Source organism: Ictalurus punctatus, chromosome 5 (assembly GCF_001660625.3).
Source record: "Ictalurus punctatus breed USDA103 chromosome 5, Coco_2.0, whole genome shotgun sequence".
Classification (NCBI taxonomy): domain Eukaryota; kingdom Metazoa; phylum Chordata; class Actinopteri; order Siluriformes; family Ictaluridae; genus Ictalurus; species Ictalurus punctatus.
In genome coordinates, this window is record NC_030420.2 from 24227423 (window position 1) to 24279956 (window position 52534).

The window sequence follows — 52534 nt, forward strand, 5'->3', positions numbered from 1 at the left end:
AGAAGCACCTTAATTTCCAGATTGGTAGCCTTCATGTTATGGGGAAGAACCTGTGTTGCCAATTCTTTTCAGCGGAAAGAAGCAGTGCATGCTCAGAAAGCCAGCAGATGACATCACAGACTAATTTGTATATTCATCAATTCATTGTGTGCATTTGCATATCAAATTACAGATTAGGTTTCAGTATCTGAAGAAGGATGATTTTCTGAAGAGGTTTTTTGTCACGGCACCACAAACTAACCTTTTATTCATTTACAAAAAACTATATCAAGAATGCAGACAAAAAGAAGCAGTGGTAGTGATCAGTTAGTAAGTACACATGAATAGAACCTTATCACCATGCAGCTCTTGCCTGGTTTCCCACTGAAGCTAAGCAGGGTTGAGCCTGGCCAGTACCTGGATGGGAGACCTCCTGGGGAAAACAAAGGGTTGCTTCAGGACGTGGTATTAGGGAGGCCAGCAGGGGGTATTCACCATGTGGTCTGTGTGGGTCCTAATGCACCGTCTTTCAGATGAGGTGTTAAACTGAGGTCCTGACTCTCTGTGGTCATTAAAAATCCCAGGACACTTCTCATAAAGAGTATTACCCCCTGTCTCCTGGAAAAATTCCCCCCACTGGACTGTATCTATCATGGCCCCCTAATAGTCTCCGTTCCTGAATTGGCTACATCACTCTCCTCTCCACCAATAGCTGGTGTGTGGTGGGAGTTCTGTCGCATCATCCGGGAGGATGATGCGGGTTTGGGGCGGGTTTGGGACACTGGGGGTTGTTGAGGAGCCTACCCCCCATAGTAAATCTATTATTATTATTATTGGGGAGTAAAGGAATACATATTACGTGTTACGTAATAAGGAAATCTGGAAATCAGGATACAAGAAAATAGTAACTGTAATCCATTACAGTTACATCAAAAAACAAAGTAATCCGATTACAGGTATGTTTTTTTTAAAAAATGGAAATACTATCAGGATTACATTTTTTTTTTTATTTACAACCAAAGAAATTAATCTTTTGACATAACACTATATAGACAGCTGTTTGATTATAGTTCTGGCTCTGGTTGCCAGTCGTGACTCACATGAGCAACCTCCTGGTGCATGCGCAAATACATTTTGCACAAAGTTAATTTGATAGTAATTAACACAAATTGTTCTCTGAAATGCTTTTGTGATGTAGTGTGATGTACACACATCAGGGACGGTGATCTTTCTTTTTTTTTTTTTTATTAAAACAAATACAAACATTGAACATTTTAAGCTCCAAAATAAGCTCTAAATAAAAGTATTATAGATCATATTGCATTTCTTTTGACTTTATTTGCATATGTGTCCTTGAAGTCATCCAAAAATTATCAGATTATGTTACTTTCATATTGTGATACCTGAATGATGTTACTGATGACATTTTTATGAAGTAATTTGTAACTGTAACGGAATATATTTTTAAAGTAACCTTCCCAACCCTGGACATGAAGTAAATAATTACAGGTGGAATAACTCACTTTTATTACCTGTGAATAAAGTCAAGACAACAGTTAAACAAAGAAGTGTGTGGGTGGGACAAACAGTAATGATCAGTGATTGGATTGGAACAATGGTGATTAGCGATTAGTCATTGGGAACAATAGTAATCAGCTATTAGTTGTTGGGAACAATGGTGATCAATGATTGGTTAATGGAAACAACGCTGAACAGTGATTGGTTGTTGGGAACAGTGGTGATCAATGATTGGTTTTGGGGGGGCAATAGTGATCATGGTCTAGTCATTGGGAATTGTTGCTAGGCTTTTTTTTTATTTAAAATAACGTCACTAAAGTATTTTATAATTTGCCAAGTCTAGTGACAAAGTCCCTAAGTTGGCATCATTGTTGAGAACTAGCTAGATTTTAAATTCTAAAGTTTAGACTAAATCTTAAATTTTACTCAAAACTTACTTACTTAAGTCAGAATGTATTAATTAGTATTAATTATTATTATATAGCTAGTGTAATAATAGAGTCTTTAAAGTGTTCTTCAGAGTAAATTCAAAACTAAGTATTTGCCATAATGCGCATTTTATCACACTTTAGTACTTAAGTATTGAGCTAGTACATGAATAGTATATAAAGTAGTAAACTTCAGTATACTATGATTTATTGTAAGTACTCATTGTACTATTTATACAGCATGTTAAAATGTACTCAAGTATACTATATTTTCATAAAGGTGATATGTGTGTGAGACCGCGGGCAGTTCAGTATCTGGCCTCTTGCCATGCCTCTTTGCCTATTCAGCACCCAGGTCAGGCCGCATGTTGATGAAGCTGTGCCTCTAGGAGGGCCATGTCTCTGCCGTAGCTAGCCACTAGCTAACTTCCCCACTGACACCAGATCAGTCACCTCCACTGCCCTCAGCAAACGCTTACCAGCCATTCGAAATGAGCCAAGGAAAGCCGCAGAAAGTCCTGCTATGTGCAGACTAAGCACATAATAAAACTTGCTAGCAGAGAAAAGCTGCATGACCCCCACTCAAGGATTCCTATCATGGAAAAAGTAGCATTAATTATTAAAGCATACTAATGCACACACGCCATAGTTATGCTCTTAGTCCAAACTACTTTAGTACTTTAGCTATGGAGAAAATGAGCCAATCTATTCCTATTTGTAATGTACCATTACCAAATATCATTTCTTCCATGACCACATATTGTGCTTCTTGTACTTCATATCTGTGTACATACATACAGTATGTTGACAGCTTTATTACCTTGAATTCACAGTTGATAAAGGTTTTACTGCATCTAGAATGTGTGATTGTGTGGTTTCAGTGAATTTCTATAGAGTTCATACTTCACAAGGGTAGTGCAGAATACAAGCGCGAGGTTTTTTTTAGGCTCTAACTGTACAGTACATGCCCACTGACTGCCAAGTCAACATTAGACATTTTGTGCCTATGCATTTTCAATTAGTAGTCACGAAAACGTGCACAAGGGATTAAGGAATGGCAAGGTGCTAGTCGCTGACTCACGCAGCAAAAAAGTTCAACTGGATACAAGTGTAAGGAAATTAGAAGCAGGCTCCCGTCGTGACTCAGGAGCCTAGGTGCAAATAATGACTGCAAATGATGGTTCATGTAGATATTCCATCTGGTATACATTCCTCCCAAAAAAAAAAATCATGCACAGAATTGATTTTTATGGGCATCTAGGTTCTCTGTAATGTATAGCCCCAATCTGCAGGATTGTAAAGCTAAAATGTCTTCTGGCAGAAGGTTTCCAAACTGTTGTTGCTTTTGTTGAGTTAAAAGCAATGAGTAGTTGAACTGCATTGAAAGATTAAAAACATGAAAGTGCATTTTCGTAATGAAAAGGTTAATCTCTCTACACTATACCTCAGTGTAGAGAGACACACCTCTTATGCGGCAAGTGCCACAGCCAGCGTGCATGTTGAGTGGCAAGTTGAAGGTGCAGGGGTATATTTGCAGTGAATTAATTAATGTTTGGTAAAGCCTCCCTTGAATGTCTTACAAGGTTAGAGAAACTTGTAGCAGGATCTTGGGCTACTCCTTCATGCAGAATATTTCATGCTGTTATTAAGTCTGTGCATGTGGATGTCTCTCTTCAGTGGGCATCAAAAATATTGCTTTTTGGGTTTTTTTTTTTTACAAACACAATCATTTCCGTGTTGATTTGGATGTATGTTTGGGGTCATTGTTTTGCTAAAGATATACCTACATTTGAGTCCTATCCTCCTGACCAGGTTTTGGGTTATAATCTAGCTACAATAAAATTCCAGTTGTATTTATTTTTAAATAAACTTTTGCTGTGTTCATAATGTTGCCACATCATTGTTTTTAGAAGAAAGGTAAATATTTGAATGCTGTGTAATGATTTGTTGAAGAGTGCCAATAATTCTGCCTGTGTGTTTTCACTGCAGTCTAGTACATCATTTAACCGTGACGTGGTTAAAGCAGGGACAGGACGGCGCTTCCTTGGAGGTCTCCTAGATGACACGTCCTACTGCTACACTCTGGAGGTGTCCTTCTACAGCTTTCTGACTGCAGGCAGCACCACACCTATCCCATACACAGAGGACAGCTGTATCCTTCCATGTGTGTCTGTCTTACTGTCTGTTTCTATTCTCTCTCTAATCCTCCTCAGGTAAAACCTGTTGGTTGATGCACGGATGGAAAAATCGACTAAGACAGAGATGTAGTGCAGGCTTATCTTTTTACCAGCATTTGAGGCTTGACAGAGAGGACAATTTGAGTAGCATCATCCCCGATCAAGTTTTAGGTTTCTATAGATGCGCATAACCTCTTTATAGTTTCATGGAGATGCAGGTATTATTAGGCTCGGTGGCTCAGTCTGTCCTGCGTGGCTCAATTTAAGAGTTTGGGTTGGGAGGCAGATTATTTCCCTTGGAATTTAGTGCTTGCTTTTCTGTTTTGTGGGCTGAATTGGTGCAGTCAAGCCAATAATCAAAGCACCTACACTATATCCCGCTGTATCCGCTGACTGCTGCAAACAGAATCCGATCTCTACCCGAGAGCTCTGCTGCAAATGTAGCCATTGAGTCCTTTAGGCACAATACATTCCGGCCCACCTGAGGATCACATGTGTGACAAAAGGACCTGATTACCCGGAATTGATGCTGGACGAAGCTTTGTAGACAAAAGCCAATGACCGTGCCATTGTCTCCCTTTCTGAAATTATCTCTCTGTCATCTGTGTACAAGGCAACATAACATATGGCTTCAGAGTTCAATAATAAAGGCCCAGGTGATAATATCAGTCTACTGAAATTTCTTTCCTGGCCTGTGCATTTAGCAGGAAAAACACTCATTGATTTCTTACTTATTCTTAAGGTCATTAAGATGGAACAAGGCTTGGTATGAATTGTGGATGAATTGGCACACTGGATCATATTGATGCTCCTTCCATGGGTTAGCTTAATGTGACAGGGACTGATAGTGACGTGTGTATTAGAATATAAACATGAATACACTTGTTGCTCTAAAACAAAATACTTGTCAAACGCGGACTATGTACAGTCCCTGGAAATACGCTTAATACTGTTCTTTTGTTCCTGACCCTGGAGGAAAGTGGTAAACTTTCCTCCTCACAGTATCAAGGTTACTGGTTCAATCCTGTGCTCTGGTTTCATGTCTGTGTAGAGTTTTGTGTGGTTTCCCCTGTATCCATGTGGGTTCCTGTAGGTTCTGGTTTCCTCCAAAATAGTAGGAGGATTGGTGACTTTGAGGATGGAATAGGTGTGTGGGATACCCTGTAATGGACTTGTGGCATCCCATCTAGGGTGTATCCCTGTCTTGAAGTGTTCTCAGGAGAGGCTCCAGCTTCACCATGACCCTGACCAGGATAAAGCAGTTACTGAATATGAACAATTGACCTTTCATGACCTTTTTGTGCACATGCGAATGGAATCTATGTACAAGATTATATAATTTCCTGAACCTTTTGGCATGATGGTGTTGTTACGGAATTTTGTGCAGACTTATTGTATAGCTGAAGTACAAGCTGAAACCTATTGTATAAGGAGGACTTGTGTTCAGAGACTAAAAAGCTTTTTATTGTAAAATCAGGAAAGATGTGTGTAACCTAAGTGCCCTCTAGTGCTGGGAGAAGGCGACACTGTATATATATTTATTGGTGTGTATGGCTGTGTGTCTGTTCCTCTCCATCTCTAAAAATGTCTCTCGCCTGTATCACTCTGTCACGCACCCATCTGCCAGCAGTCTCCCATTTGCTGGCCGCTCTTGCAATTCTTTCTTTATTTATCTGCTGCTCATATCAGAAGGGGCCGTAAAGCCTCTGACTGATGCTGTAACTTTTCCCCTTTCTCACCATTTTCCCCCTGCTGCCTGTCCACTGCTCCACTGAACTGTCAACTCCAAGGCCTAGTTGGCTAGCATTCAGTAATAAGAAACCCATCCATGTAGAATTACTCAACAGCATTGTAGATTATTTTGCCCGTGACAGTGAGAAGATGCCTGGGAAAAAAGAGGCAATTTACAGAGAGATGGAAAGAGTCATTACTTTCTCTGTGATGCTGTTCTCCTTGAAAGTGATCCTGACTTTGCTTCCCACTAGAAAGAGCATGGGGAGACTGAAAGGGGTGCTAATGTTAGTGTTAGCAGATTAATGCTGTGTCCACAAACACACACAGGACAATAGCCACCTAATGGTGCATCTATTTAACAGTGATTATACCATAGGGATGGTGTGGCATGGAGCATGAATAAGGGGTGCCCCCTGCTGAAGGTTACATACAAGCCGAACCAATGACACAAGGAACCCAGAGAGAGAGAGAGAGAGAGAGAGAGAGAGAGAGTGTGTGTGTGTGTGTGTGTGTGTGTGTGTGTGTGTGTGTGTGTGTGTGTGTGCAGGCGTGTGTGTGTGTGTGTGTGTGTGCAGGCGTGTGTGTGTGTGTGGGTAGATGGGTTGTAGTGCAGGCCCAATTAGACAGAGGGCAGTTGGCATGGTATGTAGTGCAAAGATTGGGGTCATTGAGGTCAACGGAATCTGATGTGTCGTTTCGTATGGGCCGGTGAGCAGGTCTGTGGAGCGTGCAAATCATCAACAAAAACCTTTTACAAGCGGGACTCCAGAGTGGAAAAACGAGGGAGGGGGCGACAGTGACAGTGTAATTACCTGTACCAGAATGAACTTACACCTCGTAGCTTCCCAGAGACTTATCACATGCACATATACATACTGTTTTGTCTCATGGTACAGATGGAACCTTTTAAGAACATAGAGAAGCAATGTGAAGTATTTCACCACCTTTAGTGATTCATACTGTGAAACTAATGTTGCATTTTTCACATTAGCACTCGAATTTCTATGCTCGTCAAATGTCCCTTATGCTTCACAGGCTTACTAATGTCCCTGCTGGCAAGGAAGCATCTCCAAGAGTTGATACAGGTGCTTATGGGTCCTCTCGGGCTCTGAACGATGATAAAGAACAGAGACCGTATGATTGGAATGACCTTTTGGAGTGATGAGGCCTGATTAATGAAATCTTTGGAGCAACCATGGCTGTAATTATAAAGATCAATTTAATGGCACATTTTTTCTATGAGACCTGTCTATTGTAGGAAAAGCTCTTGCTGTCTGGAATGGGCACAATTTCCTGTCATTTTCCACATGCCACCAACCAAACAACAGCTTAATTGGTCACAGATAATACCTTGGAAGCTTCAAAGCATCGTGTTTTTTCAGCGTTGGGCTGTTGTGAAACTTATTTTGAAAAGGTGGGTGGCAAACTGTGATGCCAGACCATCATTAGTGCTTCAGAGACAGGTGATAGCTGAGAGAATCTGGGAGCTCATTCAAGACTCAGCTGGGCACTTTATGGAGAGAGTTTCCTTTGCAACTTTTTTTTAATACCTTGCCTTGTTTTGTTGCAAAGTTAACTCCTATAGAAACAACTCTCTGTATCGTGTCTTAGAGTTTTGTAAAGGATTGCACTGTTTCATCGCCAGAGGCAGGTTGAATTGAAGGTTGGCCTTAAAATCAGAGTTAGCATTTTGTTTAGGGTAGAACTGCATTTATGGCTGTTATGCACACGTTACTGTGATCATTTTCCAGAAAAGCCTATTTAAAAGTTAGCCATTCAGAATGGGCTCTGTTGCCCTTTATGGTCTGACAAGTTAATAGGTTCTCGCCTTCGTCCTGTCAGCGTGGAGGGAGAGAAGGTCCACTGCTTTACCAATCGTGCCATTTTCTACTGTCTTGTAGGTTGCAGACGGCTACTGAGAGAACTGGTATCTTTAGCCTTCGGAAATAAGTGTCCCGCTCAAGCAAGCACCGATCAGCCACATCAAACAGCCAGCTCCAGAGATACCTTGTTTAAATGTTGCGCTGCTGTCCTGAGGACAGGTCATACTTAGAAATTGATAAAGGCTGAACAGAGTGTGGAAGCAGACAGCTTGGTGGTTCCTGCTGGTTTCCACATCAATCACAGCTTTTGGAGAAGACAGTCTGGCTGCTCCATGTGCTGACAGCTGTCTGCAAGCAAGGATCAGTCTGACAACGACACCTGACTGGCACGTTCTAAAGAGCACTCACACCCGGCAAACACAGAGTTTTAATACAAGATGCAAGACATGCATGTTCATGACAATGCCTTAGCATGGTTAATAAATCAGAGGCCCATCTCACATATAAATATATAAACGCAAATATGCTGGATTTCATGCAGTTGTGCACAGTCCACGTTTTAAGGTGAAATCTTCTATTTGTTGTCGTCAAAGTCAGTTAGTTTAAAGTACATTGTCCTACAGGAGTTAACTTCTGAAAACTTCTAATGGCCTTTATGGTCCATAAAGGGCTGATGGGTTTCTCTCTCCTTCTCATTTCTCTCTCTGTCTCTCTTCCCTCACTCTCTTTCCCTCTGGCTTTCAAGCGGATTTTTTTGTAAAAGGGTCATCAGATACGCCAGTGTTCTGCCCTTTGAGAACTTTATGGCATGAAATTGACATGATTGTGTGGGGTCTGTGTGTTGTGGTCTGCAGCCAATCATGCCGCGGCAGCTTCACTTTCAAATCGGATGCTATACACCGGAGTGCTCATCTCAGCCACTTAGTGCAACCTCTGCAGCCCTGTGGCCATCTCATTTCTATTAACACTACAACAGGCCACTCTCTGTAGCTCAAATAGTACTGCCTGTGTTTGTATGAACAGATGTGTGCTTATGATTCAGTCAATATGTAGGTGAACAGACAAACTCACATGTAGCCAATGAAATTACTTGTGAAATGTAAATACACACATCCAAATGAATTCCTCCGCTGCTGGAGAGCACTCATTTGTCCTGCATTAGAGAGGCACATCAGGCTGTGAATAGGAGCTGCAGGGGGACAATGCCAGCTCCCTTTGTGTCCTCCTGTTTGCTGTTTTAATTAGCATTGTTAATTGGCTGTTTGTGACACCCTGGTGACAAGCCTGTCACTCTGCTGTATTGATGGTGCTGATTGCCTTAATTTGTCTGCTTGTTAGCCAACGGTCGGTTAAAGACCATGGTGTCTTGTTCCTTGTCATTGGGGCATCATTGTCCGTCTGTCTGTGTGGTGGATCGGTGTGAATAAACAACCTGGTAAACAAATTTTTTTGCCAACCAAGTCTCCCACATGTCTCATCAGCCCCATTGGAGGTGCGTCCTTGAGTTTCAACAAAGATACCAAATCGATTCAGGAAGAGTGTGTACATAATATTAAGAACAGCAAATGCATCACTGACATCAGGGGTTTTATTGCTATTTTGCAAACTTCTGTCCTTCATCATAGAACAGCCGTCCAGTCAAAAGAACTGCCAGCTAAGGTTTAAATTATATGACAATATATTACAAAGCACATTGTGCTGTTTGTGTCGTTTTAATTTGTATTCATGTGACATTCATGAGAAAAAACCTACGTATTTTAACTGCATAAATGAATGACTAAAGACATGTTCCCCTTGGTGTATCTCTCCAGATAACTACTATGAATAGAGGCCCATGCTCACAATGCAGATCTTTATCCTTTTGTTATAAACACATGCTACCTTTTGTCATCCATCATATCTTTTCCTCCCTGTCACAAACAAGATCTTTGCCCTTCTCTGTCCTGTTTGTGAAAGGTGATTCCCAGGGCTACTCGATGACGCACAAGCCTCCTCTCTGCTGTGTGCTTTTTTAGACCTATGCCAAGAAGCCTAACCGTCCTGTTCTGTGATTATGCAACACCTCTCACCTCATGTCCTGCCGGGACAGTGAATATTTTGGAAACTTCCGTAGCTTCGTGACTTCTCAACCGCTATTGCCCCATTGGCGTGGCCCAGGTTGCCATTGGCCCACTTCCAGCAGCCAATCCGAGCTCAGGAGGGTCTTGCTTGCAGCTGTGATGCTGATGAAGTTTTCTCATCTTCCTCATTGGGCCGTCCATCACCCAAGTCCTGGTACGGATGTGCATGATGTGACATCACAAGCTGAGAGGCCATCTGCACGCGGCAGGCTCCTGGGCTATTTCTGTCGCCGCTGAGAGCAGGCATACACACACAAACACAGATTGCTGGAGTTTCTGTTGATCAAGGGGAAGCACAAAACTTTTTCTGAGGTCACAGCAAAAAAAAATGCCAAGGATAATGGAGGTTTTGGGGAGGCTTTGGCGTAGTTTTTTGATACTGTTGCCAGGCAGCATAACGATAAAGCCAAAGCCTTCAGACCAAGAAATTATACAAATTTGAGTCTCTCTTTTATCCAGGGTTCATTTATATGTATAAATCCATTAGGCAGAATTCCAAACCATATGATGTCATGGCCTCCTTTTTTCCTGGCACCCAAAAATAGCACTTGTTGTTTTTGGAGGGCTGCAGAGGTTGCGTTCCTGGACAGATGGGCTATGAAGACAGGCATTGGAGTCCTGGAGAGAGTTCCCATCAGCCCACTGGATGAAGGATGGAGCCCAGGATGATGCCACACACTGCAGTGGCTGCCTGGGCTAAAACGAGCAAGAGGAAGATGAAGAAACTGCCACCTCTTGGAGCCAAAATGGTGTAGATCAAAGACAGATGCCAAGCCCTCTATGGTAATCAAGGGGATGAGCAAACTTGTTTTCCACCATTTTTTGTTTAGCTGATAAATTGTCATATTATGTTTGGAAATTGAGGTGATCATGAATAATACAGTGGTGGCATAGTAAATCAAGAAGGAACGTAATATAATTTTAATCTTCACTGTCCTATTTTGGAGACGAGGTTGTGCAAGATTGTGTGTGCATATTCCATATGACGTGTTGTGTCCAGATTTTTAAACATGGGGTGGGAAACAGTGGGCAATGGCACCACATGATTATGTATAGAATAAGGCTGAATTTGCAAAATATTTGTTATTTGGTCTAAAATGAAATGCCACATAATGGACTCTGTGCGAAGCAAGGACTATTTTCACATTTATTGTTGGGATAAAGGGATAATAAAATTTACCAAATACATTGGCCAGGACATGGTTTTGACTGCTTGCAGAAATAAGGGAAATCAGTTAAAAGGCCCTTCTTTTATCCTTCTTGCAGAAGTTTTTTTATCAATCAGATAACTTTGGCAGTCTGACATGTCATATCTGGAAATCAACAACCATCTGACATCCATCTGCCAAGGTGAAACATTACATGTCTGTCCTAATTTATCATCTTAGTCCTTTCTCAGAGTAGTGTAACATTAAACACAACACACGGGATTATTATACATTTTTAATAAACGATCTATTATTTTTTCCTGTCTACTTTTCATCCTAATTATTTCTTGATTGGCAAGTATCATTCTGTTACACACTGTATCACGGTAGTCATTTGAAACCCAACTGCTTGATTTTTGATAATAATAATAATAATAATAATAATAATAATAATAATAATAATAATAATAAAATAATAGGTACCAATGGTCTTTCCACCATGTGAACCTCTTAGATACGACACACAATAGAGAATACACATTATTCTATTCTCATCTACTCTAAATTGTAAAGTGCTTTACCTCTTTGCCATGATGTTACATCATTGACCATGAGAGAAGGAGAGAAAGATAAAGAGATTTTCTGTTGTTTTATCCTATAATGGTTCTCGGCTTGCCTCTTAGCATCAATAGATTGGCATCCGTGCAGCCGCATCGTAAAAGGCCTCCCAACATTATGGTTTAGTGCTTTGGGTAATAGATGTGTTCTGTAATGTGGTCATGGTGGAGGCGGAATATAGGAAGTCGTGCAGAGTAGTAGCAGTTGTATGAATTTAAATAAAGCCCTAGCTGTGAATAACTGCATTTTTTTCCCTCATGGCTAACGGAAACATGGTTGATTTACGCTCGCTAGCAGCCAAGCGCTGCCTGAGCTGTTCTGGCACTTTACTCTGTGCATTGCTCTGCTGGGTATTAGCCAGCTATTTATTTGTGTTCTGAAATGATGAAAATTGGGCTTTTGTTTATATATTTATTTTATATTTCAATTAATGGCAGCACGTCAGAGCAGAGATTTATAGACGCAGAGGAAGTCTGCGCTGTAAGATTGGCAGGGCCTTGGAGGCAAAGCGATAGATTTGTGTAGTCTTTCAACATACAAAGAATTGAGCCTAAGGAGATTTCACTTTTAAATGTCAGCGCTAAACAGATTTTCTCCACGGCCTGACAGTGGCAACATTTAAGATTGCAGCCAATATCTGAGCATGGTAAATGAATTTAAGCTTTTTTGTCCTCAGAAAAATATGGTAATTATATGATACATGCTGCTATTCTCAGTGTTATTCTGCCTGTGATGACATTAATGTAACCACTTGCAGAAGTACCTTAACAGGCATACACAGATATGAAGCTGGGTAAGAATGTGGCCCGGACTTTTCTGGATTATTATAAACTAAACAGTCCGATTGCTGAGAGTAAATTAACAAGTCAATTTAGCAGGTTTGTACTTCCTATGATGTTCGTTTCTAATATGCCACTGTGTTTTACTGGTTGTTTGTTTCAGATGGAGATTATTTTCATGCCACCTGGAACACATAGTGATTCTTTGGGAATAGTTTTTATATATATATACATATATATATATATATATATATATATATATATATATATATATATTCGTTTTCATGTAGTGCTTTGTAGTAATGGTGAGAATAGTTCTTTCTTCTTTTAAATGAAAAAGATGAATTAGCAGAGTGCATACACGGTGATTGAGATAATCGTGATTCTTCCTTGTAGGATCCTACCTAGTACTGTCAAAAGATAAGCTGTATTTTGAGTTAAGTAATCCATTAATTCATTAATCCAAGTTAATCTGATCTTGCTGAGCTTTACCGGAAAAAATCACGACTCAAAATGGTTAATATACCACTTACAGCTGTCTGATATTAGGCAGTTAAATGAGATGACACTAAAGCTCATTTTAGTGTACATTATTAAACCAGATGTGATATGCATGCTGCTTCTGCTCATTGCAGCACCGTGCTCTGCTGATCAGTGTAATGTTTTGAACTACATTTACATTTGGGCTGACATTTTTATCCAAAGCAATTTACAATTGTGACAGGATATAACTGAACAACTAAGGGTTAAAGCCCTAGCTCAAGGACCCAACAGTCACAACGTGATGAAAGTGGGATTTGAACTCACAACCTTCCAATCAGTAACCTGAATGTATATATATATATATATATATATATATATATATATATATATATATATATATATATATATATATATATAATTTAATTTCAGCATTTGAAATCATGTTTAAATTAGGCATGCATCCCTTCCATTAGCTTATTTAAGAGAACAATGACAAGAGAGGTACAATTCTCTGTTAAAATGATTAAGAATCTTGGGGAATTTTAAGGAACAATTCTGGATTTTCTTTCCATATTTTGCATGTGGATTGTTGCATTCATAATTTATCAACTTTTAACATTAATTATGAATGATACTCGTAAAAGTCCATCTGGCCCTCAGTAAAATGAATAAACAAAATACTCCCAGACTAGTATTTTTAGACAAAAATGCAGTTTAAAGACTCTCAAATGGAAGTTACCTTTAATGGTATCACTTTACAAAAACAGTACATTAATAATCATGTACTAATACCTGAATAAATACTTACTTAAATATGAAGTACTGATGAGTTAAGGCATGCATTAATCAGGAACTACTGAAGATCTATCCTTAACTACAATGTGAGTCATGTGTGAATATTGACTACCTTAAATACATGTTAGTACATGTTTCTTAATTAATGTATTAATTAACACATAGGGGTAAACTAAATCAAACACACTCTATAAGAAAGAATATTTGTTAATATAATTTCTCATATGCGGCTGCGTAAACAAACAACATCGTATGGTGCTGAGATAAAATTATTGGTGTTTATTAATAGTGCATCTTTCTACATTTGATAAGGAGGCTCAATGTAAATTATGAAAGTAATCCAGCACCATCCAATGATATTTGTGTACGCAGCTGCATATGGCAAATTATAAACATGTACTAACATGTATTTAAGGTGGTCGTTATTTTCACATCATAATTAATGTTAGCTCTTCATTATTTTGTGATTAGTACATACCTTAACCCATCATTAGTTCATATTTAAGTAAGTATTAATTCAGGTATTAGTGCATGATTATTCATGTACTGTTATTGTAAAGTATTAAACATTTAATAATAACTAAAAACAAACTTTATGTTGCAAATTGTTCTTTGAAAACTCATCATTTTGTTTCTGTTGTCAGTGTGGACGCTGCGGATGCTGGTCACCAGGGGAGTAACGCTCGAAAAGGAAAGAATCAAAATTGGGACAAAAATGAGAAAAGATTCCAAGGAGTCAGAGACTATTGAAAATGTCATACAAGTTCCCAATCATGATTACTCAGTGCTTCCTGACTCTGAAGAAAGGGGATTTAATTTACAATCAGATTCTGAGCTACACAATAACTTGCCTGTTATCGCCAATGTTCTGACATCTCCACACAATGCTATGCTATTGACTGTTGTAACTTTAACTATTTGTTTTCATTGGTTTCTCCTTGCCTTTTTGAAATACCAACAGCATGTTTCCTGTGGTTTTGGATATTTTCTTTTCAATGAAACTCAATTGTACTTGATCGCATGTATTATATTAGGATTTGTGTTTGAGTGTACTTTCTGGCTTGTGTCTGAATGCATAAAGATTGTTGTTAAAAGAGGAATGTGATTACTGTATATGAGAAATGTATTCAGTCCACACAGGTTTTTTTTTTTTTTTTTTTTTAATCGCAGTTCATTACTGTGTTTTGATTCTGTTTTAAATTTCAATTACAAAAACGTTTCATTTCAAAATTGAAACACGTTGCCTAGTATCTTCCACAGTATTATTACATAGTACTGGCACTGGAACAGACAAGGCCACAGATCTGGAGAAAGCTGTCCATAATTTCTGCTTCAATGGTCACAAAAGAATCCAATAATTTGCAAAATAGTGGAAAAATAGGCAATGCCAACCTCTGTGTTCTGTCGTGCAGCATTCTCTCCACTGTTATGTGTGAAAAACCATTAAAATGATTCACGACTGAGTTCACCTAAACAAAGATTATTCCCCTGCGTGAGGTTTGACATTTAATGAGAACATTTTGTTAAGAATTAAAAAAATAAAATACTATTTGAAATGTTTCAGAGAGCAGTCACTGAATTTATGCTTAATTTATTTAAATAAAGAGTTTCAACATTATAACAGAATGCGATTTATTTCTCTTGTAGCCTTATGGGTAGTATATCTGAGTAAAAGGTTACATTATTAATTGCTAGAATTTGTTTTAGTCTTAAATACGATGTAAATATTATCTCCTGTAGTCTCTCTTTCTCACTCAGATTCTCTCAGACACAGGCGGAGGTAGGATGGCTCACGTTAGTGCCATGAAGAGCAGCATGTATTTTTCAGACCAGTCATTTGGAATAAGTGAGACAATCAGTCAGAACTAGCATAAACAAATGACTTGCATTTTACATGGTAGACGAGAAGATGGAGAGAGCTAATGCAAATGAGAAAACACATCCATCTACAGATTCTTGAACACACACACACACACACACACACACACACACACACACACACACACACACACACACACACACACACTTTACACAGAGCATCTCACCTCCCCACTGTGCTGTCATTTTTTACCTGTGTCTCAAACCATTACTCCCTTTTCCTTGCATCAGTAAACCAGGCACATCATGGCCTAATTGTCCTTATGCAGCTGTGAAATGATAATATTTTCCCCTTTCTACATTGCCATGTTCTATTTTTAAACACAAGATCCCTGGCCTTGTGAACTCACCATCAGATTTCTGGAGCCGAAGTCTCACCTCAGTCTAGAGACAACACAAAAAAAACCACAAAGTCCATCTGGTTTTACACATTAAAGTTCATAGTAACAATTATACACATAGTGCAGAATAAAATGGCCAAACTGACCCATGACACACATGGCTTATGTAAAACAACTTCTCTACCATGCCAGAGTCTTGTTCTACAGAGTAGTGTACTACTGAGCAATTTCACATCATAGTAGATATATACAGTTGATGTAAAATTATAAAAAAGACAGAATTTATGTTTCTCATTATTGTTTTGGAATGAAACATATTTGGAATTCGGGATGAGCCCCAGATAGTTCCATTTTGGACACAGTTTGGACACTGTAAGGGGTAGAAAGACCATTTGGTGCACACTCAAATACTTGGAATCTAAGAGGAATATTCCAAATTGAAAGAAATTGTCTGAAAGTAAAGTCATGTCAATTAAAACATAAAATGTTCATACAGAATGTGGTTTATTTATTTAGATTGCAAATCAAAATGAGCCTTAAAAAATCTATCCATAAAAATTGGGTAACAATTGGGTTAGCTGTTGATGTAATAGTAAAAATATAAAATGTTCATACAGAATGTGGTTTATTTATTTAGATTGCAAATCAAAATGAGCTATACTTTATGAATTTGTGAATCCCAATTAAAATAAACTTAAGGCCATTGAAATCGTGTGACACATGAAACCTTAACAATATTATGGCTTTGTAAGACTGGAAAGTCACAAAACTAGAAATAAAACCCCCAAAACCTTTCCCCCCTTTTTTCCATTCTTTCATTCTTTCTTCCTTTCTTTTTTTTATTAGTATTTTTTTAACAAGTAGGCAGTACGGTTACTCTTGCTATAATGTAATCTAATCAAATCTTATCTCATACTAAATAATTTTAGGTCTTCAAACTAAATGCAACATAAAACAAAGGCAACTTGAGTAAACACACAATACAGTTTTTATTATTTTATTTTTTTATTGAAGCAAAAAAAAAAAAAAGTTATCCAACACCCATCACCCATGTGAAAAACTAACTGCTCCCTTAAACTTAAAATATGGTTGTGCCATCATTAGCAGCAATAATTGCAACCAAACACTTCTGATAACTTGAGATCAGTCTTTCACAGTAGTGTGGTGGAATTTCATCCCAGTCTTCTTTGCAGAACTGCTTTAGTTCAGCCACACTGGAGGGTTTTCAAGCATGAGCTGCCCATTTAAGGTCCTGCCACAGCATCTCAATTGATTCAAGTCAGGATTTTGACCAGGCCTCTCCAAAACATTCAGAGGTGGACTTACTCCTATGCTTTGGATCATTGTCTTGCTGCATAATCCAGTTGTGCTTGAGTTTCAATTTACCGACTGAAGACTGGACATTCTCCTTTAGGATTATCTGGTAGAGAGCAGAAATCATGTTTCCCTAAATAATTGCAGGTTGCCCAGGCCCTGAAGCAGCAAAGCATCCCCACACCATCACACTTTTTGTGGAATCCGGTGTTTGGTTTACGCCAGATGTAACGGGACCCCTGTCTTCCAAACAATTGTTCACTGATAGAGACTTGATTGCAAAACTGTTTGCATCGATTGCAGTCCAAAGCCATCTTCATGGTTTTCAAGTGGTACCATCCACAGTAATATACAATTGTATCTTTAGGCTGTGTGTGGGGCCATCCTCAGGAGCAGCAAGTGATTTCCCAAGTGAACTCCAACCAGAAGTATGGGGTGCAGGATGGATCAGGCAGGTCAGGCGAGTGGAAAGGGTCACACCTGACATCACTGCCTGACCTCACTGTGGCTCAATGAGCACAAATCCCCACAGCCACACCCCACAATCTAGTGGAAAGCCTTCCCAGAAGAGTGGAGACTTTTGTAACAGCAAAGAAGGACCTCATATGCCAGAATTCTCCTTTAACTCCTTATTGTGTATGGTTTGTAATGGGCACCTATGGTTGTGATAGTCAGCTGTCCACAAACTTTAACCATACATGAGTCACATAATCTGACTCACTGGAAAGAGACGGAAGTCCCAGCACTACTGACGTCACGTGACCGACTTCCCATTTCAAACTAGCAACTTTGAAACCGCGTCCGCTGCAGCTATGACAACAGTGTGTTAAAGATGGGAGGACTAACACCGCCCGGGAAACCTTCACGATCAAGACCACGACGAAAAGCTTTGAAATGTACTGTAGAACTAAAACTCCATGCTGTAAGTCCACAAATGTGCACGAATTGCGCATTAATTGAGCTCTTTTGGTCAGTTTCCGGTGTTCTTTTGCTGATAGTATAACAAATGCTAGTTGGCTAACGTAGCGTTAGCTGTGTTGCTAAGTAGTCAGTTTAGTATATCAGTTTAGTATATCGCGTTCATTTTTCGGGGGTCATTTACAAAAAAAATCACTTCTCTGATCAATGGAGAACTGATCATTTGTAAAAGAGTTAGCTATTAACCCATTTCCCCTGCATCTTCTGGTGATGGTTTCAGTATCTGTAGCTGCTAGATGGCCATGTTACATCTAATCAGAGCTACCATCCCTGATCTATAGCACAGGCTCCCACCACTGGTCCTGCACTGCACATCTGAGTGTTTCCCTGCTCTAACACATCCACTTCAACTCAGGAACGACTGTTAATTATCTGATTGGTTGGATCAGATGTGTTGGGAGCCGGGAAAACATTAGAACTGGGGAACTCCAGCTTATTGCTTGAATTTCTCTCTCTCTCTCTCTCTCTCTCTCTCTCTCTCTCTCTCTCTCTCTCTCTCTCTCTTTTTCTATTCAGGTCACTTGTCCAGGGGTCCTTTTACCATCCCATGAGGACATCTACTTGAGCGTCCGGATGATGGGACAATACCACAAAACAAAGTGTGTCTCCTCTGCCTTCCCTCTTCTGCTGCATGAAAGCATGGTGTTTACTAAGGTGAGTTGGATAAAATAAACCATATTGGCTACTGAACACTGACAATACCTGAAGATTAATGTTTGCAGTTTGGGTGTTGTATGTTAAACTGAGATATACTGTATATAGTGTCATACATTCATGTGAAATATTATGTATGAACTATTTGTTTCCTAGTCAATTGATTCACATAAAAGGAATAGTCTACCTGCTGTGTGCCGCTCTGACTTCACACGGGGACGTTGACAGTGTAGTGACGGTGCTGTGAAAAGTGATTTCTTCAGTTTTTGTGTATATCTTGTACTAAATTGTTTCAGAAATTACAACAAAATCTAAGATTAAACAAAGTAACTCTGAGATAAAACAAAAAAGATATCCAATACTAACTGGACCTGTCTGAAAATGTATTTGCCCCTGTAGTTACTAATTCCCCAAATCTATGAAACGGCATTCATAATGGGGTTCAGCTGGACTAGACACAACCAGGCCTGATTACTGCAAACCCTGTTCAATCAAATCAACACTTAAATAGAACTTTTTCAACAGCATGAATTTGGTTATCCAGTAACAGACTATGCCTAAGTTGAAAGAAATTCCAGGAATGATGAAGTGGCCGACCGTCCAAAAAAAAGCACAAGATCCTTTTATCACTCACTATTTTTCAGAGATGTTCAATGTCCTATTAATGAGGAATGCAACTGAGAATTAGTAGTAGCACTATTGCACTGAGTTATGGTAGAAAATCTGCTCAGCTAGTTATTGATCTACAAGTATGATGGCACTGGTGGTGATGTTAGCAGGAAAGTTGAAGCTTTGGAACCTGATCTATTTGAGCAGAGTATACAGGTGAGAGTGAAGCGCTGCTGCACAGCTTTCTTTACGTAGAGATGAAGCAATGGCTAAATCCCACTGGTGCTATTATCAGCAGGTAGTCATATGGCATTATGGGTAAGGCAGGAAACTGATACCCAAAGTGAAAATGGACCAACATGTCAACAAAAGAATTTTAAAACTACAAAAGTGAACTCAGAATTTAATCTTAAAACAAAAAATAGATAGATAGATGAGGCAGGCCACTGAATTCTAACTAAATGATTTCTTTGTCTCTCCGTCTCTCTCTTCATCAGACCTTCTCAGGAGCATTTGACCCTGGAGATATAGCTGATCATCTGGAGAGTAAGAGCTATGTAGGGCCTTGATCTGTCCCCCCACTTCTTTCTCTTGTACACACCAGATCAATAACTAATAAACACTCATACACGCTTTTGTTTCCTCTTTAGATGATACAACCTGTTTGGAGCTCATCCAGCTTGTTCCCCCAGGTAAAGATTATCTGTTTGCAGATTGACGGCTGCACATCAGAACTGTATCTTAATCCTGACTTTAGATTTACTGCTTAATCTGAGGCATCCAGACCTTTGTTGATGTGATACAGTGTGTTGTTTTTTCCTTCTTTTTTCATCCAGTACATTTGATTAAGAAAGCAATCCTGCATGTGCAACATCAGTCTTGATGTTACCTATAAACTGGTAACTGCCTTGAATACAGGGTTTACTGTATATCTTCTTCAATGGAATTTGTGTCTTGTTAGCATTTACAGATTTGATGATCGTGATGCTTGTAACTGAGCTTATGACATTATGGTGCATTCCCCTGCACTGAAAACAGTCTTAAAGGTGTCAGACCTTTTAAATTAGGTAAAATTCCACCTTTGTGAAGCTATGTTGACAGTAACCTTATCTATAATAAGTTAAAAAAAAAAATTTTTTAAGTTGCCAAGGATGGGTTGTTTTCACTGCTCTAGTTTCAGTAAAAAGCTATCATGAAAGCACTTCTACTAAGGTGGGAACTGTGTATCTCTCTCTTGACCGATGATACAGAGGGTGAAATTCTGGCCACATTTGCGGAGAACACCAGAGACTTCCTTTATCCAGGCCTTAACCTGATTCCACATACCCCGGGTTCAGAGAGAGAAGTTCTCATGAAGAAATCTGCCTCGTTCCCGGTGTGTATCTCATCCGCTCACTGTGCTGTGTGTGTGCTGTGAATATATCTGACGCATCGTAAAAGCTGGTGCCATTTTCCTGCTATTTGCTTCAGGACATAGATTGTTTGGGCAAATTGATCTGCCAAGAGTGTCATTATCTTCCTCTGCCGACTGTCTTTTCATGATTTTTAAACTTTGTGATTTTCTTTCTTTCTGTCTTTTCTTCTTCTTCTTCTTTTTTTTTTTTTTATCTCATTCCCCCAGGGGATTTCACCCAAAGTGGAATTTTCAACCATGTCTGTTATTGATGAGTGTGATATGAAAAGTATCCGGCCAGCTGTCTCAGTGAGTTGTGTTTCATTCTTCATTTTTTTTATTCCTCTAATAAAATGGACACTATGACAGCTAATGGAATTTACACGGAAATGCTTACTTATGCTAATGCACAAGTTCAGTTTATGTGCCAAATCCTAATCACATTCTATATAATGCTGATGTTGTGGCACAGGGATTAGAAATGAATTGTGGTGATAAACCAGTTTTATTCAATGCTGATTACCTACAATCCTTACAGCCTTAAAATAGAAGAAACATTCAAATAGCCTGCACATACAGTTGCCTATTAATGTTTTGTAATTTTAACCACAGCGTTAAGCATTTTTGGTATTGTAGTCCATATAGCAAGCCTATGGGTTATAACACCTGAATACACCAGGCAGTTAGAATGAACATATTGTTGAAGCATAGGCAGGGCTAGACGAATATCAACTAAACCAGCTCCTCAGTTTGGGGATTTTCAGCTGTGAATGAACGTAGTCTTGTAAAATCACAGATTAGATCTTCATAAATGCAATTTGAAGTTTCTTGAATCAATTTTGAAGTGTTATGTTATGTATTAAATATTACATTATCACACTATAACATAGCCCAACTATTCTAGTTGCTAAGCAGCCCCTCCAGGATTTTGCATTTGTGGAAATGAACACAAAATCAAGCATTATTTGGAGGAGCTTGCAATTTTTCAAAATTACCTCAGATTTTCCGCAGATTTGGGCCAAGATGCATAATGTGACGTTATCAGTACATGCATTCGGCTAAAGCCATCTTTGATTCACGTGCTTTGCTCATGAGTATAGCTAAATGGTCTCGATTACTAACAAACATCACTGCGAAAGACAAAACAATTTGGTAAACAAACTTTGTACAATTGCGATTTCACCAATTCAAGTAAGTTTCTGCTAAAAAACACAAAAAAACCCTCAGCGAAATGTGGTATGGACTAGCTAAAGAAGTAGAAGCCAAAAAGCAAATAAATAAGGGATAAAATGCGACAGGACGTGCAAAAAAGCTGATCTGTCACCGCTATTTAAGAAAGTTGGAACCAGATTGATGGAGAATATTGTTTTTCATTCCTAAATCCATGCTTCAAATAATTCCAGCCATCATAAAAGCCAGAGGAGGAGCAACAAAGTACTAATTGTGAGATTTTTTTTTATTTATTTATTTATTTATTTATTTTATGATGATGATGATGATTCCATTATTTTTTCCTCAGCATTGAGTGATTCCATATTTTTTTCCTCTGCTTGATCTGGAAAAAAATATGGCATTAATTAAACTAGTTTAATTTAACTTGTTTGAGGTATGTTTCATGAAACCAGAATACTCAGCTATTAAACAAAAATTGTTCTGCATCATATCTGTTATTTTGTTTATTTGCTACAAAGTAAAAAAAAAAAAGCTGGGTGAGCATCCTCTAAGTGTGGTGATTCCATCATTTTTGCCAGGAGATATGACCAACTATGTGGTGGTGATGACCTGAAGTCCCGAAGTGTTTCATTCCCCTTACAATGACAATTTGTCAATAATTACAATCTGTTCTTTATTAAAGAACATCATATATCACCCAGCTACAGCAGGGGTGTCCAGTCTTATCCGGAAATGACCGGTGTGGGTGCAGGCTTTCATTCCAACCAAGCAGGAGCCACACCCGATTCTATTAAAAGCCAAGATCAGCTGATCAACAGGTGTGGCTCCTACTTGATTAGAATGAAAACCAGCACCCACACTGGCCCTTTCATGATAAGATTGGACACCCCTGATCTACAGTTATAGTTTTAATCTTACAGTTTTAGTCTTCAGTTTCACATGTGAATACTGCATTTGTTGTTAAAAAGGATAAGCCAAAATGAAAATCAGAGAGCTGTCTATGGGAGAAAAGCAAGCCATTTTGAAGCTCAGAAAGGAGGGAAAATCAATCAGAGGCATTGCACAAGCATTGGGTATAGCCAATACAACAATTTGAAATGTCCTAAAAAAGAAAGAATCCACTGGTGTACTGAACAACAGACACCAACAGGTCAGCCAAGGAATATAACAGCAGCTGATGACAGAAACATTGTGAGAGCTTTAAAGAAAAATCCCAAAACAACAATCAGTGACATCAGCAACAACGTCCACAGGGCAGCGGTGAAGGTATCACAATTCACCAAACAAAGAAGACTTCGAGAGCAGAAATGTAGAGGCCATAGCACAAGATGCAAACCACTCATCAGCAGTAAGAATTGGAAAGCCAGATTGGAATTCATAAAGAAATACAGAGATGAGCCACAAAAGTTCTGGAACCAAGATTAAGCTCTATCAAAGTGATTGAAAGGCCAAACTGCAGAGACAAAAAGTATCGGTCATGGCTTGGGCTTGCATGGTTGCTGGAACAGGCTCACAGGTAGCAGCAGAATGAATTCAGATGTTTACGGGAACATTTTGTCTGCAAATTTACAGAGAAATGCATCCAAATGAATCGGGAGGAACTTCAGCTAATTGCAGCAAGACAATGATCCAAATAATTTGGGTTTGGTTATGTTTTATGTTGTTGACCACATCTAGATGTAAATACCAAGAAATAAAAGCGGAAGTCCTAAACTCTCGTCTCATAGCCATCTTTTCATCTCAAGCCCAAATGTCTTTGGTGATGTATAGCACAAAAAATGTCATTGATCTTGCTGTTCCAATAGTTTCGGAGGGGACTGTATATCATTTTCTGGTGATATTTATAGTCATTATTGTAAACCTTTTCAATTTAAAAGGCAATGGTAAAAGAGAGAAACGAGAAAAGTGGCTTTTACAGAATTATATGGTGACACATAGAATAGCCCTGTCAATCAACTAATTATCTGCCCCTATATATGTTTCATCTCTTTGACTCCTGACGTCCCAGTGGTTTTAAAAGCACTTCTAAGGATGGGCTTTTTCTGTGAAGATAATTACAGAGAGCTGCATTGATGAGACTGATGATTGGCTCCTTAAACGCTCCCATTTTATTTGTTATTTTTTTAAAATAAAAAAATGCAATCAAAATGATCCTTTACATTTTTAGTGGCAGTTTCCACCGAAAGGCATCTTGAACACAGTATAGAATTTACCTTATAATGTCTCAAATGGGAAAAAATATGGTATATCTTTCAGATTTCTGTTGTGTTTATGATGCTATTAGTATCTCTCATTGTAGTGGGTTGTAATATGTGTATCCTTAAGCAGTGCTCATCCATTTATGTGCTCCACTAGAAAAACTGTCTGGTTTCATTTTTTGAATACTGTGGACTAGAGAGAGGAATTGCAATGCATGTATAATAGATATGAATGGACTGCCTGGCAGGAATTTCATTCTGCTATAAATAGGGACTGATGTATTATTTTATTTTTTTTCCTTCAACTAGCTTTTTAAGTTTTTTTCTACACTGACACCTCATGCTGCCGATACTCTAGACTGTGACTATAACAGGCACCTATTCGCTTTTCCTGTCCATTAAATTTCTTGTCTATTCCAGTTGTACTGTTGTCATGTTCTCTAGATCTATTTATGTGCAAGTGTTCCTTTTGTGGACGCTTCTGGTTTGGACTTGAAATGGCACGCTCTTAAATGGGCTTTTTCTGCGATTTGCATGCAGTTCATTTGAGCAGAGCTTGTTTCTGCTTTAATAAGCTACTCTTGGTGCTGGCTTTGTTGTTTCAAGGACATCCGGCTTTATCTTCTGTTACCAACACCAGCAAAGCCACTAATCACATCAGACAAGCACTACTCGCGCTTTAAAACGAGCTCTTTGTGCCTCCATCGACAGAAGAGAAACGAAACAAGAAAGAACGAAAGGAAAACACAGCTCCTATTCCTATGTGGGGGAGGTGGGGGTGGACAATGACTTTAATTCCATTAGATCTGTTCTCTTCAAATAGCAATCTCTGTCAGGATTTATTTTTCCCTCTGCTTTTTAAAAATTACTTAATATGCCAGGATGTTCCAATTAGCATTTAAATTATCTTTGTTTTTGTTTTTTTCTTTTTTTTGCATCCATGTAATGCCATTATCATATTAGTCTGAAACCGACCATCAAATGCAATTAACATTTTTAAAAATGTATTTATGTAAGCAGCGCCCACAGGAACCCAGTTATTGGAGCTCAGAATTATGTTAGCTGAGATTAGTTATTGAAGTCATTTTCCTGCGAAGGTGAGATTGGAACCAAGAGAAGGTTTACATTAGGCTATGTGTGTTTGGAATTTGCTGGAAGTTGTGTTTTGATGTGTTATCAACATGTAATTTGAAGAAGGGTCAGACAGCTCTCTCGGAATAATGCAAAACAAGAAAATGTATTTCTCTTTGGCATTTTAATGACAAATTTCAGTGTTCAATTTACACAGGCAGTGTAATGGAGTGTTTCTTCTCTATGTAAGCAATGAAGCACAGTGGGATATGCTATTAAAATAGAAAATAATCAATGCCAGGATGGTGTGATGCCATTACCATGTTGAAGTTGATTATTTTCCTCTAATTCCACAGCAATTTGCCAAAGATGACAGTTTTTAATTGGATCCCAATTAAAAACTGTAAAAACATTTGTGTACATTGTGAAACCAGTAAATTACTGTTATCTTTTACATTATAGCAGCTATAATAGTTGTTCCCTTACCAGGCTCATTTGTTTCTTAAAAAAAAAAAAAATTGTCATGTTACAGAGAATCTGGAAAACACAAAGTCCCCTGTCCTGATGACTTGCCCTTACTTGCATTGACACTGGAGACTCTTTCCATAAACATTAAATAAACATCTACTTACAGCAAGCTTCACCATTTCAATGATTATGCATTTTTCTTTGTTAAATCACAACATTTTTATTGTGTTTATTAGTAAACCATAAGTCGCCATATAAGAGAATTTTTACTCTAGAAGCGACAAGGTATTAGAACGAGTGCACTGATATAAACCAATGATTTAAATTACAGCCAGGACTACTGTCAGAGCTGCTGTTATAGAAAAGTCATCAAAGATTCTGCCCAATCAGATTTGAGAATTTAACACTGCAGTGGTATAAAACTGATCAACCTCAGACCAAAAGCACAACTAAGAGAAATGTTGCGAAATGAATATTTTTCTTTTCTTTTTTAGCCACGTGGAGCTTCAACCTGTCATGTAAGACGTAGAAACTCAATGCCAAGTGTAGCAGAACAATGTGGCTACCAGAGGCCTACTGTAGCATCACAGAGCCGCTGCCTATCACCATACACTCACCGTAGGATGTGCCAACTCTCTGACGATGCCACACAGCGCCTCCGCCACCTCCAGCTCGGACCCTACACCTTTAAGAAAGACACGGCCCCTCAGCCGCCTTTTGTGGTGAGGCATAGAGGCTATTCTTCCACAGCACTTTAGTTTTGGAAAGTTAATGTCAGCATGTTTATCTTTTTTCTAACCTTTATCCGGTGTTTAATGCACTTTTGTACTTATGCAGACTTATTTATTTATTATTGCCTCTTGTAACCTTAATTATGTGTTGGACTCAAATAATTTTTTGGAATGTAACTTATGATTAATCTGTCAAAGGTCTAAAGAGAAGTACTGCTGAGTAATTTAAATTGCGGTCTCGACCACAGTTTCGGCTCAGTCTGCCAGCCTCTTTCATGAGTAAAGTGCAGGAAAAGCTCCCCTCCTGTTTGCTTCAGAGTGTTTTCACTACACAAACAAGTCCTGAGGTGTAAATATCAAAGCTGTCATGCTATGAAAGGCGAGATTCAGATCTAAGACATGTCATATCAACATGGCATTTTCCATTCTTGAACTTTGGAAAATAATGTGCCTAGCATTTTCTGAGCAAGTCCTGGGGCAACAATTAACCTAAGTAACTTAAGAGTCAAACTGTGATGAATGGAAAAAGGAATATTTAACAATTGTGTGTTTTTCGGTCAGAATACTTGTTTATATGAAAGTCTGAATCGTCCGATGCCTGTTTAATTGTAGTATCACTGCCAGGTAAAATGGCACAGAGGCACCTGGAATAAGTCAGTTGGATGAAATGAACTCACTGTTTCTCAGAGTTTTTCTCCTTGCATTAACCTTTCCAAAAAAGTCAATCATTCTTAAATGAAAGGCAAATTCAACTGAATAAATAATTCCACTGTCAGTTTTTTGTGCTCTCGGGCTGCACGTCTAGAGATTGCTTCTCTTGTTAAGAAGTGAAGGGAAAGCTGATTACATTCTGTGTTTGCAGGTTCCTTGTAGTCCCAACTCTTCATTAATTGAATCTCCAACACCATCGTCAGCTCTACAGTCTTCACCTAAAACAAACTCCTCCCACCAGACATCTGTGAGTTTCACACACAGCATTAAATTGTACAAATGGCATGTTTGTAAAGTACCTTATGTGTGTGTGTGTGTGTGTGTGTGTATGTATGTATATATATATATATATATTTTTTTATTTTTTATTTTATTTTTTTTTTTTTTGAAATGGTAGTTTTTGTAAAAAATTTTCTTTGAAAAACAAGACAAAATAGTAAAATTAGTAAAACATTTTGACCACTATTTTTGCAATGGTGAAAAAAAGGCAAAATAAATGGAAAAAAACATGAAAAAACGTATTCGGCCTTCGGCTTTCGGCCAAGTTTTTCTTTATCTTCGGCTTCGGCCATGTATGTATGTATGTATGTATGTGTGTGTATATACCTTATATATATGTGTGTGTGTGTGTGTGTGTGTGTGTGTGTGTAAGGTATTTTTTTTCTAGGCTTTTAAGCAGTAATATTGCCACTGCTGATCATAAAGTGTTTGATTTTGTTTTTTATCTGCTGCTCTTTATGGAAGCTTCAGAGCAAAACTTCCTTGAGTAAGTTACAAATAAGCAATTAACCAATTAAAGCACTTAGTATCTCCATATAGGTTAACTCTTCATCCTTTCAGGTTAGAGGTCATTCTCTGCATGTGTGTCCTGTATCTCCTGGGGGGAAGTCCACAATGTTCCTCAGCAGTCCCTCTCATTCAAGAAACCTTGCTTATCAGTCCACCCCTGTGTCCAGCAGGCGCAGGGACCAGAGTCCACTGCTCAGTCGCTCCACACTCAGAGAAAGGTGAGAGGAAAGTCAGCTTCACACACAAACTGAACTACAGGTTTTCTAAACTCTCCTCAGGATGAATCAGGGATTTACTTTTTTGCTCCACAGCACAATATTATTCTTTAGTCTCCGTAATAGTCTGTTGTAGTTCAACTGACTTGGTGGTTACTGATGGTAGGGCTGGGTGATATGACAAAAATATCATATCACAATACTTGAAGACATTTCTACTATACATGATGCGTATTATGGTATATAATTTAGCTTACAATCTGTTTGCAAAACAGTAGTAAAATAAACAAAAAAAACATTAAACTGAGTTTGACAATACTTTTCTTCGATGCCTACAAAGACAAAGAAGATTAAGGAAAAAAACAATTACATCAAATCAACATCATCCATTCAGTACCATTTCATTTGTAATTATTAAAAACATTTTTAAAAAAATACACTTTTCTGAGATATCGTTGGCATGGTGATCATTTATCACAATATGGATATCATATTGATATATCGCCCGGCCCTACATTGATGACAGATTTACAAACTGCACAGAAGATTTGATGATTAGCTTACTCATTAGTTTATTTATTATCACAATCTCAGTGATTTGTTTTATCATAAAACAAATTTTATGCTTTTATTTTATTTTATCCTTTACTTTGTTTTTTCTATCTTTAGGCCACGTACAGATAAGAGGTACTGAATGGTCGACCCTACAGTGTCTCCCCCTTAGCATTTCAAATGATGTGCTATTGACTAAATGTGAAGCTTCAAAAACACAAAAAGACCGATCTATATTGTAATCTTGGCCCATATGCGAGATGAATCTACTACTCCACCTTCAAAGGATGAAATGTGATGTCCGCTTGTGTTTGTTCATTACTTAAAAGAAAATGACAAATATTCGTGTGAAAACAAGAGAGAAAGGCTATTGATTGTATTTCAGCGAGATCTAATGCTTCTGACCCGACGCACAGTTTAATAAATTCTGAGAGACCCTTGTCATTGATCTGAACAACCGCCTGCTAAACCGGCAAATGTTTGTTTGCTTGCCTGTCTCTACCGCTTTTTTTTATCCTGCAGAGACAGGAGCAAACATTTTAAATCAATAGAGCATTTTAAATCGGAGAGTAAATTGTCGAGTAAATATTAGGAAATGTATGATACTTTTGTCTAGATTGAAAGCATGACCAGAGTCGGAAGGCTGCAGATTAAGGCCGGTTCGACAGATTCAGACAATAAGAGAGCGGGCACGTCTTTTGGACGTCTTTGATGGGAAATGAAATGATGCTTTGTGAAGTTCAGTCTGTCCTCACTGCAGCAGTTGGCTTCTCGTGTGCTAATCATTTCACCGAGCTAACCGTCTGAAGCACAGCCCGTATTAGGTTCATTAACCACAACCTCTCATCTGTGCCACCTCTCCGACTTTCTTTCTTTTTCTTTCTTTGTGACAATTTCTTTCTATTTTCTTCTCTTTTTCTTTCTATATGTCTTTTATATATTTCTATCTGTCTAATCATTTTTGTTTCCTTCTTTCTTTAATCTCTTTCTTCCATTTCTAACACTATTCATTCTGTCTTTTTAAATTTCTGTCTTTCTTTCTTACTTTCTTCAATTCAATTTGTCTTTATTAAACAAAGAAAGACAGACAGACAGAGAGTGAGAGAGAAAGAATTCTCTCTCACTCTCTGTCTGTCTGTCTTTCTTTGTTTTTCTTTCTGACTTTCTGTTAATCTTTCTTTCTTCCTCACTCTCTGTCTGTCTGCCTGTTTCTTTGTTTTTCTTTCAGTATCTTTCTGTTTCATTCTTTTTATCTTTGTTTGTCTAGTGAGCTTCCTTGCTTTCGATCTATCTATCTATCTATCTGTCTGTCTGTCTGTCTATCTATCCATCTAAATAAAAAAATACATAAATAAATAAATAAACAGTGAAGGATACAGTCAGTATTCTAGGCCTACACACTCCAGACCCAGAAATCGGATCATTTGGTTGTTCCCGTTTCTCCATCAGAAACGGTTCTCAGTAGAAACCACTTTTGGGAGCTCAGAACCCTTAATTATCCAGTGACCCCTTAAAACATCATTAAAAATCCCTTTTCTAACAGTGTAGCTCCTGCATTAAAATCAGCACAACATTTTTAGATGTTTGTTAGTAGCTACAAATGAAGTCTGTTTTATTCATTTATCCTTTAATACAGTCTCAGAGGTGAGGCATTATACATTTTATACTATTATATCTATTATTTCATGTTGTAATATGTGTGTTTGTGTGTGTACTTTCTTCATAGGTCCTTACTGTGTTAGGTGTAGTGTTGCAGATGTGCTTGAGCTGTGTGTTTTTAACAGTTTTGCCCCACTCTAAGGGACACAGCACAGACTAGTGTTCTAACGTGGTATTGCATTATAGCCACAAAAGAGTGCACACGCTGTGAGGAATACTTGCACTGATCTCTTTCAAATTAATCTTGTATTCATTGCTCTTCACAACCAAATTTGCCATTGCCCTTAACAGAAAGTAAAATCTGAATAAAGTAATTTCCAGTACTCAATATTGCTAGGAAAGTAATCCATGTAAATCCCCATTTTGTGCTAAATCACTGACTCATTTTGCTTTTCTGTGCAGGTTTCAGAGCCCATCCAGTCCCTCACCATCACAAGAGATCCACAGACGCGTTCAGAAGATTTTACATAGTCATGCCACTCCCCGCAAGCTCTCCTTTGTAAGTATCACATAAGATCACTTGCTTACAATGACATTTTCCTCAAAAATGAATGTCTGCTGCAGTCATTGATGTATTTGTGTATTTATACCCAGAATCTCCTGTATGGCTTGAAAAGTGCTGTTAAAACACCTCCCACACATTCCCGTCACTGCAAAATCAGAGACCCCTCCAAATCCTCCATTATTTTAAGAAACATTATGTGTGTATGTGTTCCATGGGGAAGGACTCTGCAGCTGGAATGTTGTCCTTATAGGCTAATCTTTTCAGATACTAAAAGTTGGAGTGAGCCACCGCAGTTGCCAAGCTGAGAAAGTAAATACAGTATATGTAATGCACTCCAAACTAAAAAGAGGAAATGAGGAGGATCTATTTTAAAAAAAGATCTACTTTGTCAGGCATGCATGCTGTGATTGTGAAAAGTGAAACAGTGTCTTCTTTTTTAAATTTAATTTAACTTAATTACCACACTTTTGCAGATTGTAATCCTGTTTACCAGGAAAAGAAAGTAACACAGACACTGTGGATGGGAATTTATATTATATTCTGTGTGTGTTTGTGCGTGTTTGCAGGAGGAGCAGAGTGAAAAAGGAGAATATTACCAGAATAAACCTGGTCCCTCCTGCCATGACTCACTGCGTCACAGCCAGCGACAAGCTGACAGGTGCACACAGCCGTCGCTCAAAATACTTAATCAAGATTAACATTCAGTAGATTCAACACACTGCCAAATAGTTCATCTTCACTAGTTATATAAGAAACATAAAGAGATTTCTATTAAATTTATAAATATATATATACACACACAGATCAGCCATAACATTAAAACCACTGAAGTGAATAACATTGATTATCTTGTTACAATGGCACCTGTCAAGGGGTGGGATATAAGATGTAGCAAGTGAACAGTCAGCTCTCAAACTTGATGTGTTGGAAACAGGAAAAATGGGCAAGCGTAAGGATCTGAGTGACTTTCCCAACGGCCAAATTGTGATCAGTAGACGAGTGAGTCAGAGCGTTTCCAAAACAGCAGGTCTTGTGGCATGTTCCCGGTATGCAGTGGTTAGTACCTACCAAAAATGGTCCAAGGAAGGACACCTGGTGAACCGGCAACAGGTTCTGGGTACCCAAGACTCACTGATATACATGGGGAGCGAAGACGAGACTGTCCCGTCCGATACCACAGAAAAGCTACTGTAGCACAAATGGTGAAAATGTTAATCCTGGCTATGATAGAAAGGTGTCAGAACACACCGCGTAACAGCAGACTGGTCAGAGTACCCAAGCTGACCTCTGTCCACCACCAGAAGCGCCTACAATGTGCACGTGAATATCAGAACTGGACCATGGAGCAATGGAAGAAGGTGGCCTGGTCTGATGAATCATGTTTTCTTTTACATCATGTGGATGGCAGGGTGCGTGTGCGTCGCTTACCTGGGGAAGAGATGCACCAGGATGCACTATGGGAAGAAGGCGAGTCGTCGGAGGCAGTGTGATGCTCTGGGCATTATTATGCTGTGAAACCTTGGGTCCTAGCATTCATGTTACTTTCACACGTACCACCTACCTAAACACTGTTGCAGACCCAGTTCACTCCTTCATGGTAGCGGTATTCCCTAATTGCAGTGGCCTCTTACAGCAGGATAATGCACCCTGCCACACTGCAAAAATTGTTCAGGAATGGTTTGAGGAACATGACACAGTTCAAGGTGTTGACCTGGTCTCCAACTTCCCCAGATCTCGATCCGATCGAGCATCTGTGGGATGTGTTTTATGAACAAGTCTAATCCATGGAGGCCCCACCTCACGACTTACAGGATTCTTATATTATTATGTCTACTTTATTATTTTGATTGTAATAGTAGTGTAATAGCTGTAGTGCAGCTTAGTGTAGATTGTAGTGATTCCATTTGTTTTAAAAAATGAAAGCTTAATAGTTTTAAAGAAAAATATCCAATGCGCATCAAGATCTGCTAATTATCATGGTTTCAGTATCAGAAAAAAAACAAAGTGGTATCATCATCTCTAATATTTCATCATGCCTAAAGAATATACTGAAAACAGAATCACCCATGAAACAGAAACAAACGTAAATATAAATGATACTATTATGTTTGTGTGGTTTAACTTAAATTTATAGTATAATTTGCAATGAAATTAAATGGTTTCATAAAATATTTAACTGCTACTTGTCCTGCTTAGAAAAGGTTGCACCTCCAGACTGAGTCGCCAAGACATGGTGCCTCAGGAATCACAAGCGTCAGGGAGTTATGATTGACATTGATCTCAGTGAGGAATTGTTCATGTTCACGTTTAAATGGAGCTAATATACAATATTCCTTATTGGCCTTAACTTTTCAGTGCCTTCATACGGTATGTATCCCGATTAATGTTTAAGTATAGCAAAATACTGAGGGAAATAGCAAATAGAATATATAGCAAAATACTAAGGACAAATGAATTGTTTGGTCTTAGTTATTAGTGTGATTAATGCTTCTGCTGTAGGATCCCTGAAGACATACCATGAAAAATATATAAGCAATAAGAGAGATTTACCAGATTTCAGTATCACAGCGATCAGGAACAAAAAAGCTGACTCTTAGATAGTTTAATCCAGAAGAACATTTGGTGTCTAATCTAAAGGTTTGTGCAGAACAATAGCCAAAGAATCTGGCAAAACCTGACTAAGAGAATTCTTCTGATGTTTGTTTGTTTTTTTGCTCATGCTTGCTATTATATGACATGAATGAGAAGAAATCCCATTGATGAAGATGTGGGAGGAAAGTTGAAGGGTGTGAATACTTTATAAGCACTGTGAACTTTTGGTGCAGCTCGACACATTTATAGATTATATGATATTCACACTTATGGGTGAGATATTTATCACCAGTAATGTATTACAGGCACATGATAAAACTTCTACAGTGGCGTTGTCGCTGCATAATTTTGTCAGCGCATAACTTTCTGAAGTGAGAAGCCAGGTAGAGTTGCACAGACTGAGTTATATTTAATCGTATTCTCTCTCTCTCTCTGCATTACGAACAGTTGTGGAACACGAATCTAAGTTTCCTAGATAAAGATATAAAACTAAGATGACTTCAGTCATTAAAATAATTAAATGAATAAATTTGAGCTTCCCTTACCTTCTCACATTGGCTGACCTTACAAAAGAGGAATGAGGAGAAAATGCCCTTATGCAGCATTAATGTGCACTTATTATAAAGCACTTATAATGCACTTCGAACAGTAAATATTTGAAATAAATAAATAAATAAAACGTGGTCATGCTTTAAAGGAAACACCGGTATATACATATGACCCAGGAATGAGCAGAAGTTATGATGCACTAGCAAACAGGCTGATCATAGAAATCTGTGCGGCATCACAAAAAAAACAGCATCTGTTTATGAATAAAAATATGCACTTGCTACAATCTCCTCTAATGTTTATACAGGGGAGCCTGGGAAATATAGTTTACATACTTATTCTTTTGGAGTGCATAGTAGGCCTGTTAAATTCCATAATGTGGACAATCATCTATCACCTGATACAATATGTAACTGCTGGTCTAAGGTTACATCTCCATCATTGCAGTAAAACACCAATTACTTTGTTAAATGCAGAATGTAACTTGTGTGCTTCCATGTTGCAGGGTTATTCCTGGTGAGCCATCTGTTCATTTAGATAACGGAACATTCTGGACCAACAAAGCTGCCAAATACACCGGGAAGTCCCACAGAGCAGTGTTTGAGGACAGCCTTGGCAAAATCTACAAGAACCTGTACAGAAAGGCATCAAGTCCCCCACACACAGTGACTCACAATGCACCTGGACATAGTTACCTTTTCCAAGATGGCTAGTTTTCCTTTAAGCCAGTTATTTTTATTTATTTCCTTATAATCCAAAATTTCTGTGCTGATTTTCTTAAGCCATGCATAATCATAATCATAATAATGTGTCCTGGTTACATGTGCTGATTATTTAAGTAAGGAATAACACAAGGCAGACATGCTATTATATAGCAAGACAATTAACAACAGGGAGGTGTGGCTCGGTTTTAGTCCTATTATAGCACAGCCATTTGCAAATGATTATTATTTTTGCTAATTATATAATGACGCACTTCTCTTTTGTTCTCTCTTGATGCTAACACAGCTCACGATGTTACTGAGAAACTACAAACCCCTCTGTCCTGCTGTGACTAATGTCAGAAAAGCATTACAAAAGTTACACTTTACCCCTAACTGTGAAAAAGCTCTGACACTAGGACACTGCTGTTAAGTAAGGAACAACACACGACCAAGCGTACAATTATACAAAAATAATCCAGGCCGGGGTGATGTGAAGCAGAAGATTCTTTTTGTACCACACTACAGTATAGGTACCAACGATTTGCGATTTGTCAATGATTACAATGTGTAATTTATTAATGAACATGTCACATTTTAACGGTTTATAGTTAGATTGAATGCTATGGAATGTCTGCAAGTCAGTGGTCATTATTATTCACATAGTGAGCTCTCCTTTTCTCTCTCTCTCAAAAATTGCAGCTTGTCATTTTGTTGCCACAAATTTGGAAGCAGACAATTGCATAGAGTGTGTTTGTATGCTGTGGCATTAGCGTTTCCCTTTACTCGAACTAAGAGGCCCAAAACTGTTCCAGCATGACAACGTCCCTTAGCTTAAAGTGACCTCCATGGAGACATGGTGCCCCAAAGATTGTGGTGGAAGAACTCCGAGTGTCCTGCACAGAGCCCTGACCTCAACCCCACTTAACACATTTGTGATCAATTTGACCAACATCAGGGCCTGACCTCAGTAATGATCTTGAGCCACGCTCCAAAATCTAGTGGAAAGCCTTCCCAGAAAAGTGGAGGTTATTCTAGCAGTAAAAGGAGAATACATTTGAAATGACATGTTCAAAAAACACGAGTGATGGTTAGGTGCCCGCATACTTTTGGCCATATAGCATATATAATGTATATAAAAAGTGACAATTCATGTTATAGCTGGTACTACTGCAACGAAAATGCACACTTTCTGACCAATCAGATTTAAGAACTCAGCCACACTGTGGTATAAAAATAATTAGCCAACATCTTCAACAGTGCTGTGGTATAATCATGAACTTGTAGGTCCTCTTCCTCTGTGACAATGATGTAAGTGCTCTTTCCAAACAGACAAAAAAACTGAGCTACACAGGCGGCTGGTTTACATGATTTATTGTTGATCAGTCTGCGAGAGGTCTTAAATGAGAACTGTCATGTTGTCGAATCCTCCAAACTGGTGGCAAAAGTCAAGCTTCTTCAGTCAGGAAAAAAATGAAAAAAAAAGACAAAGCTACTAATGTGTTTAACCTTGCTTAGTTCTGTTTTTACAGTTTTCTTTACACTTTACTAAAAAAGTATGTAATACATAAATTGTGTAAAGTATTAAAATGATAAAACACTCTCAAATAAAATTTATTACATTTAAAAAACTGTCCTACACAATAAAGACTGTACCTAAGCTCACATGAGCTGCGACAATCTTCCTGGTATTTACATAAACACCACACGTGTAAAAGGTAAAAGGACTGTAGCTCACATTATTTATTTTTATTCAATTTATACTTCTTTTTGTTCATCTTTCCAGCTGCTGCTGCTGCTTTTTCTGCCATGATCTCTCTGTACTTCCTTTTGTTAAAACTGAAAACGGAGAAAGGTGGTGTTATAACAAAACAAATAAAAATCTAAAATACATGAATGCATAGTAAAAACAATCTTATGCTTTATTACGTGTACAACATGTATCAAGAGCTCTAAATTAATTTACCAGAGCAGTACGACAAGAAAAACAAAAATCTATACTGCAACCGATTTCTAGTTTACCTTCTGAACTCTGCATCAGCAAGCAATTCTTCCACAATAGTCCTCTTCCTCTCTTTCTTAGGAATTCGGGAATGGTAGAAGTCTATGGGGTTATCAACCACTGTTCCAACCTGCCGAAGAGCACATTTTAAATAAATTCATATCAAAATTCCCCAAGTACATGCCAAGTCTGATAAAGATACAAGACTTTGTACACTATTACAGGAAAAAATAAAAATGCACAAAGAACAAAAAAAACTGCACTTTTCCTCACACATTTATTACTTTAATAGATCAGCAAATCAAAAGTGCTGAATGAATCCTCACTTGAAAGTATTTGGGAAATCCTTCTCTGTCATTCTTCTTGTAAAAGCGCTTTGGGTCCATGGCTGAACGCATCTTTAGAGCCTTGAGATCATTTTTCAGGTCCTCTGTTAATTCAGGAGCTCTCATGTTGAACCAGCCATCCCCTGTGGTCTTAGCTCTCTCCTCCTGTGCATTGCATTAAAAAAAAACAAACACAAAATTCATTACAAAAATCCTTTCTCTTACATACAAATACCACAAAACTGGCTGAGGAACATGTTTACTTACCCTGCGCTTTAATTTAGCAGCATGTCTGGATTCTTTGTATGGTGGCACAGTGTCTTTCTTTTCAAAGTCTGCAACAATCACACTCTTCTTCAGCAACTGCAAAAGCAAAATGAGCAATTAGAAGCACCAGGCATCTCAAATTGAATGAAGTATTTGAAAATCTACCATTTGATGCATTTGAAGGACTACCAAGCCTGTGTGTTTTCTGATCTTATATCTTCCATTCACGATAAAATACTATTCGCGATTTCTGAGTAAGCAGAAAGGCAGTTTCTGTAAATACCTGTAACTTTTATTATTATTAATAATATCCATAATGTGCATTACTACAAAGGTGCATTTGATGAATGAAGGACTTTATTAATCAGTCAAAAATGTAACATGCTACTGGTTTAAAAAAATTTGTTGACAGAACACGGGCCCATAGAAATGCACAGAAATTATTGTTTAGTTTCACAAGAGCTGAATGGACTTTTTACATAATGTGCTCTAATGTGCCATGCTTCTGCAAATAGATAGATAGATGGATGCATGAGGCTTCACCCATGCATGTCAGTGCTGAAGAAAGGAAGCAAGAAGAGTACAAATCAATCACAGTTGTTAGCTTCCATCAACAGCGCAATCCAGCACAAAAAATATAAAAGGATGCTTGGCTTGGCACAATTCACTATGTGCAAAGGTCTACTAACTGAGCACAGAATACAGACAGACATTTTACCCAAAACTGATGTCCGCCCACAAACTCTGCTTGATTTTTAACTGCTTTTTCATAGCTGAGTTTTCTGATAGATGCTGAAAAGCCCTTAAACATATCCTTAGTTTTGCTTTTAGTATATTTTTAGTTTAAAATTTTTTTTTTTTTTTTTTTAAATTGCCTCCCATAGCAATTTCACCCTTTATACCAAAGCTGTGGGGTATGTTTAAAAAACTAAAACTAAAATAAAATATAAATACTTTTCTTCAAAACACTATTAGTGCTTCATTCATTCTGCTATAAACATGCGACCAACGATGTCTGAAGCTTTGTTTTGGCAGACATCCATGTGACAGCTTTTGGAAAATCAATGCAATCTTTGAAACAGATATTTTTTGGTTATGGAACCAGAAAAGATGGAAAACTCATAGCGACAAATAAGGCTGTCTATGTATAGGAAACTTGTATGCATCTCACTGGCACTATAAGATGTAACCTATTCTAGAAGTACCCTATGAGGGCATTGCTATTTCATGCAACATTATTTAGTGTTGCCATTTGCCTTTAAAAATACCATCCACCTCGCCATTTTGAGCCACTAGCATGCGCTGTGTTGAAGACCTTTGTGTGACGAACTGTTTTCATTTTGCCATCAATAGCCACCCAATATTCTTAGAAAATAAGGTCCCATCTAGCACCTTAATGGTTTGTCCCTCTGAGGAGCCCTTAAAAATTCAATAGAGAACCTTAAAAACCAAGGGGTCTCATTTTTGGTAAATCTTCCAAGCAGAACCTCTAGAGAAATCTAAAAGAGATTCACCTACAAGAGTTCACCTACATATACAATGGTGAAATTTTGACCTTGGAAATTTGCATTAGGTGCATAACTGTTTGCATTAGCTGGGGCAAAAATCATTCATAATCCAATGCAAGTCTATGGAGAGATGCCTTACTACTGTGAAGTATTAATGGCCAATGGGCCTAAATGTTTTATAATATAAATGTTTATTTATATACCCACCAGGAATGGCACTATAACAGGGTACCTAACCTAATACGATAAAGAGAATCAGTTTAAGTTAAATACCTCATCCTGATTCTTCTGATCTTTCAGCTTTTTCAGGTTGTCAGAGACAGATTTGGATTTGCTGCCATCAAAGTTGATATATAATCCACCAAGAGCCTTTACTTTCAACCCTGGGTCAATAGAACTGGATAATTCATTCCTGAAAGAAAGAAGAGAAAAAGATTAAGTACACTGTGAGGAAAAAAAAAAAAGTGATAACTAATTATTTTGAGGAAAAAAGAAAAGTTCAATGCATACAGTGCTGGATTCCTAGTAGCGAAGAGTACTTTTGAGTCTTCATCCTCCTCCTCATCATCATCTGCCTCCTCGTCAATAAAATCTTCATCCTCAGCTGCTTTGGAGTCCTCGACATTGTCATCATCTTCATTCTCTGTAGTATTAATGTAGTACTTCTGACGGGGCGGCCACCCAGGACGCGCGTCGATAACAAATAGCCCGTTACCCGTGAGTGAGTCTGGTGCAGCAGAAGGACCTGGCTGATCCTCAGAAGAGCACATTTTATCCTCACTTTCCAAGTCCACAGCCTCGTCGTTATCTACATCCACTGAGAATCCATCATCATCTTCATCATCATCGCTCTCCTCATCCTCACTGCTGTCCAGCAAGCTGACACATCCCTTCACAGGCTTGGTCTTCTCGATACTCACCTTAGATGCTTCTGAGCTTGATGAAGATCCTTCCTGATTAGACGTGTTTTCCATCACACCTTCCTCTGAAGGTCTGTGGTCAACTGTAATGGCGCCTTCACCAGCCGCCATGTCTGCCATCTCCTTGGTTGCTTCCACTTTTTCCTCAGGTTCACCAAGTATTTTTAAATTCTTGTCATGTTCGGCTGAATCAGAACTTTGCTGGACTTCAGTATCAGGTCCTGTTGTGAGGTTTGCCTGATCCTCTTCAGACCCCGTGACACTCTTTTGGGGCGTCATTGACATGGAACTTGATTCATCTTCCATGACTTGGACTTCCTGCACAGAGCCAGCCTCATGTGTTTCCATGGTCTCATCTGCAATCTTCTGACATTCCTCAACATTCTTCTCAGTCTCAGAAGAAATGTCTTGCCTGCTCTCAGGTTTAACCACTTCATCCTCATCAATGGTTAGAATAAGATCCCAATTATTCACCTCAGCAATGGAACATTGTTGATCTCCAGCAATAATTGTTTTATTATTTGCATCCTCCTCCATCTCCTCTACATCCTCCATGTCAGACTTTGATGCATTTAGAGATGGGCAAGGAATATCCTCTGTAGTATCAGCCTGATCCATCTCAGGTTCATTTTCTTCACTGTCCTTTGTGACACTTCTGGAGGCCAATGAAGGCATATTAATCACATCTAACGTCACCCTAACACTTCTCGATCTAGAAACTCGAACAGCCCGGTTGCTGCTAGCTGAGCCAGTTCGGCTACTACAAGGGGTTCCCCTGTCCCGTGTAGAACAAGGACTATCAAGAGATGTGTACGCAGTCGATATTGATTCTGCATCAGTATCAGCTACCTGACTACGAGTGGATCTTCTAGGACTCAAGCTAGGACCAGACTGGCATCCCTCAGAATCATATGCCTGGTCTTTCTCAACAGACTTTGCTTTGCCTCTGCGCCCCCTTGGCTCAAGAGCAGCAGAAGCCTCTGCAGTTTCGCTTTGCTCCAAGTGGATGGGGATCGGCTCGGTGACCTTCACTCTGATGCGTGTGGACCTACGGACAGTGGATCCCTGTGGGCCAGAAACTACAGACGAGCAAGAATCAGCCTCGGAGTGAGCTGCGCCTTCAGGAACAGCAGGCTTCCTGCAGCTCCTCGTGACCCTTGTGGAAAGAGATGCCGCAGAGCTGCAGGACTCAGCCTCCGAGTGCTCATCTTCCTGTGAAATGACGGACTCTAAAACAGGAACAGGTTTCTTCTGACCTCTTGTGGATCTGCGTGGCGTTTTACCCAATGATGAAGAACTAGATTCAGCTTTAGATGCATCCTGTTCATAACCAGTTGTAGGTTTCACTCGGACTGTTGCTTTCCTTCTGCTTCGAGTGGTCAACTGGATATCTGAGGCCACAGAACAGCAAGATTCGGATTCAGATACATCTGCTTCATGTGTGGATTCCGGCAGTTTGGCTGTGGGACGACATTTAGAACCTCTAGTTTCCCTTTTTGGTGAACTTGCTGGTTCAGCTGGGGCTATGTTCTGCTCTTCTGCTTCATCCTGCTGGGAGTCACTGGTCTGTTCGGATTGGGACTGCGTTGTCACCAACACTATTCTATGTCTCGTTCTTCTGGTGATAGATACCTGTTAAAGGGAACAAAAAACAAGCAATTTCTTACTAATGCTGTGTCATAATGACAAGTTACACTTAAAACAACACTTTGCTTGACCAAATCTCTCTTTTAAAAAACTTTATAAATAATTATGACGATATAGTGCTACAAGCTGATGTGAAGACCTGTACAGAGCCTTTCCTGTGAATCTCATGCGATCACATATGGTGTCCTCTGTACCAGTAACAAAACAATATATGCCAAGATACCAAACCAGCACACAACTGCACGGATGGTCTTCTCTGCTTCTGACCATCATCCTCATGCAGCTACTTTTACCATTAATAAAGATCAAAAGAATAATTGGCTTCCAAAGTCAGAAAGGCTGATTTATTAATTACTTAGTTAAGGATCAGCATTACAAAAAACACCTAAGACATAACCCTACTGGGGTTGTCGAAAGTACCGGTACTTCAGTACCAAGTCGGTACTAAAAAGAAAAAAGTTGACGGTACCAGATTTTCATAACTACCGTTAGTACAGTGTCAACCCAGTACCGACGTGCTGCCCAACAGGTGGTCAATCGGGAACTTTTCATGGGTGCACCGTGTAACAAGAAGCGCCAAAGCAGCAGCAGCCCCGCTGGTTACCATGGCTCCATCCGAAACCGCATACTTACCTACTTTATAGTAAACGAAATACATCTATTTCTCTCGGACGTTCGTTTTCCACTTACGGTCCTATTACTGCCATGTGTGTAAAAGCCACACCCCTAAAATTTATGTGCGGATAGATTAACCGTGCTTTCAGGAAGAGCAGCTGCTTTCCCGCAGTATTTATTCAAGCAGTTCAAACAGGTGAATTTAAAATTATGGGAGCGGCTGCATTAAGAATGCTGTAGCATAGTTTAATTGGTGTGTTTAATTGCAAGATAACATCCTCGTTTTTGCTTACTTGATGGTTAACATATGCACATTTAACACTAATGCGGTTAGGAATCCTTATTAACCATTTAATGCTTTAACTTTTATTGGAGTAAAATAAATGGGAGGACATGATGGGGTTTACTAATTTTACACACCAGACGCTTTTCGATGACCGAATTATCTGGAATTTATGTGTTAGAAAACAACAGATGTGTGGCTAGCACTGTTTGTCTTTAATATCAGTCAGTCAGAAAAACATTTCTACTCTTGGCTGGATAACTCCTGGTAGCTTTAATAATGATATACTTCGAAGTATACAGAATGGCATTTTTAAAAATACATTATACGTTGATATTTAACTTTGTTAATAAACTAGTGTGTTGCTTAATTAACATGTTTTTTGTGTTTTGATTTGGACCTAGTAACATGGAATTTTACTGGTATTGGTACTGCCTACTGACATTTTGGTACAGTGACAACCCTAAACCCTAGCATTCATAACAACCAAGTAAGTGTATGCCAACCATCTAATGCTTACACGTCATTAGGTTCCCCAGTAAAACTGGATTGCATCAAGTCTACCATTGCTATGCTAAGACTGAAAACAAAAAACAAAAACACAGCAGTGGTTCTATTGTCCTTTTTGCCTAGTAGATGGGACAAATGAGGGCTGATCAATTGTGCATAGCGACAGATGGGCTACAGTCAGTAACTTTAAACACAATTTACAGTTAATTTAGTAAAGAGTGAATATCCACGTGAAGCAAATGTTTGCGTGGCTACTTCTAGTTCCTGCAGTCATGCTTATTATCGAAGGCTGATTTATCTCCGTACACCTATAATTACAGTGGATTGAACTGTTTATTAGGTAGCAAACAGTTAGCTAGTCATGAAAAGTTTGTTAGCTAGCAAGCAGAGAGGTGGCCAATTACCACTTACACCGCCTACAGTTCATTTTACCCGCCTGTGAGCAAAGATACTCAATGCAATATCTACTATAACTTAGTTATTATATATATAAATAAAAGCACACCGGTGTCGCTGGGGCTTCATCGTTTGTGTTTTTCGCTGGTAAGCTCACGCGTGTTCCTCTCCTGGTGGCCACCATCTTGCCGATGAACGTGCGCGCGCGCACTTCCGGTTAGACCACACGAGCCCCAGGCACTGAGACTGAGACTGTACTCTGTACCAATCAGACTGTCTAATCAACTTAATCCGGTTCCATCGTCCCGAAGTTATTGGGGTTTTTAATGGGTTTAAAATGCCTGAAATAAGATCTGTGTTTAACACAAGCTTAAGATATTTTCACGTCTTATTGTATAACATAAAATACATCGGTAATATCGCACTCATGATTTTTTTTTTAGCTTTTATGTGTCTTGAAAAATACGACTGTCTGCGTCCGAAACCGCATACTTACCTACTATATAGTAGGCGAAAAGAAGTACGCCAGAGAGGTAGTATGTCCGAATTCACAGTAACCGAGCAATACCCCGGATGGCGTACTACTTCCGGTGAGATTTTACAGTATTTTTTTAAATTACTACTTTTATTTAATAAAAACAACAGGAACACGTAGATACTTTTGGAGGAAATTCTGTTTGCTTGTAAGTGCTTCTTTCTTAGACAACGTGCCTTTGTTGTTTAAGGATGCCTCATTTGGCTTTTATAACTTTAACGAGAATTTAAAAGACAAGCATTTTTCTATTAAATCTATTCATTTTTCTAGTCAAGTTTTTTTTATGCATAAGTGCACATTTTTGTCTGTTAAACCCCTCTTTATTATTTTTATTTTTTTGCAAAGACTTGAAATGTTACTTATGCTATCTCCACCTCAAACAAAGTCAGAGCCTTACAATACTTTACATTGTGTACAGTGTATAATATTTATGCTTTTTTAAAATAAATAAATAAGTAAATAAATGTATAATTGATTGTGTGTTGCATATAAAAGGCAAGGAGGGCTCAAGGAATTTTTTCGTTTTCTTTTCTCAAATTTAATTTATTGTAAATTAGATATTACCCCTGGCCCAATGTTTTGTTTGTTTGGCTTTTTTTTTCTGGTTATTTGTTATACTCATTATATTTTTAATACTCATTATATTTTTGTTGTTGTTAATATATTTTGTGCGTTGTAAACATGTGTAAGTGTATTTACTTTTGTATATGCTCAATATAACATAAATAAATAAATAAAGTTATTAAATTATCATTACTTATGTATATCCAAAGGCATATAACATTATTTAAAGGAAAACGCCACCCTGAAACACATTAAATGTGTTTATATTGAAATATTTGTGATGTGCTTCGCTCTTCTGGAGCTAATTTGATGGTTGGTTCCGTATTTCCTTTATTTCCATGAGAAATAAGCAGTTGTGCCGCTCTGACGTCACCGGGGGACACTGCTAGCAAAGTTTTACTGCCTTTTGTGGTGCCTTGTAAAGTCAATTACCAAAATAATGTGCTAAGTGTAATAACCTTCCAACAAACTGTGCCTCAGTGGTGGAATGAACTTCCAACCTCAATCCGGACCGCAGAATCTGTCACTATTTCCAAAAAAAAGCTAAAGACCCACCTCTTCTGTGAGCACTTAACTAACCCCTAAAATACCAACTCCACATTATTTATATTATATAAAAAAAAAAAAAAAAAAAAATTAAAAAAAAAAAAAAACACTTACTCTGGCTCTTATACCTCTACTCTGCGCACTTTGCTTCTCTAGAACTCAATTAAAGATCTTGCATGGTAGCACTACTTGTATTGTTCTCTGCTTGATATATCGCTTTGCTTGTATTTCCTCATTTGTACATTGTTTTGGATAAAAGCATCTGCTTAATGAATAAATGTAAATGTCATAACGTCATTTACTGCCTCAACACATTCAACTTGCAAAGTGGGGAAAAAACATGGAGCAAGTAAAGCTTTTTTAACTGCACCTTTAAGCCCTGTTCAACTCTCATTAACGCCCCAGTGGCTGTCAATGAGAGTTGTATGTCGATTATTTGCAGGCCTGAGTGGCTGTTGTTACTGTTTGACTAGTGAACTTCAAACATTCATGCAACATTTTGGACTGAAATTGCAGTACGGCAACAACAGCGAACAATAGCAAGTAGCGATAGCAGCAAGCTAGCCAGTGGACAATAGAGATTAGTGTTAACGACAAGCTAGCCAATTGTTACCACTTTGTTAGCCGGTTGTTATATGTACCACTAACAAGTTAGTGATACATATAACATTGAAGATTACCTTCTCAAACCAGTGATTAATATGGTCAGTGTTATAGATTTAACTGAGTACTGTGCCTGTATGTTAATTGATCTAAAGCAAATACTGCGCTAAACTAATTTAAAAGTAGTAAAGGGAACTTTATACTGTTTACAGTGTGTGCAACTACACTGACTTAATGTCACTGCTAATCAGGGAAGGAACTGGTAGTTAAAAGACTACCCCAAGTTGACAAGTTAAAACTTGCAGTTCAGGGGGCATTTTTGTGGCTTTTACTGGTTAGAGGCTGGGAATGAGAAGTTGGAACCTCACATCGAGCACAACATTACAATGGCATTTAATAGGAGAAACATTTTAATCAAACAAGGGATTGCTTTGTTACTTCCCAGAAAGAAAAAAAGCAAGAGCTTGTTTTTGCACTGACAATTTTCCAGCAACATTCAATGTCATATTAACGAGAAATCCATAACAGAAGTAGTATACACTACAAACATCAAACTCCAAGTTCCAGAATGCAAAGCGGCGATACACACTCTAAAAACTCAACAACAAAAAACTTAACGCAACAGTTTGTGTCTATCTTTTTGAGTTATGACAACTTCTAATGAAATTAAGTTCAATCAACAAACTATACTGAGTTAGAGAAATTACCTTTTCCTCTACAATCAAATTGTATTTTCAATTAACACTTAATTAATAATTTGTATAATAAACACATTTTTTAAAAGTTGATTACTCATAAAAATTAAGTTGTTCCAACTAGTTTTTTGGTTTTTTTTACGCATTATTTAAAAGGAATTTAAGTGTTATTTGCTTAATTACCATAACTATGAACACAAGTTTTTAAGTTGACAGTAATTTTAAAAATTAAGTTGCTCCAATTAGATTTTCTCCAGTAGAATGCAGACTTTTAAACCCGGAAAAATTGCTAACTTTAAGTTGTGTAACAATAGCAACGAAAATCTAGTGTCATTTACAATACAAATATCATACCTAACATCCCTGCAGGATTTATAGACATAAAAGCACTGAATGGAATGAGCAATATAGACAAAAAAAGAAACACTCTGCGTCTACTACTGTGATCCCTCTCATAGAAAGATCCACAGTCCAAAGGCTGCTAATTTTGGTCAAAGAGCACATTGACTACAATAGAGCTAGAAGGCTATCTATGTGAATGACAAAAGATTTTTTATTTTTTTGTAACAACTTCATTGGAACAACTTCACTCTTCCGGCCCCACGGACCGGAATTTGGGAAAGGAAAGCGCGACCAAACATAGACACATTGCATACTGATGCCCCCTCTATGGATGTGGAATATTCAGAGGACGATTCATGCTCAACTGCTGAGCCTGCTGCCCTGGATTTGTCGCTGGACCACACTGAAGATCTACGTGCGGAAATAGCCAGGCTCTGAAAACAAATTGAGGCGATAACCCTCAGCAGCAAGTTTTGTTTGGACAGGTTTGCTGCCTCTGATTAGGACATTACTTTTTACACAAGGTAAGCTAACAACGTCAACAGTGTTTGTCAGATTAATATAAAATTACTAGGGCTGTCAACAGCAACTAGCAGCGCTCTGTGCTTTCAAGAATAGCTGGAAATGAAAGTAAATAAACTTCAAAATGTCTGACTGTGTAGTTGTGAGTTGTGAATGTATGTGTGGTCCAGTTTCTGTTCTTGTTAAATTACTTATTCTGTAAAAGTTTTTTTTATTCTGTTTTTGTATTATTATTTTTTTTTATCTATCTATTTATTTATTTATTTTATTCAGACAATTCTTTGCACATTGTTGATTGCAACTTTGGGCATATCCAGCAAACAACGAGTAAACTTCAACGACTTTGCCATGATCCCGTTTCCTTCCACTTTAAATCTCCCCTACCGGAAACCGAAGCACGGCCTTGTGCCAGTCAGTGTTGGGGGTGCGAGTATACTACGGGGCGTGTTTGTATTTGGAAGTGACGTCACTCACAGTCGACCGCATTTTAGACTGGCTCGCGGTCGCCGGAGAGTCACTGCACATTCGAGATTCTCTCTTCTGTTTCTCAAACAATAAACACACAGAAAGTGTGGAATGAGAACCAAGTTCTCCCGTTAAATCCCCCTGAAGCTAATCTCTCAGAAACACAGTTCAGCAGCACTTTATAGTAATGGAGTCAGTAAATGTACTGTCTAAAAATTGCATGACCTGGGCAACTGTGAAAGGACATTTAAGTTAAAAAAAATTGGTCACTAGGTATTATTGAAATAATAAAAGTATACAATTTTATTAGTTTAAACCAAAAACCATGCGATGTCCATACCAATGGGTTAGAACAATAAACCTGTACTTAATCTGGAGTACAGTAAAAACTAAATATTACATGTCGCAAATATTAAAATATATGTAATGGATTATTGTTATTATTCTACGGTGTAAATCACAGTTAGTGCAGCAGACGTTTAGGAGGTTAGCATTCCCACAAGGAAGCCCACTTAAAAAAAAAAAAATCTGGTGAAAATCTAGTTTAGAGAATAATGTTTTAGTCATTTAGCTGTCCTCTTTTCTGCTAATTTTGGAGTTTTGAGTTTATTTATGACTCTTCTCTTAGGATAGAGTAAAACTGGCTCATAGTGTGTGTGTGTGTGTGTGTGTGTGTGTGTGATTGCATTGCTGTTGCTTACCCGGAAGCATGAAAATGGTTTAGCAAATTAGTACCGTTGCCTAAATTCAGCACTCACATGGGCTCTGTATCATTAGTGCATCATCAATGCATCATCACTGAGATTTCCCATTTTAAAACTACATGTAAGTTTCTTCTAATTATTTAAGTTATTCAAGTTAATATTAGTCTCTTGCTAGGGCTGGTTCTGTTTAATCATTTTTGGGATTATCACCATATCCATAGTATTTCGAAATCCATGTTGTGGCACTGCATCATACACATTCACATTCACTATACCTCTCAGTCCTATTATAAACCTTGAAAGATTTGCATAGCCATCATCATCATCATCATCATCATCATCATCATGAACTTTATTAGCAAGGTTAGTGTTGGTGCAATCACTAAAGCTCCCACACTGCACCAACGTTACATCAAACATGAATAAACAGAATGAATCGTCTCTGTTAGTGAGGCATGTGTACTGTACTCACCTGGAGTGTCTGTCCATCTTATAATTAAAAAGCAGAGGATAGTAACACAAACGTCACTTAAGACAACAAAACACTTGAAACACAAGCATAGTATAAAAGGAGTGAGTCACACAAAGTTCATTTGGGTGATCAGAACACTTACTGCAAGTATATGTCGATTATGTAAGAGTCTTAGCTGTAACCAGTAAGCTATAAGTCAGCTTTAACCAGTAAGAAGGAACAGAGGCAGAGTACTACTCCTAAGGAACATTTGTCATTCCACTTTATGTATGGACTTTAATGTTGTGAATTCTTTATATTTCCAGATTTCTTGAGTTAATACTGATGTCTGGTGAAAATTTCATGTGAATAGCCTCATTGAAAATATATTTCTTGAAGAAAATGTTGACGCATCCAATACTTATTTCCCCCACTGTACCAGGGTCTTCATTGGATTAGTCAGGTCATAGTTCTCTGCCTCCGCCTCGGAAACCAACTCCACAGCCTCGTGGTGTTGCTCCTCAGTCTCTGCCAGGGAGTCTGAAAGTAAAAAAAATGAAGGTTTATATCTGTAAAAGGACAAAATGTCCTCAAAAAATTAGTAAGCACACACACACACACACACACACACACACACACAGAGAGAGAGAGAGTTCACAATAGCAGTCATGGTTTCATGAAAAGGTAGTTTACCATCAGTAATTCCTCTTTTTCCATCAGAGTCTGCTTCATCTCATTGTTCTTCATCTCAAGCTCCTAAAATACAGACAAAAAAATGAAAAAACGTCCCAAAAATGTAAGTAAACAAGCACACACGCATACGCACAGAGTTCATAATAGCAGTCATGGCTTCATGAAAAGGAAGTTTACCTTCAGAGTCTTCATCATCTCATCGTTCACCGCCTCGAGGATGCTGTTAGCCTCCTGCTTTTGCTCATACTTCTAAAACACACACATGGGGCAAAAGAGGATTAAATTCGAGTGCTTAATGTTGAAGAATAAATAAAATCCTCATGTTATTACTATAGGAGCTGCTTAATGCAAGGACTTTTCTCACTTACATTTGTTAGCGCTTCACACTCCCTGTGAGTCTCAGTGAGCATGTTCCCTATTTTCTGCACTGTTCTTCGCAGTGTCTCTACCTGGTCTTTTAGGTCAGACTTCTCCACCTCCAGCTGAGCAATAGTCTCCACAGCTTTCTGGTGTTTCTTCTCAGCTTTCACCATGGAGCTCTGAAAGTACAACAATTAAGGCCTATTGGATTTATTTACTTCTACACACACATTCAAACACTTTTAGAAACTGATTCATTATTCAATGGGAAAAATGCAAAATGTCACCAAAATATAAGTGAACAAGCACACACACAGTTCACAATAGCAGTCATGCTTTCATGAAAAGGAAAGTTTACCTTTAGTAACTCCTCCTGGTGCATCAGAGTCTCCATCATCTCATCGTCCTCCTTCTGGAGGATGCTGTGAGCCTCCCGTTCACGCTCATACTCCTAAAACACACACACATGGGGCAAAAGATGATTAAATTCCAGTGCTTAATGCTTAAACATGAATAAAATCCTCATGTTATTACTATAGGAGCTGCTTAATGCAAGATTTTTCTTGCTTATGTCTGTTAGCTCATCACACTTCCTGTGAATCTCAGTGAGCATGTTCCCCATGTTCTGCACGTTTTCTTGCAGTTTCTCCACCTGGTTGGTCAGGTTTGCCTTCTCCACCTCCAGCTGAGCAATGGAATCCTCAGCCTTCTGGTGTTTCTCCTCAGCTTCAGGCAATGAGACCTAAAAAAGTACAACGATTAAGGCTTATTAGCTTTATTTACTTCTTACAAAGTTTACAATAGCAGTCATGCTTTCATGAAAAGGAAAGTTTACCTTTAGCAACTCCTCCTTGTGCATCAGAGTCTCCTTCATCTCATCGTTCTCCTTCTGGAGGATGCTGTGAGCCTCCTGTTCATGCTCATACTCCTAAAACACACACACATGGGGCAAAAGACGATTCAATTCGAGCGCATAATGCTTAAACATAAATAAAATCCTCATGTTATTACTATAGGAGCTGCTTAATGCAAGGTTTTTCTTGCTTACGTCTGTTAGCTTATCACACTCCCTGTGAGTCTCAGAGAGCATGGTCCCCATGTTCGCCACTGTTCTTCGCAGTTTCTCCACCTGGTTGGTCAGGTTCGCCTTCTCCACCTCCAGCTGAGCAATGGAATCCTCAGCCTTCTGGTGTTTCTCCTCAAGTTTTGTCATGGAACGCTAACATTACAACAATTAAGGCTTATTTACTTCTACACACATTCAGACACTTCTATGGTTTGGAGGCAAAAAATTATTTTCCCAAAATGTGACTGTACAAGATTACACACACACACACGCACACACACACAATTAGCAATTTTTACAATTAATGAACATCAGGTCTGGATTGCTGTCCTTAGGTTAGTGCTGGAGTACAAACGTCATTTCCTCATCCGTAAGTGGCAAACATTTCAATCCAGGTATTTAAAATGTTCATATAATGGAAAACTGGATTTTTGTTAACGTTAGGAGCAGAAGAAACTTAACGTGACCTGGTCCTGAGGAACCTCTGTGGGTTGGACCAGAGCCGGTTCTGTGGCCCAGACATACACTAAATAAAAAAATTAAAATAAAAAACCATCAGACATAATCATCATCTATTATTTATGTTTTGAATTCCAGACCAGCAGATTTTCCACGGCTGATCCTGGTGAAACACTACAGCACAAGTATTCCCACTTTCTCACTGGCCTCCCTAATAAATACACTTTATGGATGTTCAGTATGTACATGTCTAATGTGTGCTAAGGCCAAGAACGCACCGGCATATATTTTTTTTTTACACATTCCTGAAGATACACTCCTCTATGATACAGTATATCTTTCAGCAGCCAAATTATGACTAAAGCCTCTTAGCTTATGAAGGACTGAACAGATCTGCTCAGTTCATTTCTTTTAAAGGACAGAAGTAAACTTAGCACTGTGTGGTTACAGCAGCACGACTGAGAAATAGTTGTACCTTCAGGTGTGTCCTTGGGGTCCGTTGTCGTTTCCTCTCCAGCTTTAAGTGCATTCAGAAACGTATTCATTTTTCTCTCTTGATCAGAGCAACTTCAATAATAACTTTACTCTAACAAAGGTCAGTGAATATCCGAAAGCTCTGTGTTCTTTTTCCACTCTTGAAAACCAGCTCTCTTATGATGTCACAGAATAAAGCTATGTCATAGAATGGAATATTCTCATGACGCCTAGCAACAAATATCATTTAAGATAATAAAACAAAATGCATTTTTTTAAAGTGGTGAATGAATGGTAGCTGTTATAGTCTGTTATCGTGTTTGTGTGACAGTTGATTCATTTAATATTATTTTATGCTATTTAAAAAAAAAAATCTATTTAAATTCTCGTATTTTGACAAAACTTACAATACGTTTGTGTATTTATCCATTCATTTGCACATTTATAATCGGAAGAGTAAACATTTGTTTGACGTGATCTTGATTAACTAAATTTATTAATCGATTAATATATAACGTATATATACGTTATAATATATAACATATCATTGATTTGCACAACTCTTAAGGCAAGACACTACAAGTGAATAGGGAATAGTTTTGGGTTATTTTTAAACAATCCTAATTAACCTTGTACAGTTGATTACTGATATAAGGAATGATGTAGTGTGTAGGGAAACGGGGTGTTACGAAACGGACTCGATGCGGAAGCAATTGCAGATGAATGTCTTTATTTACACCCAGAACTTAACAAACAGGGATCGCGGTCTAAACTGAAAACCTATAATCGAGTTACTAAACATGAGACTAGGGTCAAAGCATGGAACAAACACATGGTGCGAAAACACGAAATCACTTTTATGTGTTAGACCTTGTGGCTTTTATTTTAGCGGAAAACC

At 38.4% G+C, this 52534-nt stretch overlaps 4 protein-coding genes across 5 annotated transcripts in view; 2 read left to right on the forward strand and 2 right to left on the reverse strand.

Annotated features, from left to right (window-relative positions):
- The window catches only part of agbl4 (AGBL carboxypeptidase 4), a 358369-nt gene extending 343156 nt beyond the window's left edge, over positions 1-15213 (forward strand). The window contains exons 11-13 of the mRNA XM_017468435.3: positions 3915-4077; positions 12327-12423; positions 14247-15213. Of these exons, the coding sequence (XP_017323924.1) occupies positions 3915-4077; positions 12327-12423; positions 14247-14352 (366 nt within the window). The 3' untranslated portion in view covers positions 14353-15213. The remainder of the gene's footprint in view (positions 1-3914; positions 4078-12326; positions 12424-14246) is intronic.
- A 2660-nt stretch (positions 15214-17873) lies between these two features.
- spata6 (spermatogenesis associated 6) lies at positions 17874-36174 on the forward strand. Its single transcript, XM_017468494.3, has 12 exons — positions 17874-18057; positions 18630-18767; positions 19874-19922; positions 20027-20068; positions 20627-20751; positions 20998-21078; positions 26174-26401; positions 27273-27368; positions 27962-28128; positions 30739-30835; positions 31408-31499; positions 34488-36174. The coding sequence occupies exons 1-12, from the start codon at positions 17968-17970 to the stop codon at positions 34693-34695; spliced, it is 1413 nt and encodes a 470-aa protein (XP_017323983.1). The 5' UTR covers positions 17874-17967; the 3' UTR covers positions 34696-36174.
- dnttip2 (deoxynucleotidyltransferase, terminal, interacting protein 2) lies at positions 36041-43420 on the reverse strand. 2 transcript variants are annotated; one of them, XM_017468493.3, is made up of 8 exons: positions 43267-43420; positions 39297-41338; positions 39060-39198; positions 37279-37374; positions 37012-37176; positions 36706-36815; positions 36422-36522; positions 36041-36139 (listed from the first exon to the last, which is right to left on the reverse strand). In XM_017468493.3, the coding sequence occupies exons 1-7, from the start codon at positions 43339-43341 to the stop codon at positions 36423-36425; spliced, it is 2727 nt and encodes a 908-aa protein (XP_017323982.1). In that variant the 5' UTR covers positions 43342-43420; the 3' UTR covers positions 36041-36139; position 36422. The 2 variants fall into 2 exon arrangements, with proteins under 2 accessions (XP_017323982.1, XP_017323981.1); XM_017468492.2 differs by having other exon boundaries at positions 36041-36522; positions 43267-43419.
- A 4810-nt stretch (positions 43421-48230) lies between these two features.
- LOC108265137 (leucine-rich repeat flightless-interacting protein 1) lies at positions 48231-52090 on the reverse strand. Its single transcript, XM_017467271.3, has 10 exons — positions 51638-52090; positions 51171-51229; positions 50686-50856; positions 50473-50565; positions 50290-50379; positions 49996-50088; positions 49646-49816; positions 49455-49526; positions 49278-49340; positions 48231-49124 (listed from the first exon to the last, which is right to left on the reverse strand). Exons 1-10 carry the CDS (start codon positions 51705-51707, stop codon positions 49044-49046), a joined length of 963 nt encoding a protein of 320 aa, XP_017322760.1. The 5' UTR covers positions 51708-52090; the 3' UTR covers positions 48231-49043.
- Positions 52091-52534: the final 444 nt, after the last annotated feature.

Bases quoted from the DNA above. Each gene is read 5' to 3' on its own strand.
- spata6 (XM_017468494.3), top strand. From the start codon at position 17,968: ATGGGAGGACTAACACCGCCCGGGAAACCTTCACGATCAAGACCACGA. The intron at 18,768-19,873 runs GTGAGTTGGATA...TCTCTTCATCAG, and splicing joins AAAGCATGGTGTTTACTAAG to ACCTTCTCAGGAGCATTTGA. The intron at 27,369-27,961 runs GTGAGTTTCACA...TCATCCTTTCAG, and splicing joins ACTCCTCCCACCAGACATCT to GTTAGAGGTCATTCTCTGCA.
- dnttip2 (XM_017468493.3), bottom strand. From the start codon at position 43,341: ATGGTGGCCACCAGGAGAGGAACACGCGTGAGCTTACCAGCGAAAAAC. The intron at 37,375-39,059 runs GTATTTAACTTA...TTGCTTTTGCAG, and splicing joins ATCAGAAGAATCAGGATGAG to TTGCTGAAGAAGAGTGTGAT. The intron at 37,177-37,278 runs GTAAGTAAACAT...TGCAATGCACAG, and splicing joins CTGCTAAATTAAAGCGCAGG to GAGGAGAGAGCTAAGACCAC.
- LOC108265137 (XM_017467271.3), bottom strand. From the start codon at position 51,707: ATGAATACGTTTCTGAATGCACTTAAAGCTGGAGAGGAAACGACAACG. The intron at 51,230-51,637 runs GTACAACTATTT...TTTTTTATTTAG, and splicing joins CCCCAAGGACACACCTGAAG to TGTATGTCTGGGCCACAGAA. The intron at 50,566-50,685 runs GTAAGCAAGAAA...TGTGTGTTTTAG, and splicing joins AGTGTGATAAGCTAACAGAC to GAGTATGAGCATGAACAGGA.